Source organism: Phyllostomus discolor, chromosome X (genome assembly GCF_004126475.2).
Source record: "Phyllostomus discolor isolate MPI-MPIP mPhyDis1 chromosome X, mPhyDis1.pri.v3, whole genome shotgun sequence".
NCBI lineage: Eukaryota > Metazoa > Chordata > Mammalia > Chiroptera > Phyllostomidae > Phyllostomus > Phyllostomus discolor.
In genome coordinates this window covers 84970121-85041660 of record NC_050198.1, presented here as the reverse complement: position 1 = coordinate 85041660, position 71540 = coordinate 84970121, and the positions used below count along the sequence as shown (strand labels likewise).

Below are 71540 nucleotides of genomic sequence, written 5' to 3'. Positions count from 1 at the left end.
TCAGATCTGCTATGGGCTTCGCCTGGGAGGTGCTTTAGAAAAGGCCTTCCAGAAAAATTGCATCGAAAGCACTTTCGGAATTGCAGTGGAATTATATACCCCTTGTGCCAGGTGCATTCACTGGCATTTTTGTCACATTTGCCCTGACGTGAAACAAACAAACAAACAAACCATAACACGTTTTATTTTTATTTTTTATATATTTTTAATACATTTTATTGATTATGCTATTACAGTTGTCCCATTTTTTCCTCCCCTTTATGGCCCTCTGCCCTGTACCCAACCCCACCATCATCCCCCCACCTAAGTTCATGTCCATGGGTCGCACATACAAGTTCTTTGGCTTCTCCACTTCCCACACTATTCTTAACCTCCCCCCATCTATTTTGTACCTGCCACTTATGCTTCTTATTCCCTGCACCTTTTCTGCCATTCTCCTCCCTCCCTCCCCCTGCTGATAACCTTCCATGTGATCCCCATTTCTGTGATTCTCTTCCTGTTCTCGCTGTTCGCTTAGTTCGTTTCTGGTTTGGTTTGTTTTGTTTCTTTTAGGTCTGGTTGTTGATAGTTGTGCTTGTTGTCATTTTACTGTGCATACTTTTTAACTTCGTCTTTTTCTTTGGTGAGCCCCTTTAACATGTCATATAATAAGGGCCAATTAGGCAACATATGGAGGTGCAGGCCGCAGGGGCTGGGGTCCTGAGGCTGTGCCAAACACCCAGATGCCAGGAAAAGCCTGGTGCATCGTGGCGAGCCAGAAGTAAGGGCCTCTTTGAGGGGTAGGGCCTATGGGAACAGGGCTAAGACAGTAGCACCGCCTTCTACTCACAGAAACATCAGCCTGTGGGCTGGTGAAACCTGTGCCTAAGCATGGTCCCATGGCCTTGGCAGGACTCTGGGCTGTAGCGACCTAGCCCCAATGTTCCTCGAGGGTCTGTTCAGACACCCTGCTAAGAGGGGCTCGATCTCTGCTCTCCCTCCAGATGATAGCTGTAGTGTCCCTCGGAGTGACTGTGCTCCCCTCAGGGCTCTCTCTCTCCGCTGCCTTGGTCCTGCTTGCCCATTCTGATCCCCTTCCTGGGAGGAGCTGGGGGTAGCCTGCTGGGAGTGCTGGAGATGTGGGCTGATATAGCCTTGGGTCCAGCGGGAGCAGGCATTTATGTAGGGGTAGCACCGATGTGCCCAGAAGCCCAGGACACCCCATGTCCCAGGAGAACACTCCAGGGTCAGAGCCAAGCCCAAGGGCAGCATGGCCAAACATGCTGGGGAGCGCGGGGGGGGGGGGGGGGGAGGGAGCACTCTCTCCCTCTTTTTCTAGGGAGCATTGTCCCTGCTACTTCCCACTTAGGCAGGCACTGGGGAAGTGGCAGACCAGTCCTAGATGACCCAATCATTCACTCAAGATCCCTGCTCTCTATCTGATCCAGGCCAGTGGGGAAAGAACTGAGGCCTAGGATTGTCCCTTTGGAACGAACGGGATGGGAATGGAGCTACCTTTGTCAGCTTCTAATATCTCAGTGGTGGGGCCAGGGTTGTGGGGCCAGGAGAGAAGTTCATCTGTGGAAGAAGCCCACTGGTGAAACAAAACTGTACATCAGAAAATACTTGTAAGCAGAAAGTCAGGACACAAAGCCAAAAGTCACCACCAGGAGAGTTTTGTGTCTATTGCAACCAGCTGGATGAAAGGTATGTGTCTGGCAGTGGTGCTGAGAAAAATCCAGATGCAGAATGAGCTGTTGCCCTGGTCTCCAATTCTATATCAGATCACAGAGGAATGATAATTCTCTGCTTTCTATACACCCTAGTATTAATGTCTGTTGCAGCAGTACCTTCAAAGGACAGGAGCATGGCTGGAACCTTCTATTTCATGCTGCTGATCTTATGTCTGAACTGGAGAGGATTGCTGTGCACTCTGCTCTCAGCTTGGTACTGCCTGGTACTCTTCTGTAGAGTCGATCACAGAACCCTCCCTTCCACTCTATTCTTTTAAAAATATATATATTTGTTTACTTTTAGAGAGAGGGGAAGGGAGGGAGAAAGAGAGGGACAGAAACATCAATGGGCCGTTGCCTGTCGCCCGACCCCCAACCAGTCCCTGGCCTGTGACCCAGGCGTGTGTCCTGATTGGGAATCGAACCAGCGACCCTTTGGTTCACAGGCTGGCCCTCAATCCACTGAGCCACACCAGCCAGGGCTCCACTCTGTTCTCGAATATTCACTTGGCTGTTCTGCTGTCAGCATGGTTTTTGAGTCACATGTTATTTTTGAATGCTCCGACCGTGTCTTCTTGTCATTGCTTTTGCTTTCAGTCCCTCTCATGTCCAGGGGGTCTCCTTATCTCTGCTTTTACAGGGCACATGTGGGTTCTGCCGGGGCCTCTGAGGTGCTCATCACACCAGAGTGAGAAAGTCCGCTCTCTCCTGTGTATGGTATTGCGGTGAAATGGGGCCGGGAGGCTGGGAAGTCATTGTGTGTCCCTGCATCAGTTACCCTTCCCCCTCACACTGAGCAGAGGCCTGCTGGTGCCACTGGCCCAGCGTGGGCTCAGGTAGCTCTGGGAATCACCCCCTGTCCCCCGAGCTTAATGTATGTTCCTCTAAAAGGCTGGCACCAGCTCTCCCAGCTTATGCTTTCTCTGTTCTTCTGGGCTTCCCAAAGGAGCTAAGTTAGACACTGTTTTCTGCCTTTCAGTCCTCTGGTTGCTAGGATGGCCTCAGCTTTCCTTTTGCTCGTGCCTAAAGCTAAATAGATGGGTCAACGGGTGCTGTGGGCACAATGCTTTTCTTTCCACTCCACCGCACCCACCTACACTTTGGGGAGTGCTCCCCAGCCAAGGACACTTGCCTCTGCACAGACACGAGGCACATACACTGTTGAGACTGGCCTGCCTTTTCCAATGAGGGACGGTGTGGGAAAGCTGGGGACAGGCAGTGCCTCCTCCTACTGCAGTGATGGCCTGGTAAAATGACCTCAGGTGCATGTCTGTTAACCAGTGTTTGTGATGTTGGACTGGACACGGGCTGCTTTCCAAGAGGATATTACTGAGTATGAGCAGACACTGAGGGGCTGTATCCCACCCTCCCCTGCATACATCACAAAGGAAGTGTGTCATTTCTTGGGAATTCCTCCATATAGGATCATGTCATCTGTGAATAAAAACAGCTTTAGTTCTTTCTTTCCAATCAGGGTGGTTTTATTCTGGTGGAACATGGGGTTTCTTCCACTGACTAGAACCCCCGGTGCCGTTTTGAGCAGAATAGGCAAAAGTGGGTGTCTTGCATTCTTCCCAATATTAAGGCAAACATTCATTCTTTCACCATTGACTGTTATGCACTCCGCAAATTTATGTAGACACTGTCAGGTTGAGGAAATTCCCTTCCGTCCCCAATCTGTTGAAAATTTTTGTCACGGATGGGTGTTGGGTTTTGTCAGGTCCTTTTTTGGGCAACTATTGTGGTGCTCATCTCCCCCTGCCCACCTCGTACTTTTAATGTGGTGCATAAGAATTGATTTTCAGGTGTTAGACCAATTTTCATTCCTGCAATAAATCCCACTTGGTCATAGTATGTCTCTCTATGGTGTTTGTATGAGGCCTTGCCTGGTCTCCCTACTTTGCATCCAGAAGATGTTGTCCACGAGGCAGAAAAAAAAAAAAAAAAAACCAGAATCCTACCATTGGTGGTATGGAGCCGCCAGTCTCTTCTAGGACTGGAGCCCTGCTCAGAAAGCCACATCTTCCATCCCAGGCTCCTATCCTCCCAGGGACCTCACAGAGGAGCCCCTCTATCCCCTGAAGCACACACAGGGCCCAGACTCCAGCCCACTTCCCTATGGCCACCATATTTGCGCCCTCACCAGTGATGGCAGGAGCCAAGGCAGCCCCCTCCCCTGCCCATTAGTGGCTGTAGGACCTCCCTGACCTGTGGCTTCTCTTTGGTCTGACCTTGTAGGGGACAGTCCCTGCACCAGGTGCACTAAGGGGCAGGAGTGGGGAACCTGCAGCCTAGGTGGGTGAGGTCCCGGGATCAAAGCCAGTAACTGGGGGAGGGAGGGTGGGCGGAGGGGAGAGGGGGCAGGAGAGGGGGCACCTGGAACCTCTGTCACTGGAAGGCTGAGGGTATCAGCAAGGCAGAGGCTGAGACAGAGGCCTCATGCTTTGTCTTATGTGGTGAGTGCCAGGCCGGGATCAAGCTTCTGACTAGGGCTGTGGCTTTCTTCTGGAAGAGGGTGGCCTCTGAGGAGGGACATCACCTGAGGTCACTACCACCCCGCCACGTACCCTCTCTCAGTCCCTTTATCCTCCATGCATTGACCCTGGTCAGAGGGGCTCCCCGACCCCTGGTCTGGCTGGCTGGTGGCAGGGATGGGGGAGCGGTGAGGGGAAAGGGGGTGTGGAGCAGCTCAAATTCATGTGTGTGTGTGTGTGGGAGGGGGGGTGTCCCCAAGTGCTGGAGCCCCAGTGTCCTCCACGCTAGGCCTGCATCCACCTAAGCCACAGACTCTCTTGTCCATCCCTAGAGGCGGAGGTGGGGGCCGAGAAGGCCGTGGGGCACGTCCTTCCTCTACGTTTGCTCAGAAGTTCCTGCAGCAGATTCCTTTCTGTATTTCCAGTAGAGTGGGCCCCTGATTAGAGCGTGTGTTTGCTTTAGTTTCACAAATGCACGGGTATTTGAAGCCAAGTGGACAGTCATCTATCCAGCAGCCCTTGAAGAGCCAGAGCTGCAGTTATTCTTTGATTCTGTTGGGATGGTCACATGGATTTTTGTCTTTGTATTAGTTTTCTATTGCTGTTTTCACAAATCAGCACAAACCTACAAGTTCGACTTATCATCTTCCAGTTCTGTAGGCCAGAAGTTTGGTATGGGTCTTGCCAGGCCAGAATCCTGGTATTGGCAGGCTATGTTCCTTCCCGGAGATTCCGAGGGATAATCCCTTTCCTGTTTAGTTGGGTTATTGGCAGAATTCAGTACTTTGTGGTTGCAGGACCCAAGTCCCATTTTCTTGCTGTCTGTGAACTGAGGGCCGTTCCCAGCTTCTGGAGGCCACTACACTTTTTGGCTCCTGGCCCCTTTCTGCATCTTCAAAGTCCACAGTGGTGGCTTGAGTCTTTCTCACATGGCATTTGTCTAACCCACTCTTCCGCCTCCCTCTTCCACTTTTAACAATAATTTATGTGGTTAGATAATCCGGGCTAATCTATATATTCTAAGGTCAACTGATTAGAAGCCACATAGTGTCATCTGCAACTTTAATTCCCTATAGCAATGTATTCTCAAATTCTGGGGATTAGGACACAGGCAACTTTGAGAAACTATTTGTCTACCACACTCTCCTTTTCGGTTACTATGTATGGCATGTTCATGATTGATTTTTTTTTTATCCTAACTTGAGGACATTTTTTCATTATTTTTAGAGAACCAGGAAGAGAGAGAGAGAGAGAGACAGAGACAGAGAGAGAGAGAGAGAGAGAGGGAGAGAGAGAGAGAGAGAGAAAAGACAGAAAAATCAATCCACTGTCTTTTCATACATGCCCTGCCCTGCCCAGGGACCAAACCTGCAACCTGGGCATGTGCCCTGACTTGGTATTGAAATTGCGACCCTTTGCACAGGATGACGTTCCACCCAACTGACTGGCTAGGGCATGTGGCTGGTTTTTAAAAAAGGTTTTATTATTTTTGTTTTTAGAGAGAGGGGAAGGGAGGTAGAAAGAGAGGGGGAGAAATATCAATGTGTGGTTGCCTGTCTGATGCCCCCAACTGGGGACCTGGCCCACAACCCAGGCATATACCCTGACTAGGAGCCGAACTGGTGACTCTTTGGTTTGTAGGCCAGCACTCAGTTCACTGAGCCACACCAGCCAGGGTGCGTGGGTGATTTTTAATTGATGAAGCAACTTTGCTTTGCTGGAGTAGGCTTCTAGGCTATTAATTGCAGTGAGATTCCCTTTTAGTACCCTGCTAGATTAGGCAAATGGACAAACATTTTGTGGCATACTTTTGCAGTAGAAGTCAATGGGATATTTGAAGCTAAGTGGAAAGTCATATATCCATCACTCCTTGGAGGGTGGGGGCAGTGTATAACTTGCTCACTTTTGGATCCTAAAAACCTGCCCCAGATATGGCACTGAGTGTGTGACTCAGGGGACCATTTGAAAGCATTGCCCTGTTGGTGGGAATCAGGTAACAGGTGGGGGGATCACATGCCTGCCACGAATAGTGTTAACTCTAAGATGTGTTGAGTACTGGTCTGTGCCAAGCACTGGGCTCAGGGCCCTAAGGGCATTCTTGACTTTTAATCCTCCAAAGACTTCCACAGTATTTTGTCAAGTCCATTTTCCATCCCGGTCAGGGGGACACAACCAGGGAGGAGAAGGCAGAGGGCTAGCTTCACTCAGACCTTGAGCCCAGGAGCCACTTCCTGACCTCTGTGCTCCCGCCCCTGAGGCGCTTCTTCCCACAGTGTGCTCAGGATGGCCCTTTAGAGGACAATCCTCTTTTGTCAGCATTCTCCTCCCAGCATGGACCTGGCCTTCCAGGTGCCAGCATCTCCCTTCAGCTTCTCTGCCAGGGAGCAGCTTTTCAGCCCCTGCAGAGGTGGCTGAACCTTAGCAAAGCTGACTGTGGAGCACTGCTGCTTAGCCCTTTTTTTCTCCCCCTTCCTTCCTAGTAGGGCAGAACACTGAGGGTAGGATGTAGGACCCTAAAAGGTGTGAGGGCGGCCTGGTGGAAGCCAAGGACTGTGAGAGGAGTGGATTAGAGTCTAATGGAAAGGCTGCCCAGCAGGGTCAGAGTATGCTGGTACACAGGAGGGCTGTGCCAATAAGCAAATGTACCGAGGATGCTGGGGGTCAGGTTCTCCTGCCAGAAGGCGCTGTAGACATGGAAAGGTGAAAGGTGACAGAGTTCTGGCATGATTCCTGTGCTCTGGGACTGGCGCTGAGGGTACTGGTGTAATCTCATGGTTTTCGATAGGCATACACAGAAGATCTGGGCTTCTAAACACTGTGCTCTCCTGTGAGAAAGACAAGGAATCCTTGGATAAATGAATGAATGAGTAGCCTTTTCAGTTTCCAACAAAACAAACCGAAGAACCGTGCATTAAGCATGCCAACGAGGGGTTGTCTATACTGATAAACTATTTCTAGTAGAAGATACAGAGTCAAACCTTTATGCCTCAGACAACATCAGTGAACAGGGAGGGCAAGGAGAGAGTGAGTAAACAGGCAGACCAGTCCAGATGGGTGGGTGGGGGGGGGCAGGTTTAATAATCCAGGGAACTTACATGCAAGGCTTGTCTTGGGTGGCTGCAAGAATCGGAAAGTTCGTGTAGAGGCCTTGACTGGGTTCAATCACTAGACCGTCCAGATGGTCTCAGCACCTTACTCTCCCAAGGCTCTGTCCTTGAAAAGGCTCTGGCTATGGGAATGGCGGGGGGAACATACATTCCAAGGACAGGGGTGGGAGTAAGAAGCCTCTGATTTTACGGGTCCAGCTCAAGGGTTAACTGGTGGCCACATCCTCTCACTGACTTCCTTCAACAGGCGGCAGGGGATTGTAGTGAGATGATGGCAGCAAACCAACCAGCGCACTGCCTGGAGCTCCACAGGGTCCCACTGCGTGCCAGTTCCCTTCATTTGGTGTTCTGTCCTTAGAGTGATAAGGTCTGAGGGCAAATGTTGTCCAGACCTCGTCACCTTGAATGCTCACAACCCCCGCCCCCGCCCCGAAGGCTCCTTACTGGAAGTACATGAGTGCACGTGGCTGGCCTGGCCACACAGTAGTTGGTGGAGGAGCTGGGCTCAGGGGGCAGGTCTTAACCAGAATGGGGCGTGCCTGCCTGCCTTCCTCCCTAGGCCAGAAGGGTGGCCCTCCCTCATCAGAGGGCCTCGGAGCTCTGGTCTGATTCTCTCCCGTCTTAGTTGTGCCAGGCTACATGATTCCTGCAGTGGGCGTGAGGCCATCAGGGGCTGAACAGGGCCATCGGGACAAAGGGGAGGGGAGGTCAGGGCACTGGCAGGGACTTGGGCCCATCCCTCCCGTGGTGGCAGATGTTGGGTCTCTTTTGCCCGGGTGCTTTGATCCCCGGGGAGCTCTTGGGGACAAGTGGGGAGTACGCCCAGGGCCCATACCCAGGCTTTGCTCCTCAGTGAGAGCACAATCCTGCATCCTCAGGACAGCTCCCTCCTGGCGCCTGTGGTCCTGTTTTGCTCTACCCTGGCCACTGAAGTCTTCCCCAGTCCTCCCTCACTCACCCTCTGCCCGCCTGCCACCCTCACCCCTACAGCAGCCTCAGAACCACCGGTCTGGCTTCTCTGGGGAGGCACCGGGACTGGAGCTCCAGTGGCACAGTTAGGGGCTAAGGTGGGGAAACGGTAAGCTTCTGTCCCTGCAGTTGGTCTTCTCCAAAACTCTGCACCACCTGGCCAGCAGAGAGGTGATGGGGACCTTACCACTTGCTGCTGCAGAGGGGCTTCTGGTGAGAGGAAATGATGTGTGGACAGACTATTTCTCCTCACTCCCCTGAGCCTACCCTTGGGATTCAAATGAATTAAGCACTTTCCAATACCTGGCTCTAAAATGAATGAAGACAAGACCTAGGTATTGGGTTATTCAAACAAAGGTTGTGAGTGGGACAATTGCCACCTCTGGGGCCAGGCCCCTGCTGCTGCCTTCCCCCCCCCCCGCCCCGGGGCCAAGGGGAGGCAGGGGTCCAGGTCCAGTGGCATCTCCAAGCCCCTCCTGAAGGGGCCTGGCCCACTTACAGCCCTCTGAGGGTGCTCCCCTCCCAGAGATCCTGGGCTGAAGTAATGATCTCACCTGTGGCCCCTCTGCCCTCCAAGGCTATTGCACCACAGCAGAAACAGGAGGCTCCTCATTTTACTTACCTCATAGAACATGAGGGCTTTCATTTTTTTTTAACTTACAGAGACAATGAGATTTGACACCAGAAAGAAGAACATTCTCTGACCAGTACAGAGTTAACACACGCGGAAAATTGAAAGCCATGTCATTCAGGTTGGTGTCCCTGATTTTGTAGAAGTTCTGCAGCCTGGAAAACAGACTGCAAATAAATAAAGTGCACTGAAAACCCACCGAGCAGCCAGGGCCTGGTGCAGTTGGGGAGGGGTGGGAAAGCAGAAGCAGCTCACTACTCAAGGCCAAAATGGCAAGAAAAGCAGTGGCAGGAGCACAGGGAAGGACCAGTCCCTGGCCCCTCCCCTAGCCATTGTCTGAGGGCAGAGACAGCCAAAGGAAGAGCCACAGAGCCTCCAGATGGGGTGGAGCTTCTCAGCAGGCCAGCAGGGCTGTGAGGCCAGGGGCCCTGGAGGCTCTGACACACATTTCTCCCTGTGGGACACAAGCACACGTTCAGGGAGCAGCCTCCCTCATTCTCAAGCCTTCTCAGGCCTTCCTGCTCCCCAGCTGGCCCAGGAAGAGGATGCAGCTGGGGATCCACTCACCCAGAGGGTCTCACCCAGGTGAGACCTGGGCTTGAAAGGAGCCCATCTGTGTATCATCCCCAGGAAGGCCCCTGGCCCTCCTCCCAGCTTTCACAGCCCCTGTTGCTCTGCTTTCTCTGAGACTGTCCTGGGAGATCTATGCATGGAGCCAGCAGGCTGGCAGGCTCCCACAAGTGGTCCTGGGTGGACAGGGTTGGAATGGAGGAGGGGTCACCAGGAATGGGGACTCGCAGGAGACTTGGCACAAGGAAGGAAGCCGTCAGGCCCTGTCCATGAGAAACTGCTGGGGGCATGTGGGAGCCTTGGTCCAGCCTCAGTCCCCAGTCCCTGGGGTGAGCCAGGAGGAGTAATTCCCCCAGGACCACCCAGACTCCAGCTGGGCAGCTGAGTGGGGCAGATGCGGTGACATTGGGCCACTCGGGGCCTGGGGCTGACCACACTGCTGTGGGGTTTTAGTCCCACGATCTCTGAGTACTTGGGCCCAGAGCAACCAGTCACAGCAGATGTGGGACTGGGGGTGGGTGGTGAGGGCTGTGGTCTCTCCTGGCTCCCCTCTGGGCTGCTCCTGCCCATGCTGGAACACCTGTCAGTAGCACGCCTGGGCCTCCAGGGTCACTCCAAGCCCATCCAGAGGTGTCTCCCGTGTGATCCTGGGTGTCAGGAAGCCAAGCCTGGGGACAGAGAGATGCAGTCATGTGTGGTTGCCAGTCCCCTCCCACCCCCAGTGTGTCTTTTTACCTTCCTGGTCACATCATGTCCCCAGGGGCCACCCCCTCCTCTCCCAGCCAAGCCCAGAGGGTTGTGCCCAACTGCTGAGGAGCCCTTGGCCAAGCCTGGGATGGGCGGTGGGGGTTGAGGGGTGGGGGGTGGGAAGACCTGGCTCTGTGGGTGAAGACCTCAGGTACCCAGGGGATCCTGGGACTCATCTCTCTTTTGCCTGTCTCACCTTAGACTATCCTGCTGGTCTTCCCAGTCACTTCCAACACCTCCCCAAGGAAAGCTGGCTGCCCACATTTTCCTAACCCTGAACCTCTCTCTCCCTAGATCCCCTGGGAGCCCTGTGATTCCCCTGCCCCATCCCACCATGCCAAGTCTTCCAGGAGACTGGGGAGTGGGTGGGGCAGTGTAGGCCTAAGGAAGATTTAGCTTAACCACTTCTTATCTGTGTGACAAGGGCAAATATGCACCCCCAGAACCCCAGGTTCTGCTGTCATTAGGTAGAGAGAGTAGAACTCCCTCATGGTGTTGGTAGGAGATCTCAGTGCCCAGGTGACATGGTCCTTCTCCATGCCACAACCACACCACTGGGTTACCCCACCTCTTGGGGCCTCTGCCTGGAGGGCCCTTCATCTCCTCCTCAGCCAACCCCTTCACCCTGCTGCTACCAGGAAGTTCTAGGGCCAAGGTTGGCTGGTGGGCAGAGGTTTGACTCTTGATGAGGCCAGAGAAGGGGCGAGTCACCAGCTACAGACACCAGTTCCTGAAAGAAAGAATTGGAAACCTGAGAGTTGCCTCCCTACCCAAAGAGGTCCCCAGTTGTCCTGGTGTTGCCTCCTCTCCAAGCCCTTTCTCTATCCCCCCCCCCCACTTGAGAACTGCCCTCTGCTCAAGGAAAGCCCCATTTCCCACATCCTTGGGGTTCGCAGGGCACGCCTGGAGGTCCTCTGTGCCACAGGGTGGCATTCTGTGGCACAGAGAGGGCTGTAGGTGGCAGAAGAGCAAAACTGTGGAGGACGGGGGCTGGGGAGAAAGGCACCTTTCCAGGCTTCCACAACTGCATCCTCAGAGAGGAAGGAGGAGAACAAAAGTGGCAGCAGTAGCCTCTTGGGAGGCAGACAGCATCCCCTGGCCCTGAAGACACAGTGCAGGGAGCTGCAGAGAGCCTGGGGCCTGAGGGCTGAGAAGGGGACAACCCTGGGGGTTCAGGCTGCCTACCCAGGAGGGTGGAGAAGTGTGGCAGCATCTTTTCTCCTCTAGGGCCTCCCCGTGGGCCACCCCAGCCCAATTCTCCTCCATTTCCTCTGGCTCTGGTGACACCTGCTGTGCCTCTGGGGAAAGGGGACCTGGAACCTGGCCGCCGGTGTGAGGAGGGAACACTGGGGTCTCCGTGGGAGATGGGCTGAACTGCTGACAGGTGCGATGTCTAAGCTACATCTGCCCCTGACCCCCAGTTTGGAATCATGACAAGGGACTCTGAAGATCTCGAGGCTGCCCTGCTTGCCTCTGCTGGTTCCGCAGCTCTCTGGTCTCGCTTCCTGGGGCCCGTTCCATATTTTGTCCCAACCCTCAAGGGGCCTTGAAGTCTAAATGTTATAGCAACCGCCTCCCTCCAGCCCGCAGGTCCAACCTCTCTGGCCGCCTACCTTTAGGGTCAGGCCAGTCAAAGCATGCCCCTGCTGCCGCAGCGTTTCTTCTTTCTGGTTTCCCCCTTTTGCCAACGTGAAGCAACAGGTTGGCTGTACTCAGATAATGTCCTCAAACCCGAAGTCACGGCCTGTTTTCTGAGTTTTTGTGCAATCCAGCACTGGACACGACGGGTGCGCGCAGGTTACGCCTGGGTCCGGCTTTAGGTGGCTCAGTGGCCAGCGTCCTTTCGCAGAGCCCAAGTGTCCAGAGGTCTGGGCCGCCCCGCCTCCTTTCCGTACCGCCTCGGGGAGATCTGGGCGGCTGCGCTGTCCTCCCTGCGGGCGGGTGGACGCAGGGGCAGGAGGGCTGGCCCAGGACCCTCCTGTGGGTCGCTGTGGCCACAGGCGCTCACTCGATCCGCACTTGCAGGCGGACGTTGAGCATCACCGAGGCCACGATGTAGAAATAGGGGAAGTTCATGCGCAGCCGCCAGGCCAGATCAAAGAAGGTGAGAAGCGTGCGTGTGAGCCCCTTGCAGAAGACGCAGTAAGAGCCACGGGTCGCTGCAGAGCGTGACAGTCGCACTGCCAGGCCCGACAGTGTCGCCACCGCTGCCACTGCTGACAGAGCTGCGGATGCCGCCATGGGCCTGGCAGATGCAGACCTTGCCACCCGCTGGAGCACCAGTGGCCGGCAGGCGGGAGGCAGGCCTGGGTTCCGTGTATCCCAGCCCTGGGTCTGCTCCCTGACTGGTTTCCTGTGGCCTCAGCTGCTGCAGCCACTGCCCCTCCTCGTAACGCAAGAACAGCTCCGCCCTCTCACCACCATAGCTCCGCCCTTATCCTATCCAAGCGTCTTCCTGGAAGCCACATAGGTGCTGCAGCAGTTACAGCCTCGCCCAGGGCTCCAGCTACTCAAGCAAGCTCCGCTTTTGACGCCACTGGCCGGCATGCCACAGGGCCTGTGAAAATTGGAAGGCACTGCTTCCCTGGAGGGGTGTGGAGGGCTGGAGGGCTGGAGCGCTGGAGTGCTGGAGCCCTGGAGCTCTGGACTGCCATGCTGATTCCGTACAGAAGGCCCATCCAAAGGGCCCTCCTTTTCACACCACCTTCCACTGTCCTTTACAGAGTTTTCATAGCTTTAGGAACAACATAATACTACAAACTGCAACTCATGTACACCAAGGAGTTTACTCCAAGTTACTTGCTGATTTCTCCTACAAATTGTTGCCGTAGCCTGAGCCCTGTGAGCAGATCACAAAACCAGGAAGAAATCTAGCTAGGAGTGGATCTCAGCTCTACTGAGCAGTACCCTTTCTCTTTACAGCCAGCTGTATAATATTATCAGGTGTAAGAATGAATACTTTTAAGAAACAGGCAAGTGGAGAAGTGAAATACTATAATTTGGTCTGAGTCATATTGAGGCCCCCAATCCTCTCCATAGATGGTCTTGAATTGCCCAGGATATTAGTCTTTTCCTCATTCAATACTCCAAGTGTTTATTGCACAAGGATTATCTGCCAGGCATTGTTCTGGGTGCTGGAAGTAAAACAGAAAAACAGCAACAAAATCCTTTCCCTCCAAGAGTTAAAATTTAAGTGGGGAGAGACATACTATACATTTGTAAATAAGACTTTTTAGCTAATAACCAGGGACATAAAGAAAATACAGCAGAAGTGTGTGATAGAGTGTTTCATAGTAGAAGAAGAGAAGTTTTTCATAGAATTTGGTCAGGGAAAGCAACTCTAAGGAGGTTACATTTGAGGTGAAATCTGAGAAACTATGGGAAGGAAATAGCCATTAAAAAGCTAGAGGAAGAGCCCTGGCTGGTGTAGCTTGGTGGATTGAGTGCGGGCCTGCGAATCAAAGGGTCACTGGTTGGATTCCCAGTCAGGGCACATGCCTGGGGTGGGCAAGAGGCAACCACAATTGATGTTTCTCTCTCTCTCTCCCTCCCTCCCCCTCTCTCTCTCTTAAAAAAAAAAAAAAGCTAGAGGAAGAGGCCTCCAGGTGGAGGAAACAGCAACTTCAGAGGCATTGAGGTTAATTTTGCCTAGAAACTGTTGATGAGGTCTTTGCCTACGCGCTTTTTAGAAGATATATTTTTTTCCTGCCAAGACAGATACAGGTCAATAAGATAAATGGATATACATGATGAAATTGCATGTTATAGTTGGAAGAGAGGGACTAGATAGATATACACACAGCAAATCTACAGATGAAGAAAGTAAGAAACAGTATGAAATCTACAGAAAAGCACCATTTTGGTAAAATGAAAGTACAGGCATGGGGCATTGGAAGTCAGGTGTTTTTACTGTAGGAAAAAGAAGTTACAAATAAGTATGAAGGAAAGTGCTCCCACACAGATTGGCTCCTTGACATGGGGCCACACCTGCCCGGACTCACTATGGCAGCCCAGTAAAGCTGGAAGGATATGAGAGTGATGGCAAGTGTAGCCGATTGTGGGAGGAGTCGGAAATGGGGCTGCAGAGGAAGATTGGTGCGGGGATTTAAAACTGAGCTGTGGCAGCCATTGCTGGGAGAACCACGCAGCTTTGGCTGAGTGGGGACCCCCACAGCTTTAGAAGGGGGAACCACCACCTGGCTTTAGCAGAGATCCTGGCAACAAAGCTGATGGTGCCGGGAACTGAGGGAGGCCTACCAGCCGAGACGGATTACTGGGAAGAACCGGAGGCTGCCTGAGCCACGGACTTCTATTTCTTTTCCTGAGATACGGTACCCCAGACTGGGCAAAGGGGGAAGGAAGGACTGTGTGTGTGTGTGGGGGTGTTTTAAGGGACTTTAGGATTTTGATGAAGACATTAGGTCACTACTTGAAGTCTGTACAGCATTAAATAAACATTTCCTTTCCTTTTCATGAATCTCTGGCATTGATAAACGTCTTTCCTCTGGCAGTGGACATAATGAACTTGAGGGGTTCCTTTTGGGTAATAGTATATTGTCCCAGGCTCCCCTTTGTTGTTCTGTAACATAGGTTCTTTTGAATGGAATCCTTTCTTAATCACTACTATCATTTATTGAGTGCTTACATTATTACATCATTACATCATTATGCCAGCCAGATACTCTTCCAAATACTTTCCATGTATTCATTAATTTAATTAATATTTCTTGAGTGTTGACTAACATACTCTTCTGAGCACTTGGAATAAATCAGTGAACAGAAAGACATAAACTTTGGTCCATGTAGAACTAACATTCTCATACTTTCAGGGAAGGGTAGATGATAAAACAATAAATAAGTAAAACATGGTATGCTGGAAAGTAATAAGTGTTATGGAAAAATATAGCAGGGAAGGTAGTTCCAGAGTGTTGGGGAGGGGTGGCAAGTTGTACTTTAGAATAGGGTAGTAGTTAGAGTAAGCTTCATTAGTGTTACAGAACACAACAAGGGGGGGGGGCCTGGGACGATATACTATTATTGAAAGAAGGCCCCGGGTCCGTTATGTCCGCTGCCCTAGGAAAGACATCTCTCAATGCCAGAGATTTGTGAAAAGGAAAGGAAATGTTTATTTAATGCTATACTAACTTAAAGTAGTGACCTAATGTCTTTATCAAAAATCCTAAAGTCCCTAAAAACACCCACAAACACACAGTCCTTCCTTCCTTCCCCCTTTGCCCAGTCCAGAGTACCGTATCTCAGGTAAGGAAATAGAAGTCCATGGCTCAGGCAGTCCTCTGGTTCTTCTCAGTTAGTAATCCCTCTCGACTGGGAGACCTCCCTGAGTTCCCGGCACCCTCAGCTGAGTCGCCAGGATCTCTGCTAAAACCAAGTGGTGGTTCCCCCTTCTAAAGCTGTGAGGGTCCCCACTCTGGCACAGGCACGTGGTCCTCTCTCTCAGGGCTGCAGGAAGGGAGAGTCCCCACTCTGCCAAAACTGCATGGTTCTCTCCTCCAGGGCTGCCGCATGGTTCTCCCTCTCTCAGGGCTGTGGGAGTCTCCACTCTGTGCTTCTCCCCCAATGGCTGCCGTGTCTGGGTTTAAATCCCCCGCGCCAATCTTCTTCTGCAGCCCCATTTCCGACTTCTCCTACACTTGGGCACACTTGCCCTCAATCTGCTGTCTTCTCCAGCTTTTCTGGTCGCCATCGTGGGTCTGGGCAGGTGTCACCCCATGCCATGGAGACAATCTTCTCCCAGCTCCCACGCAGGTGCTGTAACTCAGGGGACCTGCCTCCCAGATCCCATCTTGGGGGGGAGGTCCCTTTCCATCCCCCTGGCCTTGAGCATGGCCATAGCTTTTTAGCATATCTAAGTGACCAGCCAAAGGCTATAGGTATGCTAAATGACCATGCCATGGATTAGCTGCAAAGCTGCCCTGCATGTTCTTGCTCTGTGTGCCCCTTCCCCCAACTCACACCTGTGGGGGAAGGGGTGAAGACACCTTAAAATCTCCTGGACACCTTGAGATCTGGACCCCATTTCAAATGCCTATTTGGGGTCCCCCCTCTTGGCTGCACCCTATAACATTAGGAGGAGGTTAGAGAGCTAGTGAGGTAGATATTTAGAATAAGAACTAGCCAGGGTGAGACTTTGAAAGCATCCCATTTAAAATCAAGATCAAGGCAAAGGAAGGCCCTCAGACTGAAAGTTCTAACTAGGCTTTGTAATGCAATAAAAATCAATATAAGGTTGGGAAAGGAAGATAGAAAACTGTTGTTCTTTACAGATAATATGATTTTCTACTTAGAAAGTACAAAGAATCCAGTATTAATCATTGGAATTAATATGAGAGTTTAGCAAGCATGCTAGATGTAAAATCAATGTAAAAATCATTTTTATGTCTACCAAACAGTATAATAGAAAAGTGGATGGTTTGAAAGAAACAGTTCTTAGAGGAGTAAACCAAATTGCCAATAGATGTGGAAAAAAATACTCAGCATCAGTAACTGGACAAATGTAGATTAAACACACAATAGCATGTCAATTCACATATCTCATACTGGCAAAAATTTTAATTGGTTATATCAAGAATAAGAGAGGGTGGGTGGTTCAACTCTTATCAACTGATGGAAGGCATATGATGCAGCCAGTACTTTGAAAAACAAATTGGAAATAGCTGCTAGTGTTAAAGATGCACACACATTTTGACTCAGGATTCCACTCCTGGGTGTATACCATAAGGAAAATCTTGCCCATGTACATTGGCAGACAAGTACTAGAAATAACTCATATGTATATCAATAACAGACCAGCCTGCCTGGCACATAATAAGCACCCAATAATTCTAGGAATAGGAGCTGCATAGATACAGAAATTACAAATGGTTTATAAAATGTCAGATTATTCAGCCTTCTACTCAAGGTGTGATTGAGCACTTTCCTTCATACTTATTTATAACTTCTTTTTCCTACAGTAAAAAACCTGACTTGCAATGTCCCAATGCTCCAAGCTCCCATGCAGGTGCTGTAACTCGGGGGACCTTCCCCCCAGTTATGTCTTGGTGGGGAAGTTACTTCCATTCCCCTGACTCAGAGCATGGCCACAGCTATTAACATATCTATGTAACCAGTTAAAGGTTATAGATATGTTAAATGACCATGCCAGAGTTTAGCTGCAAAGCTGTTGCTATATAAAACAGCTCTCAATGGCCCTGCTCCATGTGTCCCTTCTCCCAACCCACACCTGTAGGGGAAGGAGTGAGGACATCTTAATATTTCCTGAACACCTTGAGTTCTGGACCCCATTCTAAATCCCTATTTGGGGCCCTCCTCTTGGCTGCACCCTGTTATACCTATGCACCCCAATGTTCATAGCAGCACAGTTTACAGTAGCCAAGTGCTGGAAGCAACCTAGATGCCCATCAGTAAATGAGTGTATCAAAAAACTATGGTACACTTACACAATGGAATATTACACAGCAAAAAGACAAAAAGGAGCTCCTACCCTTTGTGACAGCATGGATGGAACTGGAGAGCATTATGGTAAGTGAAATAAGCCAGGAGGTAAAAGACAAATACCATATGATCTCACCTATAAGTGGTACCTAATCAACAAAACAAAAAAGCAAGCAAAATATAACCAGAGACATTGAAACAAAGAACAAACTGACAGTAACCAGAGGGGAGGAGGGAGGGAGAAAACAGGGGAAAGAAGGGAAAGGGTAGTCAAGGAACATGTATAAAGGACCCATGGACAAAGCCAAAGGGGGGAAGGATGGAGGGTGGGATGTGGGGGTGGGTATGGTGGGAGAAAGTGGTGGCAGGGAAAATGGAGAAAACTGTATTCGAACAACAATTAAAAAAAGAAATCTATTAAAATGATCCTTCCCTCCTCCTTTTACCTATTGATATGTTGAAAGATATTAATAAATTTTAGATACTGAAAAAATAAAGAAAGGATTTCATGATAAATTAATTACTACTGGGCTCCATGGAAGGTACTGGCGATGTCTAATATGTTACATGCCTACAAGAACACACACACACACACATACTTCACCCAGGCAACAGCTATGATTTATCGGTTTTGTTTTCATTTGGTTCTATTCTCATGTCCATATCCCCTTGCAGGCAAGGTTCCAGTCTTCTCTGAGAGGCCCTGCTGTAAGATGTAGAAGCCAGAAGGATGCATTCCTTCACTGGCACTGATGGTGGCAGGCCACTGCATGCTTGAAGGGTGGGGGTTTCTGCAGCTTTCTTGGATTTCATATTTCCCTGTCAGTTTCCAGTTCTGGGGTATCAAGAAAGCCCTGGCTTTGGCACATCTTCCCACACTGTTCTGATGCCTTGTTGGTACCTATAGCATTTGACCTTAAACAGATTAGTCAGTATTAGTATCTACTTTCAACATTAGATCCTTCCCTTTAAAAAAAAGATTTGATTTATTTATTTTTTAGAGAGGGGGAAGGGAGGGAGAAGGAAAGGGAGAGAAACATCAATTGGTTGCCTCTCCCCAACCAGAGACCTGGCCTGCAACCCAGGTATGTGCCCTGACCAGGAAAACTGGCAACCTTTTGGTTTGTGGTACGACTTGTTTTTTCTTTAACTGACTATTCTTAACTAATCCAGGTAGTAAGGCAGAAAAAGTTCTCCCTCTAATAAAGGGGATATGCCCAAGGGAATTGGCAGTTACCATCCACCATGAAGGGTCCATCAGTCAGTTTGTCAGTCAGTCAGTCAATAAAAATTGGTGAGGACTTACACCTAGACACTGTGCTAAGAAATATGGATGCTGGTCCTGGCTGGTGGGCTCAGTGGATTGATTGCCTGCCTGTGAACCAAAGGGTCACTGGTCCAATTTCCAGTCAGGGTATATGTCTGGGTTGTGGGCCAGGTCCCCAGTGGGGGGCACACAAGAGGCAACCATAAATTGTTGTTCCTCTCCCTCTTTCTCTCCTTTCCCCTCTCTCTAAAAATAAGTAAATAAAATCTTTAAAAATTTTTTAAAAATAAATATAGAGGCTCAGTGTCTAGAGGAGTTATTATACAAATGAGGAATGTATAAACAATTCAAGGCAATGTATGTTTATAGGAGACTTTCAGAGTGCTGGTGTCTCTGAGCACCTAAAGGATGCCTGGGCACCCTGGTAGCTGATCTAGTATAAAGGGTCCAAGAAAAGGTTGCCAACCCAGCAACCCACTGAGGTTTTGGTCTTATTATGAAAGCAATTAGAGTATTAATAAGTGAGAACCAATCCAGAAATTGCAGAGTAAGGACAAAGAAAGATCTAAAGTCAATAACTGAAACTTCTGCCTTAAGAACTAGAAAAAGAAGAGTAACCTAAACCCAAAGCAAGCAGAATGAAAGAAATGATGAAGATTAGAGCAGAAATAAGTGAAATAGAGAAAAGGAAACAATTGAGAAGATCAATAAAACCAAAAGTTGGTTCTTTGAAATGATCAAGAGTATTGATAAGCCTTTAAAGTAGACTGACCAAGAAAGAAGAGAGAAGATTCAAATTATTAAAATCAGAAATGAAAGTGCAGATATCTCTATCTTATCTCTATCTTTAGAAAGGAGCATAAGAGAATGCTATGAATATGCCCAAAATTAGATGACATACATGAAATCATAATTATTTGAAGAATAAATAGACATTGGATTGCCTATTTTAAATAGTTGGTTACTATGGTATGTGAATTATATCTCAGTAAAGCTCCTATAAAAATTAAAAACAAAACCCAACCTTTTGCTTGAAAAGAAATAGGAAATCTAAATAGACCTATAACAAGTAAACAGACTAAATTAGTACATAAAGCACTTCATAGAAACACAAACACTCACACATATACAGAAATTAGCTGAGGTCTAGATTGATTCACTGTTTTTTAAGTGATTTCTACCAGTCACTTAAAAAACAGTGAATACAAGTCCTTCTCGAACTCTTGCAAAAAACAAAAGGAGGGAATACTTCCCAACTCATTCTATGAGAATGAGTTACAAAAACTATACAAAAACTAGACAGAAACAAGAAAAAAACTAAATAACCTCAGGCCAATGTCATTTATAAATATAGAAACAAAAATCTTCAAACCAATGCTTCAACATATAAAAGATTGTACATAATGACCATACTGGGTGGCTAGGACTACTATAACAAGGTGTCACAGACTGGGTAACTTAAACAACAGAAATTTATTGTCTCACAACTTTGAAGACTAGATGATCAAGCCCAAAGTTTCACCAGGGTTGATTTTTTCTGAGACCTCTCTCCTTGGCTTGTAGATGCTTATTTTACCCTGTCTCTTCACATGGTTTTTCCATTATGTATATCTGTGTCAAAATTTCCTCTTATAAGGACAGTGGTGATGTTGGATCAAGGTCCATCCTAATTTTAACTGAATTACCTCTTTACAGATCCTATCTCCAAACACCGTTACATTCTGGGGCACTTTGGGTTAGGACTTCAGTATATGAATTTTAGGACACAATTCAGCCCATAACAATGACCAAGTGGGATTTATCCCAGGAACACAAGATTGGTTAAAAATTAAAATCAATCAATGTTGTATACCATATTAATAAGACAAAGGCCAAAATCACATGATCATTTCAATAGAAAAAACATTTTATATATGTGAGCATCCTTTCATGATAGTCACTCAAAACACAGAGAGTAGAAGGTAAATTCCTCAATCAGTGGAGCAATCACTAGATGCCCTGGATATTAAACTGCCCAGTGTCCAGGGCTAGTAGAGATAGTGTGCCCTCACTCAGGAGTCTGGGGCTATTTCTGGGGCTTGTCAGAACCATGTGGTGACAGGTCCAGGCTGCAGCAGCTTTAATGATATGGGCAAAAAATAGCAGATGTGATTGCATCTGAGCTGAAGAGGGAGGGCTTTTAAGGGATTTGGCAGCTGATGGGGCATAAAGGGACCCCAGAGAGCAGGCTGATAAGGTTTCTGAGTGATGTATCTGAGAGGGCCAAGGGACAGTGGGTGGTGAGGGTAGTCCAGAAGAGGGTACTGGAAATGAGGGACTCTGGTAACCAACAGCCAGGAGAACTGAAACTTTGGGATCTACTGGAGTTGGGAAGATATCCAGGACACAGAAGGGTTAGCAAGGTGGGAAAAGTGAGGTTGCAAGACTTAGACTTTAGAAGAGGCCTTCACAGATTGTTAAATGCTTCTACTCTAATTTCACCATGGGGTCTAGAGCATGTGACTGGCCAGGGCTTCCTGGAAAGAGGGCTTAAGCTGTGCCAGAGTTTGGGTATGTGAGAGCAATGCAGGATATTGGGGGTAGGGGCTCTAGGAACAGACGGAAATCCCTGGCCTTAGGCAGTGCTTGGAATGCAGAATGGATATTGGTAAGAGAAAGGGGCAGGGAGGCTGATTCAGGTCTTTTTCTTAGATACCAAGACCATAGGAAGCTCTTGACTGGCCAATGTCATGTTGAAAGAATAATACCCACTGAATTATGTATTGCGGAGCTTTGGGAAGTGGATGCTGTGCCTCTAAAAGTTTTCACAGTATTTGAGGGTAAGTTGGAGACACTTTGGTCTTGTTCCAGATATTCTCATGTAAATGGCCTCTACTGTGACCTAGACATGGGGATTCTTAAAGCTACACAAATGTTTTAGTGACAGATTTTTGGTGAGTGATGCATTGAAGACAACTCAAATCTTCACTCAATATTTTTTTTAAGTATATTTTATTGATTATGCTATTACAGTTGTCCTATATTTTACCTCTCCTTTATTCCCCTCTGCCCTGCATCTCCCCTCTCCTACCCCCTTAGTTCATGTCCATGGGTTGCACATATAAGCTCTTAGGCTTCTCCATTTCCTACACTATTCTCAATGTCCCCTTATTTTGTACCTAGCATTTATGCCTCTTATTCCCTGTAACTTTTCCCCCATTCTCTGCACTCCCCCTCCCTGCTGATAACCCTCCACATGATCTCCATTTCCGTGATTCTATTCCTGTTGTAGTTGTTTGCTTAGTTTTTGCATTTGTTTATTGGATTTAGTTGTTGATAGTTGTGAGTTCATTGTCATTTTAATGTTCATAGTTTTGATCATCTTTTTCTCAGATAAGTCCCTTTCACATTTCATATAATAAGGGCTTGGTGATGATGAACTCCTTTAACTTGACCTCATCTGGGAAGCACTTTATCTGCCCTTCCATTCTAAATGATAGCTTTGCTGGATAGAGTGATCTTTGCTGGATGGAGTAATCTTGCCTTTCATGGCTTTGAATAGTTCTTTCCAGTCCCTTCTTGCCTGCAAGATTTCTTTTGAGAAATCAGCTGATTGTCTTATGGAAACTCCTTTGTAGATAACTGTCTCCTTTTCTCTTGCTGCTTTGAAGATTCTCTCCTTATCTTTAATCTTGGCTAATGTAATTATGATGTGCCTTGTGCTTTCTTGGGTCCAACTTCTTTGGGACTCTCTGAGCTTCCTGGACTTCCTAGAAGTCTATTTCCTTTGCCAGATTGAGGAAGTTCTCCTTCATTATTTGTTCAGAAAAGTTTTCAGTTTCTTGCTCTTCCTCTTCTCTTTCTGGCACCCCTGTGATTTGGATGTTGGAATGTTTAAAGTTTTCCCAGAGATTCCTAAGCCTCTCCTCATTTTTTTTTGAGTTCTTGTTTCTTCATTCTGTTCTGATTGAATATTTCTTTCTTCCTTCTGCTCCAAACTGTTGATTTGAGTCCCAGTTCCCTTCTCTTCACTGTTAGTTCCCCATATATTTTCCTTTATTTCACTTTGCATAGCCTTTACTCTTTGCTCTATTTTACAGTTGGTGACCATACTCAACAATTTCTGTGAGCATCCTGATTACCGGTGTTTTGAACTGTGCACCTGATAGGTTGGCTATCTCTTCATTGCTTAGTTGTTATTCTGTAGTTTTGATCTGTTCTTTCATTTGGGCCATATTTCTTTGTCTCAGCACACCTGTTCCATTGTAAGGGGCAGAACCTTAGGTATTCACCAGGGCAGGGCAAGCCACATCACTGCATTGTACTGCTGTATGTGGAAGAGGGGTCAGAGAGGGAATATTGCTGCTTGTTCAGTTCTTTGCTGGCTTTCCGTTAGGTCCCCTGATACCTACAAACAATTTGGGCCTTTCTGGTGCTGATACCCAGGTGGGTGGATTTGTATACGTTGTAGGACCCTGTGGGTCTCTCCAACAAATTCTCCTGTGAAGCTGGGAGTTTCTCCCACCACTGAATCTCTCATAGGTCTTTACGGCCAGAGGTTTTGAGGCTCTCTTTTCCCATGCTGGAACCCTGAGTTGCATGGTCTGTTGGTCTGTTGGTCTGTCTCGCTCCCCAGTTCTTCCTCCTGGTTTATCTTCACACAAATGTGGGACCACCAGCCATTGCTTCACCTGCCCATTCCTCCAGCCTCTGACTTACCACAGGTCCTCCCCACCCTGGCTCCCAGTCTCCACCCCTCCTACCCATCTGGTTGAATATTTCTTCCTTAACTCCTTGGTTGTCAGACTTCCATACAGTTCAATTTTCTGCCAATTCTGGTTGTTTTTTGTTTTTAAATTTGTTGTTGTCCTTCTTTTGGTTGTGCAAGGAGGCAAAGTGTATCTACCAATGCCTCCATGTTGACCAGAAGTTCATTCAATATTCTTAATGTGACCATGGCTGCATGGTCCCCAAAACAAAATAGTAGTGATGCAATCCAAACTCCCTGCATGTCACTTCATGACCTGACCCACCTCACCGAGCCATCCTCATCTCCAAATCACTTAAGGTGTCTCTCGGGACCACAATGAATGCTTTGTTATAAGTCCCAGCTGGCCCCAGCTTCAAAGCAGAGCAAGGCACAGCCTATGTTTTGAAGTTCAAGTAGATATGACAGTTTGGTTTTTCTACAGTATTATGTGAATGAAAAAGGGGCTCTGTAATAAATTTAACAAGTTCAAAGACTGAAAGTAACCCCAGGGGGCAGCTTGAGCACAAATTCTTAATTAGGCATATCATGGTAGGTAGTAATGCCTCAGACCTATAACTTCCCTAACAAAAGCTTATCTTTACTTTAAGCAAGCCCTGTCCATTGTTCTTGTACATCTAGGTTAACATGCCTTTGAAATGCCAGAGTAATCTTTTTTTCAAACCTGTGGAAGACCAACAACCTTCAAGGGAACACATAACTCATCAACTGTCCTATATTCTAATCATAGAGATTGCCTGGTCTTGCTTTCTCCTATCTTTATGTAATCTTCCTTATGTTACTCCCTTCATTCCAAATATATAAAGAGAACTGCAAAGCTGTCATTCACTGGATCATTTGAGATCTTGTTCCCTGGCATGTTGTCAGTTTGGCTCAAAGAAACTCCTGTAAAATTCTCTACATGTTTGGACATTCTTACATCAGCAATGATATCATTTAATATTGAACAAAAAGCAGTTGCTTAGAGCTGACCACTGAACTCTCTGTGGAGTGGGTATAGGGCTGAGGATGTCAGGCTGTTGTGGGGGGAATAGATGGAGGGCATCTAGAGGCAAAAGTAAAGAACCGAGGCAATTAGGTGTTGGGACTCCACACCTGGGAGCCAGAACTAGGGACACTGCCTCCGTCTTCCAGGTAAAATGCTGTGCCACCTTCCAAGACAGGCACCAGGCCCTCCCAGCAGAAGCCTACAGATAAAACCCTCTACAGTAAGAAATGCAAAAGGAAATCATCCTTGGAATGATTTCCAGTAGGTTGCTACTTTTCCAGTCTTCATCTGTGGTGGGAGATGCCTCCAAGTCCCACCCACCAGCCTGCTGCATCTCAGTGGCCTCCACTGAGAGCCCTATGCCCTTGCACTGGCTGGATGGTGGGCACAAGGGACATTAAAGGTCTCTAGTTGGCAGCCATAGCCAAGGCTTGTGTGAAGTTCTCTGATTAGAGGTTGGGCGGGCGATGCAGAGGAACAGGCAGAGTCTCTGAGCAGGGGCTAGATGTAGACAGAAGCAAGGCTCCACTCGCTCAGTGTCACTTTGATACTAGTGGCTTTATCAGCAGCAGGAACTGAGAGGTGGCTAATGGAGAGAACTGCCCAATCAAGAACAGATCTGTGTTTGTACTAGTGCCTTGTACATGGCACTGCCCTTATGCAGCTCCTGATGGCAGGTTTCTGGTTCTAGGCAGAGATGTGGCAGGAGGAAGTCATTGCATTAGCATGTGTGAGGTTAGCAAGTGACTAACAAAGAGAAAAGCTCTCCTACCCACTTCTGTTCCTTGACTGAAGGTGGGACAGAGGACATAGCTGCACATGTACCTTAAAGGTCAACATGGCAGCAGGGGGAGGTGCTCAGCTGGAGTAAGACCTGCCAGTCTAGCCTTGGAAAAGGATGGGATTGGCGGGGGCAGCTAGACCCTTCTGGAATGCACAGAAGTCTGACCTGCGAGGTTTTTAAACAGAGGGAAGGGAGAAATAATTAAGTCTTCTTCTGGGACCCATCAGTATGGATGTGCAGACCAGTGCTTTGCAGGACTGGCTAGCCCTGGAAGGCACTTGGCCAAGTGCTAGGCACTGGGCCCTGTGGCCAGCATGAAGGAGCCACTGCACAGCCCACTGCACCAGTTGACAGCAACCCCAGACTCCCAGCATGGGGAGCGTCAATGGTAGCATGGCTCACTGGCCCCATACACAGACTCCAGAAAGGAGCCTGAGGCCTGACAGTAGCAGGGAAAGAAGCTGAGCTGCTTGGATGATTGTGCAGTGGTGCCCTGTAATTCCTGAAGGATGGTATTTTGAATGGGCGAAGGAACTCTGGATGCAGTCTTGGACTGGTTTGGCAGGGGGTGGCTGGGTTTTCCTCTGGGTGCTCTGGAGGGGATAAGCTTTGAGGTAGGAGCCTGCCATCTTTCCAGATTGTGTAGCTTTTGAATAAAAGACCCCTCTCCTCTTACCCCAAACCTCTGCCTCCAGAATTTGCCTGTTGGTGACAATGAGCAGCCAAATCCCACTTTCTCTTAGGTAACAACTTAGGGCCCAGACTGCCCTGAAGATGGGATCATGCTTCAGTTTATTTCCAGGGTTCTTGTATTCTAGAGAAGGATGGATTCATTGTAGGCAGAGATGGGGCAGTATTTGAGGTTCTTGGAAGGTACTCAATTCATCCTCTCCTTCCCCAGGGGCCTACATCTAGAGGTGGGCCCCACTTCTTGTTCTGGGCCACAAGGCCTCAGAAGGGTGCATGCCCAGGGTGGTGTCACCTTGTGGGGAGGGGTGTTTCTGGGGCTGAGAGCTGCCAGATTCTCCTATCCAAAATGGTGATGGTATAAACAGAGAAGGCTCCTGGGGAGATGTGCCCCACTCTTGCATTTCTCTAGATGCCATTGGTATTATATTACCAGAAAGGGGAACTGGCCCTGAGCGGGTCTGCCTAGGTCCAGCTAGTAGTGTGTGGGTTCTTAACTTCATGTAGAAAACCGTTCACAACATGAGTCCAGGTGACTATGAGGGTGCATTTATCAAAGCTGGGGATAGTGAAACAAGGAAGGGCTTAGCATAGAGGAAGCAATAATAGGACAGCCTAGGCTGGGCTGCCTTAGCTCACTGGGAAGTCAGAGAAAATGGGGCCTTGGGGACAGTTTCAGAGTATTAGCTTGGGAAAAGCTACTGCTGTCCACTGCTCCCCTGATTGCAAGCCTTGGGGTCCCTTAGAGTTTAAGAGATCAATGCCTGTAGAGGAAGAAGTGAGGGAACAGGAGAGGCAATGGTGTGGGCTGCTGCTACCCTCAGGGAGGGAGATTACTTAACCTAGATCTTTGTCTTGAGTTTTTCTCTCTCTTCTGAAGGCAGGGAATGTTAAAGGGAGGGTTTCAATAGAATATTCATCAGTTCCCCAGGGGTTCCCTTTTAGGGTCATGGTCTCCACTGATTGGTCAGTGCCAGATCCTTAATCATAATAGCCAGTCCTGGCAACACCCACCATGTTTTGCTGCTTTTCTGAGCCTGGAGCTGAAATACAACTGAGCTTTAGATGTTATCTCTAAGGAGGTGACCTTCTGTATTTGGCTGTAATTGCTTAGCCACTTTGTTCAGCTCTCTGTCTCAGTTTCTCTATTCCACTTGTCCTGGCTTACTGGCCAGTGTCAACATCATAATACAAGTTGTTAACCACGGCTTTGTAATCTGTAAATAATGATCACTCTTCTACATTTTTCCTTAGGATGCTCACAAAAGTGTAGTCCTTAAAGTCATAATACACAGAACATCTTGATCTATAGAGGACAAAGTGACCCAAAAGGTATGTTGGCCAACATATTGGTGAAACAGATCAGGGCTAGACAAGTGCTGGTGAACAAAGAATGTGTGTACATATTAAAAATCTGCTGTAAAAATTTAAAAATTCCTAATTGCTGTCAGGAAGAAAACAAGTAAAAAACATTACAGATACAATCACATTGATATTTGATTTTGCCAGTCTTCCACTAGTACGCGATGTTAGAAAGCAGTGGCAGGGATAGGGTACTTAGGTATTTTCAATATAAATTACTTAGTAATAAAGAAATTTGACATATTACATTCTTCCATTTGCTACAAGAACAAACTGACAATGAGGAATATTTAAAAGACATCCCCAACACTAAAAACAGGGGTGGCAGCAACATTTCCCACTGCTGCACACCCTCTGGCTTTCCCCTAGAATAACATTGCTACACACACACACACACACACACACACACACACACATTCAAGTTGAAAAATCTGTCAGGAACATTTGCCAAGGGCAGGAAGTAGCATTTCCTAGAAGGTGAAAAATAGAGCATCTTACTTACCTAACTGTAAGCTCAGCCCCCTCAGAAAATGTTAACTGAGCTTAAATTAGCTAAGAAGAGACTCATACAGTCTGCCTGTTGTTTGTTAAATGTCTGCAATATGCAAAATTCCTTAGCCAGCAGCCATTGTTTCTGCTAAATGTCTTAAAGCTGAATGGTCCCATGTGTGACTTTTCTCTTAGGGCTAAAATGGGTGCAAGTCATCAAAGTCTGGAATATCAGGAGTAACTCTGGTTGCCTTTGATGTATAGTAGGGAATGCCCAGGTGGTAAAATTTGGAAGTAGGGGCAGGAAACTACCCATTTGCCACCTCCATCACCACCACCTTGCTCATCTTCAGAAGGGAGCCTATGATAAAGGTGTCAAGGGGAAAAAGCATTAAAGCAACTTTAATGGCTATAGGTGGGATCTTTGGAGGGCTTTCCTTCAATTGAAGATCAGTGTAGCTGTGGTCTTTGCTGAAGAGCCTTGAGCATTTTATTCCACTTTACTACCAGGGATTCCAGTAGACAGGTTGGATACTGGTGGCATCCTACAGGCTGCCACTGCTGCAGTTAGAGCATGGGCCAGATATTTCACCCAGAACTAACCTGAACATAAAAAACCCTTGATACTCTGTCATACCTCACTTAAATCCTCCTCGCCCGTGGTCTCCCTCCTCCCACCCCCAACTCACTGAACCAGCATGACAACAGAAAATCTTATACATATTATTTGATATTTCAACAAATATTTCATGAGTGCTTATGCCAGACACTGTTTACATGGCATACGTTCCCTTCCTAACACCTCTGTGGTTCTCCTATAAAGAAAAGGTGATCGTGCCCATACTGCAGTCAGAAACCTGAGTTTAATAGATTGAGTCCCTTGATGAGAGCAAGAATTCAAACCCAGATTAATCAAGTTCCTGAGCCATTATCTTTTTGTAAAAGGTTTTTATTTACTTATGTTTAGAGAAAGGGGAAGAGATGGAGAAAGAGAGGGAGAGAAACATCAATCGGTGGTTGCCTCTCATACAACCTCACTGGGGACCTGACCCTCAAACCCAGGCATGTGCTCTGACTGGGAATCGAACATGTGACCCTTTGGTTCACAGGCCAACACTCAATCCACTGAGCCACACCATCCAGGGCAGAGAACAGAAGGGAGGGACAAAGAGAGGAAGAGAAATGTGAATTGGTTGCCTCTTGCATGTCCCCAGTCAGAGACCTGGCCTACAACCCAGGCCTGTGCCCTGACTAGGAATTGAACCAGCCACATTTTGGTCACAGGCCGGCACTCAGTCCACTGAGCCACACCAGCCAGGGACTGAGCCATATTTGTATCACCTTTAGACCATATTCTCTCTATGGAAGAGTAATGCTATTTCACTAGTCATGAACTGTGGATGTCGTTTTTTGTGCTGATATATGACTCTCAAAATGGGCCATGCTGACCACTCTTACAGGTCAGTTACAAAGTTCTGATGCCTGGATGGGCAAAAGCCCCATGAGTGACTGGCTAGGAATCCAGGTTTCCATGAGTTCTGGTTGGGTGAATTTAACTAGTGTTCAGTAGGCAAAGGTATTTTAGATTTTACTGAGGACATATATTTTTTGTTTTTGTTTTTGTTTTCCCCAATAGCTTCAATACTGAGTTCACTGAATTTTGGTAATACAATAACACCCAGCCCAGTATATTTCCTGAAAAAGGATGAACCCCTAAGGGTATCGATGCACAAATAGCAGATGTGTGAAATTCTCAGGTGGAATGAGAAAGACATGTACCGGGCTCTCACCAGGGCACACAGACACTGTAAAGACCCGGAAGGTAGCTGGCTCACAGTCAATCGCTGGTGTCTGAGACAAACAAGTATACAGAATAATGATGGGACTATGTAACAAAAGTTACATACAGAAAACTGCGGGCTGCTGGACCTGCAGACTTTCTATTAACAGGCCAGGCAAGTCTTCTGAGAAGGGTCTAAAGCACCTATAAGTTGCTGTTGGATGATCAGGAAGAAAGGGGAAGTTTTCAGTTAAAGCAGGATATGTTGGCAATTGCATCAAAAAGAGTAAAATACCTAGGAATAAACTTAACCAAGGAGGCAAAAGACCTGTATTCTAAAAACTCTAAGACACCGAAGAAAGATACCAAAGAAGACATTAGCACTCTATTTTTTAGACCATAAGACGCATGTAGATTTTAGAGGAGGAAAATAGGGGAAAAATTTAAAGCAAAAATGTGGTAAAATATTTAATAACATAAATAACATAATATTTCACCAATGTAAATGTAAACAGAACTCAGCAGCAGCATTAACAACCATTATTCCTCCCAAATTGGGGGAGGGGCAGAGAGAAAAAAAGGAAAATGTGCATCTTATACTCTGAAAAATTCAGTAAATGGAAGGCTATATTGGAAGGATTAATATTGTTCAAATGACCATACTACCCAAACTAATTTACAGATTCAAGGAAATTCCTGTCAAAATACCAGTGTCATTCTTCTCAGACATAAACCAAATGATCCTAAAATTCATGTGGAGCCCAGAAAAAGACCCTGGCCAGCTACAGCAATCTTGACAAAGATGAATAAGATAGGAGGTATCACACTCTCTGATCTCAAACTATAGTACAAAACTACAAAAATCCAAATATGTGGTATTGGCACAAAACAGACCCAGAGATCAATGGAACAGAATAGACAACCCAGAAAAAACCCCTAAATTATTTGGTCAACTAATCTATGACAAAGGAAGTAAAAACATAAACTGGATTAATGACAGTCTCTTCAATGACTGGTGCTTGGAAAAATGGACAGCTACATGCAAAAAAAAAAAAAAAGAAAGAAAAAAGATAATGGACTAACCTCTTAGACCATATGCAAAAATGAACTCAAATTGGGTTAAAGACTAAAAGGTAAGTCCTGAAAACATAATTCTCCTAGAAGAAAATGTAGGAAGTAAACTCTTTGACATCAGTCTGAATAATAACTTTTTTGAAAAGAAGATTTTATTTATTTATTTTTAGCTGGAGAGGAAGGGATGGAGAAATAGAGGGATCAAACCTGAAACCCAGGCATGTGCCCTGACCCAGAATCAAATCAGCAACCCTTGGCTTTTCAGGACAACGTTAAATTCACAGAGCCACACCAGTCAGGTCACTCTGAATAATATCTCATTTGATAAGCCCCCCCAGTAAGAAAAACAGAAGCAAATATAAATAAATGGGACATCATCAAACTCAGAGGCTTCTGCCCTGTGAAGAGAACCTTCAACAAGACAAAAAAAAACTTACTCAATGGGAGGATATATTTGCTAACGAAACATCTGATGAAGGGTTGATATTCAAAATATATAAGAAACTCTTACAATTCAATAACAAAAGAAAAAAGAACAATCCAATCGAACACTAGGCAGAGGGCAAAAATACACCTATCTCCAAAGAAGATACACAGATGGCCAATAGACATATGTAAAGATGCTCAACATAGCCAATCATCACAAAAATGCAAATCAAAACCACAATGAGATACCACCTCACACCAATCAGAATAGCTATCATCAAAAAGTCAAGAAATAACCTGTTGGGGAGGGTGTGAAGAAAAGGGAGCACTTGTACACTGTTGGTGGAACTGCACCCTGATCCAGCCTATACAGAAAACAGTACAGAGATTCCTCAAGAATCTATGTTCATTGCGGCATTATTTACAATAGTCACGGTACGGAAGCAGTGCAGGTTTCCACCAATAGATAAATGGATAAAGAAGACACGCATACACACACCCTGGAGTATTATGCATCAATAGAAAAGGATGAAATCTTGCCGTTTGCAACAACACAGATGGACCTAGAGTGTGTTATGTTAAGTGAAATAATTCAGGCAGAGAAAGACCAGTACCTTATGTGGAATCTAAAAAAAACAAAACCAAAAACAAACTCACAGAAACACAGACCAAAAGGATGGTTAACAGGAAGGGCAGGGGTGGGGGAATAGGTACAAGGAAAAAGGGAGTACAGCCAATACTACTGTGACAAGTTTACACAGTGACAGATGATTACTAGAGTTAGTGGGGTGATCACATTGCAAGGTATAAATATGTTGAATGTCTATACTGTGCACCTAAAACTAATATAACCGATATAAGATTGTATACCAACTATACTTACATACAAATACATTTAAAAATTAAAGAGCAGTATATGTTGAAATACCAGAGATACTTTTTGAGACAAGGTCAATCAAGATGGAGGGGACTGTGTTCACTCATTTAGAGACAAAATTAACATACCATGAATATTACTCTCTAAAATGTAAAATTTGAGGGCTTTTTAGTATGTTCATGAAGTATATTCATCTGCAAACAGCATCACTACAAATTCCAGGAACTTTTCAACATCCCTGCCCCCCAAAATAGGGATACCCATCAGCAATCATCATCATTATCCCCAGTACCAGCAGCCTTAGCAACCACCCATTTCAGTTTTGGTTCTCTGGGTTTGCCTAGTCCGTGTTTTTCCTACACATGGAGTCATACAACGCATACTGCTTTGTGACTGGCTTCCTTCAGGTAGCAAAATGTCTTCACAAGCCATCCATGGTGTAGAAGGCACCACTACTTCATGCTTTTATATGGCTAAATACCCCTCCATTGCACAGATAGACCACTTTGATTATTCAATAATCAATGGATGGACATACATGTTTTTTCCTCTAAAAAGAGGTTTTTATGAATACGTGTATGATTGCTTGTGTGGACACATAGTCTGAGTTGTCTTGTAACTGTACTAGGGAGTGAAATTGCTGGTTCACATGGTAACTATTTAATTTCTGAGATATTTTAATAATATAATAATTTTATTTAGTGCATTATTTGTGTTGAGTTTGAGGTCTCCCATGTTTCATAAGGCAAGAACTTCGAATGAGTCAAAACGGAAATGTTATAACAAGGGACCAGTGAAATCCCAGGAACACTTGTTAAAAGTGCCCTCATTGGTTCCCTCGCCAGGGTCAGCACCTCAAGGTTTCAGGTGTGGCACAGAAATCAGAGTTTTTAGCAAGCTCCCAAATGAAATTCTCCCGCCACAGAAGGTGCAGATGCAGTGGGGACAGGTCTAGGGCTGCTGTCCCTTTGATAGGGGACTCAAGAACTGGAAAATTTTAGTTTAAGGTAAACAAACAGTTAAGTCTAGTAGGTAATGTATATGTTAAAGTTATTGTTTCAGGAACTGCAGATAAGAACCACCACTCAGGGGCAAACTGCTGATCTCCTGAGACACGCTAGAGATTACTGCCTGGGAAACAAGTGGAGGCATCCAGGCCATTGTGTTCCAGGCGGAGACAGAAGACTACCTGCCCCTGGGCCAGGATGCCCAGGAGGAGTATGCTGCAGTTTCTTTCACCCAGTTGTCCCTGAATTTCAAAGCCCCTCATCACACTTTGATTATGGCCTATTATAAAAGGCTGGCATGGAAAGAAAATGTTAAGACGGTTTTATTAGCGTGCAAACCCGCCATCTCCTCAGATTGCTGGCCATCTGAGTAAAGCGCCCACAAAGGTTGAATCTCTGACTCTGCTGATTGGATTTGGTACGTGAGTCAGCCTGAGCACCCCTGTCTTTTCGGTTTCACCTTCAGGCCAGGCGAAAATGGAAGGGGAGAGGAGGGAACCAGGTCCCCTGATCTTAAACCCAGCGGGGAAGTGAAGGGGCGGTGGGCGCAGGGATACAGTCCTTTCAAGCTCCCTGAAAATGGAAGGCGCGGTGGGAACCACGCCCCCAAAACTAAAGCAGAGCGGGGAAGTGAAGGGGCGGCTGGCACAGGGCTACATCCTTTCAAGCTCCCCGAAAATGGAAGGCACGGCGGGAACCACACCCCCGACCCTAAACGGGAGCCCGGGAAATGAAGGGGCGGTGGGCACCGGGATGCCAGCCCTTCATGGTCGGGTGATATGGAAAGAGCAGCGGGCACCCTGCCCTCCTCCTTAAACGGGAACTGTAAATTATGAGCGGGGGACCAGACCCGGTGCTTTGGAGGGGGACGAAAATGGACTGAGCGGCAGGCTTCCCACTCAGGAGCCACAGTAGCCGTTCACGTCCAACTCTGATCCACGTGGTTCCAGAGCGACTAGGAGGGAAGGCTACGCATCCCGCAATTCCTTCCACTGGTCGCGCCGGCAGGAACAAAGGGTAATGGGCCCCTTTCCCGCTTGGGTCCCCTCCCCCGCTCCTTGCGACCCCACAGGGATTTAGAGGGGGATACCAGGGGCTGGCAGCGGCCCTCCGGGAAGCGGCTCTCTGGGAAGCGGGACCTCTTCACCAGAAGGGGGCGCACTGGAGCCTCGCGCTCCCTCCTGGCGTCCGATTTTAAATCGTCTTTTAGACATTTAGGGACTTGTCTCTAGGGACACCTTTTCCTTCATGCCTGTTGCTTCTTTCAGAACACCACTTTATCCACGGGCCTATGAGGGGCGTGTTCATTCGGGAGGGTCTGGGGAGAAGCCATTACCCCTGAGGAGAAGTGAAGTTCTCATCCCGAAAAGCCAGTGGAGGGAACCCCGGAGGATCAGTTCCGTGGGAGACCTGAGGTAAGGTTTGGGTCAGTCAGGGGAGCGCCGCCCAACTGTGAGGCTGGAGCACATGGAAGGGGGGACCCCGGCCTAAATCGGCAGGGTTCCTGGATGCCCCTCAATAACCCTTACGTGCCTAGACGGGGGAGTAGACGCTTTCTAGGAACGAGTTCTTGTAGCAGAGCTGTCTCTGTGCCAGACACACTGCCGTTCGCTTTCCATGCAATTGGATATGCCAGGGGCAACTTTATGAAGAGGATGTTACAGAGCGAGGCAGTGGGTGCCATTTAGGAAACTAGCCTGGGGTGAAGTGGGAACAGAGTGTGGTTTCTTGATGACTGGGCAGGAAAAGAGTCGTGAGTATTGTTTTTTCTTGGTCCCGTCCAGGAAAGAAGACTTAGGTAGGTGAGCTGTGTGGGCAAATGCAGAGAGAGAGGACCCATAGCACACGGGCAGGTACCAGCCTTCACACCTGTGGAGATATGAATGTGACTGCCTACATGACCTCAGAGACTGAACTAAGGACATTTGGATGTTTTTAGACATGAGCATAGCAGGATTCTGTGGTTCCTAACCTCACCACCATTTCCCTCTGGCTTTTGCTATGGGTGGTGGGACCTGTTATTCTGTCCTAAGTCTCAAGCCTCAGTGCCCTCATCTGTAGTTAGGGCATAATACTAGTACCCCCTCCTAACATTGATTGGGTGAGGGCCAAATGAACTAATATATGTAGGAGGCCTGTAACAGCACCTAGCTTAATGCAGGTGGATTCCTGATGGCCTGCCCTGTGCAGTGTGTTTTTGTCATGAGAAAGCCACTTGGACTGCCATTGCAGGATGAGAATCACAGTGATGTTGGCTGAGCTACACATACCTGGAGTGGAGAAGAATGGGGGTTTGTTGAGTTGTTGCCTTTGCAGGGCATGGTCTTGCTAAGATGCCAGTGATTGAAGGTGACTGAGGGTTACTCAGAGCTAGATGAACTTCCAGGGTTACTCACTAGTATAGTATTTCTTCCCTACTTATACTCAGACTCACAAGAAAATTGTTAGTTTGGGAGTGGAGATACAAGCCTACACATCTATGGAGAGTCCTCCTTAATGGCAGGTATTTTTGGCCTTGCTCAGTGAAATTCTAGAGAGAGCTATATGCTCTCCTCTATGCACTCATGGTTGTCAAGCACTTGTAGTTAGGAGCTGAATTTTTATTTTAATACATTTCAATGTAAATGTCCACATGCTTCTAGTTCCTAACATTGGACATCACAGTTCTACAGGGTGGGTAGATGGGTTTGGACATTTTATAAATTTTTTGGAAGTCGGATGCAGAATTGAAAGTGTATGTCTGTTTTTCTAGGAAGTGAGTCCATTGCTGTCATCAGATTTTTTTTTTATGTTGAAGATATTTTTTATTATTCAATAGTTATAGTTCACATACAATATTATATTTGTTTCAGGTGTACAATGTAATAATCATACACTTACATAACTTACAAAATGATCACCCTCAGTAAGTCTTATACCCACCTGACACCATACATATTTATTAAAAATATGGAATGCTTCATGAATTTTCAGGTCATCCTTGCCCAGGGGCCATGCTAATCTTCTCTGAATCATTCCAATTTGGTGTATGTGCTGCTGAAGCGAGCACTCATCAGATTCTTTTATGTTGTTGTTACTTTATTTTCTAAGATGTCTCACAACAAGTCAAACTTTTTCTAAATATAAGTATGTTTATTTTAGGCAATGTGAGTGATTTTTAAACAATATGTCTAAAGTTTACATCCAAACAAATCCTTTCTTTTGCCAACAACATTTTTATTTACATTACTTGGATTTACATGTTGAACATACCTTCATTTTCTTTCTTTCTTTTTCACAGTTTACACTCAATAATATTTTGCATTACTTTCAGGTGTATAGCATAGCAGTTAAACAATAATAGTCTTTACCAAGTGTTCCCCCTATATTCTCAGTGCCCACCTAGCACCATACATAGTTATTACAATATTATTGAATGTCCTTCTTTTGTTTATATTCTCACCTAAGGACATGTTTATTGATTTTGGAGCTAGGAAGAGAGAGAGAGAGAGACACACACACACACACACACACACACACACACACGCACATCGATTGGTTGACTCCTGTACATGCTACGATCAAGGGTCGAACCCACAACCTAGGCATGTGCCCCCACCAGAAATCAAATCAGCAGTCCTCTGGTTTGATTGATGATGCTTCAACCAATTCATCCACTCAGCCAGGGCATTGACAGTATTTTTTATGCTGTACTTTACATCCCCGTGATTATTTTCTAGTTACTAATCTGTACTTCTCAATCCTTTCACCTTTTTCACCCAGCCCCACAACACCCCTCCCATCTGGCAAACATCAGTCTGTTCTCGGCATCTATGAGTGTGTTTGTACTTTCTGTGTTTGTTTATATTATTCTTGAGATTCCACATATAAATGAAGTCATATGGTATTTGTCTCTCTCTGACTTATTTCACTTGGCATAGTACCCTTTAGGTCCCACAGTGCTGTTATAAATGGTAAGCTAAGTTCTTTTTTTATGGCCAGGTAATATTCTGTTGCATATATGTAGCACCAGTTTTTTTCCACTCTTCTATTGATGGGCACTCGGGTTGCTTCCATATATGGGCAATTGTAAATAATGCTGCAATGAACAAAGGGTGCATATAGTCTTTCACATTAGTGTTTTGGGATTCTTCTGATATATACCCAAAAGTGGAATTGCTGGGTCATAAGGCAGTGCCATATTTAATTTTTAGAAACCTCCATATTGTTTTCTACAGTGTCTGCACCCATCTGTGTTTGCACCAAGGGTGCACTTTTCTCCACATATTTGCCAACATTTCTTGTTTGTTGATTTATTGATGATAGCCATTCAGACATGTATGAGGTGATATCTTATTGAGATTTCAGCTTGTGTTTCTCTGATGATTAGTGATATTAAGCAGCTTTACATATGTCTATTGACCATCTTTATATCATCTTTGCAGAAGTGTCTATTCAGGACTTCCACACATTTTTTAATTGGATGATTTGGAGTTTTTTGGTGTTGAGCAGGATGAGTTTTTTTAATAGATTTTGGATACTAACCCCTTATTGAAGGTATCATTGGAGAATATCTTTCCCTATTCAGTAGATTGTCTTTTGCTTTATTATTATTTTTTATATCCTCCCCTGAGGACATTTTTTTCATTGAGAGAGAGAGAGAGAAATATCAATTGTTTGCCTTCTCATATGTGCCCCCATAGGGGATCGAATATGCAACCTGGGTATGTGCCCTGACTAGGAATCAAACCTGTGACATTCTGGTCTATGGGACAACATACCAGCCAATTAGCCACAACAGCTGAGGCTGTCTTTTCATTTTGTTGATGGTTTTCTTGGCTATGTAAAAACTTTTTAGTTTGGTAGTCCTATTTGTTTACTTTTTCTTTGGTTTCCCTTGTCTGAGGAAATATGTCAGAAAAAATATTGCTAAGAGACATGCCAGGCATTTTACTGCCGATGTTTTCTTTTAGGGATTTTATGGTGTCGAGTCTTACATTTAAGTTTTTAATCCATTTGGAGTTCATTTTTGTATATGGTGTAAGGAAGTGGTCTAGCTTCATCTTTTTTGCATGTATCTATAGGTATAATTTTCCAAACACAACTATTGAATAGACTGCATTTGCCTCATTGTATGTTCTTGCCTCCTTTGTCAAATATTAACTGACCATATAGGTGTGAGTTTCTTTTGGGGCTCTCCATTCTACTCCAGTAATCTGTCTATTTTTATGCCAGTCCTGTGCTTATTTAATCAGTATAGCTGGGAATTATAGTTTGACATGAGTTAATGTGGTATCTCTACTTTGTTCTTCTTTCCCTAGATTGCTGTGGTTATTTGGGGTCTCTTGTGGTTTCATATAAAGTTTTGGATTATTTGTTGTAGTTCTGTGAAATGCATGATTGGTATTTCAATAGGAATCACATTGAATCTATAGATGCTTTGGGATGTATGGACAAGGTAACAATATCAGTTTCCCTTCTCCATGAGCACGGGTATATTTCCAACTATTTATATCCTTTTCAATTTCTTTCTTCAGTGTCTTATAATTTTCTGAATACAGGCCTTTTGCCTCCTTGGTGAAATTTATTTCTATATATTTTATGTCATTTGCTTCAATTTTAAAGATATTTTTGTTTGTTTTTTAGAGAAGGGGAGGGAAGGAGAAGGAAAGGGAGAGGAACATTCATGTGTGAGAGAAACATGGATCGGCTGCCTTTTGCACACCCCTAACTGGGGACCAAGCCCACAACCCAGGCACACCCACTGCAGGGCCTCAAACCGGTGATGCCCAACCATCTGAGCCACATGGGTCAGGGCTGTTCAATGCGATTTTAAATGGGATTGTTTCCTTAGTTTCACTTTCTGATAATTCATTATTGGTGTACAAAATGCAACCGATTTCTGGACATTTAGTTTGTATCGGGCTGCTTTATTGAATTCATTTATCAGTTCTGGTAATCTCGGGGTTGAAATTTTTAAGGTTCTCTATATACAGTAGCATGTCATCTGCAAATAATGACAGATTTACTTCTTAATTTCCAATTTGGATGCCTTTTCATTTCTTCTTGTCTGGTTGCTGTGGCTAAGACTTCCTGTACTATGTTGAATAAGAGTGGGGAAAATGGACATCCCTGTCTTGTTCCTGATCTTAAGAGAAATGTTTTAGTTTTCTCCCACTGAGTATGATGTTAGCTGTGGGTTTGTCACATATAGTCATTATTATGTTAAGATATGTTCCCTGTATTCCCACTTTGCTGAGACGTTTTATTGTTACTGGGTGCTGGATTTTTGTACTTATCTCTATCTATTCATATGATCATATGATTTTATACTTCGCTTTTATGTGGTGTATCACACTAATGGATTTAAAGATATTGTACCAGCCTTGCACTCCAGGAATAAATCCTAACTGATCATGGTATACAAGCTGTTTTATATGTTGCTGGATTCAGTTTGCTAATATTTTTGAGAGTTTTTGGATCTATGTTCATCAAGGATATTGGCCCACATTTTCTTTCTGTGTAGTCCCTTCATCTGGTTTTGGAATTAGGATAGTGCTGGCCTCATAAAATGAGCTTGGAAGGCTTTCTTCCTCCTGAAATTTTTTTGGAATAGTTTGAGAAGGAATTCTTCTTTGAATGCTTGGTAAAATACACCTGTGGATCTATCCAGTCAGGGACTTTTGTTTGTTGCAAGGTTTCTGATTAGTGATTCAATTACATCAGCTGCAATCAGTCTCTTCAGATTTTGTTTCTTCTTGATTGGGTTTTGGAAGATATGTATGTTTCCAGGAAAATTATCTATTTCTTCCAGATTGTCCAATTTGTTGGCATTTGGTTGCGTATAATATTTTCTTATAATTCTTTGTGTTTCTGTGGTTTCAGTTTTTACTCATCCTCTTTCATTTCTGATTTTATGTATTTGGGTCCTCTCTTTGTTTCTTAATGAGTCTGGTTTGTTAATCTTGTTTATCTTTTCATAGACCCAGCTCTTGGTTTCACTGGTCTTCTGTATGTTTTTTTAGACTTTATTTCATTATTTCCACTTTGATTTTTATTATTTTCTTTCTTCTACTCTCTTTGGGCTTTGGTGGTTGTTCTTTTTCTAGTTCCTTTAGGTGTAAGATTAGATTGTTTGAGATTTTTCTTATTTCTTGAGGTAGGCCTATAAAACTACAAATTTCTGTTTTAGGCCTGCTCTCAGTGTGTCTTACAGGTTTAGGGTTGTTGTGTTCCCATTTGTCTCAATCTTTTGATTTCTTCTTGATCACATTGTTAAACCATTCATTGTTTACTGACATGTAAACATTGAGCCTCCATGTGTTTGAGTGTTTTCAGTTTTTTTTCCTTTAATTGATTTCTAGTTTCATAGCATTGTGATCAGAGAAAATGCTTCACATTATTTTCACCTTCTTTAATTTATTAAGACTTGTTGTGTTCCCTAACACGTCTTATCATAGGATATGTTCCATGTGCGCTTGAGAAGGATGTATATTCTCCTGCTTTGGGGTAAAATGCTCGATAGTATCAGTTAAATCCATCTAGTCTAGTGTGTCCTTTATGGCCACTGTTTCCTTGTTGATTTTCTGTCTGGAAGATGTATCCATTGGGATCAATAGGCTGTAAAAATCCTCTACTATGACAGTATTAGTGTTGATCTCTCCCTTTATATCCGTCAAGATTGCTTTATATATTTAGGTGCTTCAATGATGAGTGTGTAAATGTTTACAAGAGTTGTGTTCTGTTGTTGGATTGATCCTTTTGGTATCATGCAATGTCCTTCTTTGTTTCTTATTACAGCCTTTCTTTTAAACTCTATATTCTCAGATATAAGTATTGCTTCCCCATTGTTTTTTATTTGCATGAAATATTTTTCCATCCCTTTACTTTCAGTCTGTGTGTGTCTTTCTTTCTGAGGTAGGTCTCCTGTAGACAGGATGCATTGGCTCTTCTTTTCTTATTGATTCAGCTACCCTATGTCTTTTGATTGGAGCATTTAAGCCATTTACATTTGAACTGATTATTGATACATATGCATTTATTGCTATTTTCTTTATAACTATGATCCTCTTTCACTTTCTTCTTCTTAAAGAAGTTCTATTTAATTTGAACAATGATTAAAATAAAATTTAAAAAAAGAAATTCTATTTAACATTTTCATCCGTTTCTAAAAACTATCCAAAAGATTATATAGTCTGCTACTTTGGGGCTTTGCTGAAAAGCAAGCAATTAAGGGAAATAAGGATGCCCTCTGGTAGCCACTGCTGCTTCTCCTTTCTCATTCTCCTTCTTCTCAGCTGTAGGTCCCTCCTGCGAACAAATACACAAAGAAAGAAGTTTGAATCTGAGACTTCAGGCGCCAGGTAAATTGGACACTGCTGGAAGAGGGCAATGGCTACTGCCTTCAGTAGTGCAATCCAGGGCTCCTTGAGTCTAGGCTCCATGTTTGAAGAGTATGATGATGACTCTGAAGCCTTCCGTCAGCGCTTCAGGCAGTTCCAGTACAAAGAAGCAGCAGGGCCTCGTGAAGTTTTCAACAAACTCCGGGAGTTTTGCCATGAATGGCTGAAGCCAAAGATGCGTTCTAAGGAACAAATGGTGGAGCTTCTAGTGTTGGAGCAATTCCTGACAATCCTGCCCCGTGAGCTAGAAACCTGGGTGACAGAACAATGCCCAGAGACTACGGAAAGTGTTGTGTCACTATTAGAAGAATTAGAGACCGAACTGGAGACACCAGAGCCACAGGTGAGAAAGAGTTTGGGATCTTGGTAATTAAACCAAAAGGGTATCAGAGGCAGGTGGGATTGGATGGGACATTTGTCTCTGTGTCATTCTTCAACTCCAGGATTTCTCCACAGTCCTTTTCATGCCGCTCTTCTGCTGGAAAAAAACATATAGATCAGTGGTTTTCAACCTCATCATGCCCAATCCTCCTCCTGTAGCAAATATTCTCTAACTGCCCAGTAAATGTACTTAAGTGAAATTCATAGTTAACATAGCCTACCTACAATCATTCCTCAAAAACACCAATATTATGCCCTAGTGTCTGCACACCAGATCTGGCCACAACCTGTTTTGTATACCCTGTGAGCTAATAATGGTTTTGAAGTGATAAGGCATTGTTAAATAGAAAATAGGAGGAAGGAAAATAAGTCACAGTCTGAATGTGGCAAAAAAAGCATAAAATATTTACTATCTGGCTCTTTACAAAGAAAGTTGTCCAACTTTGAGTCAAGTAGAGTCTAGAAGGAATTTGAAGGAAAAGAAACATAGTTCACTATAAAGTAGAAAGCATTTCAGCATGCACATGTCTGGATTTGAGTGCACCTCAAGACCTCATGAAATTGTCAGGGGCTTGCCTGTCTGCAGACCCACTGTGAAGATGACAGTCTGTGTTTCAGACTGATACAGCTCAAACACTAATAGCAGTGTTGTTGTTTGTCCTGTAATTTTCCAAAGTGGCAAACAACTCTTGGTGAATCTGAACAATTAGTAGTATAGTTTTTTTTAATTAAAAATTCAATTACAGTTTACACTCAGTATTATTCTGTATTAGTTTCAGGTGTACAGCATAGTTGTTAGGCAGTCATATATTGTACTTTACAAAATATTCCCCCTGATATTCCCAGTACTCACTTGGCACCATATTACAATCTTAATGACTACATTTCCTATGCTGTCCTTTACATCACCATGACTTAGATTCCCAAAGTATTGCTTCCCTAGAGAAGTCAAGTCAAGCTAAAATTTGCAAAAATATGTTGTGATTATATGATGAACCAAGGTGAACCAGGTTCTTTTACCTATGTGAATACTTGAAGGGGCCACTCCAAATTTGGTAGGGACCCAGAGCAATTCTGCACTGTTCATTATCTGTACTCCCATCTCTGCCCACTAAATTCTGATAGCCAGCACCTGCCATTATACCCAAAACACCTCCTGGGGGTGGTGGCCCTGTTCTCTGTTCAGAAGCACTGAGTAAAGCTTGTTTGAGGCTGCCATAGGTGAGCACAGGGCAGCATCTCTGGAGAAGGGAGAAAGTAGTTCTAGTTGGGCATTAAGGGCACTGGAGTCTTGTGTGTTGATGGGACTCTGCAGTTAGCCTGCATGAGCAGGACTCTTCCAAAGTTTGCTGCCTCTAGAATGGAATGTGTTTATGATTTCCCTTCTTTTGTGTGTCTCCTTGTTTGGCTTACTACATGAGATGTTGTCTTCATGTAGTGTAATCCTGCATTGCCGGCATGGTAGGCACCAGCCAAGCATGGCACTTGAGCACTAGAAATGTGGCTAGACCAAATTGGTATATGCTGTAAGTATAAAATGCACACCACATTCAGAAGATGTAGGCTGAACAATAAAGCAGGTGAAATATCGTATAAATAATTGTTTATACTGGTTACATTATGAAATTATGGTATTTTCGATATATTGGGTTAAATACTGCATGTTATAGAGATTGACTTTAACTATTTTACTTTTCACATGGCCACTGGAAAACTTGAAATGACCTGGGTGGCTTGCATTATATTCCTACTGGGCACTGCTAGTCTGGACTTTAGAATGATGGGTTCTGGCTTTTTTCTCAGATCGATAGGCAGGAGATGCTCTTGGAAGACCCAGCAGCAGTTGGAATGGCACACGTGGTACCAGACATCTACCTGGAGACACTCCCACCCCAAGCAATGGGACCTGTCCCTGAGACCCCAGTAGCAGAGGCGCAGATCCCACAGGCAGGGCTGCAGGAGCTGAGCAATGGTGCCACTTGGGAAGGCCAGGCCTTTTGGGACCCTGGTAAGGCAAGGGTTTTATTTCCTTTCCTTGATTTCTATTTTGACAGCTCAGGAGCTCTGTAGGGTTGGGGTTGGTTAGAAACACTGAATACCAGATGAATATGGATCTCTTTGATAAAGAGTAGGAGAAGGAAATGTCTCTTGAGGAATGGCTGGCCACAAAGCACACCAGAGAGATCAGGGTTCCAAATCCCTTAAGCTGATGAACCTGCTCAGGAAGGAAGCTTTGACCAAAATGTTATACAGGAACTTGAGGAGAGTTTGGGTGTTATGAATCAAGATTAATTTCCCCAGCATATGTTTCATCAATGGAACCTGTGGTGTTGTCGTGGGTCCCAAGGGCCTCAGTGGCTCTTATGGCACAAGAGCCACATTCACACATGCTACTTTATCAATTACCATACTCACTTAAGATCCTTTAGAGGATTTAATTGCCTGTCACAGTAAAGGAAATATGTATCTTATCCATAAAGACTCAGACTGGTGTCTTTCCCAGCATACTAAGCAGATTCTCTGTAGCAGGGTCACCTGGAGTGCATTTTTAATGAGCTACCCAAGTGAGTGCTGTACATACTACCATTCTAGAACCACTGCTCAAGATGATGCAGGAGTTGATGACACAGGGAGAAATTCCAGTGGGAGAAAGCCCAGGGGAAGAAAGTCTCGTAGGAGTTCATAAAAATCTTGAGGGTGATCAAGGACTCTCCAGGATTGTTTAGAGGGAGAAAGCACAAGGTTCTCTGGGCATACCCTGAGAGATATCACATTAGAAAAGACCATTATACTGCATATGAATTAAAAAAAATCTGTTAAATATTCAGGTACCTTTCCTGGTTCCTTGGTTTCCTGTACCTTAAGTGCATAAGAATGAGTATCCTAGTCACTAGGACCCATTTTCTCTTGAAGCCAATAGAAATTCTACCTCTGGTATTTACTTACCTATGGTTTGCCCCCCTCTCTTGTGGTCTCCATTCCAGCTGCCATCTCTCCTCGCCAGGTGTCTGATAGACGGTGGGGGATTGTACATGAGAGACTCCACCCTCTCCTTGAAAAGGATGGCTTGGTCTATTCTAGGCCTAGAAATAGGACCACATGTTATCTGTGCAACACCCCCACCCATGGAATTCATCTCATAACATCACAGTAATGTTATCTGGTCACGAATTTTTCTCCCTTTCTGCATTTGTTCAATTTGTCTGGGTACCAAATTTTGTAGCTTGCTCTAGCAAGTTTTGGGCATGTAGAAGACATGTATTCTGTCTCATTTTTTAACAGAGGTGACCAGGAGGAAAACCCCAAAAGGACATATGTATCCATTAAGGTCAAAGCTAAACTATGTAAAATCTTGTCATTTATATTCTAGTCTCTACCTTACCTATATCCCTGATCTGCTAACAAGTTTTTTAAAATCTGTAATTTGTGTGTATGCCTGCAACAAGTGGCAGAACCTAGCCAGTTGTGTTCAGTTATAAATCTTTCAGCATATGAATTCCGATTACATGTGTGAATTTGCTCCTCCTACCAACAGTGTCAGGTACAAAGATCACATATGATGCTGAGCAGCACTATTGCTCTTGATTTGAATACTTTAGTCTCTGAAGCACAGGAGTCCAGTATATTTAACAAGGGAGAGATGGAATGATGGAACAAGTAAAATATATCAATTAGGGGAAAAGGAAACTACCCCTTTCTCATCACTGTTTAAAGTAATATAACATCCTTTGTCCTACTGACTGGGAGGTCTTTATGTCTACCTCATGGTCACCAAAGTCTCTTCCTCCTTAACACTTGTGGAGGGTCAAAGGATCTGCAGGCTGATCTGGGAACAAGATATGACCAGGAGGGGGCAATAGCACATACAAGCTTTGTTGGGCAACTCTTTGTCAGGTGTGCTTGTGAGGGAAGTCAGGGATCAGAGGGGAGGGGCACAAGGGAACTCTCCAGGGAGTAAGGGCTCAGAGAGGGGGCTTACCTGTCTAGGTGATATCACAGCCCAGTAGTACACTGGCAGTGTATCAGTCAGAGAATTCCAAAGGGCAGCAGCAGCTTGGAATCATATAGCCACAAGGCTCCATCTTTTCCATGGCTAGCAGTTGTGGGGTGATATTTTCTGAGCTATGCAAAGGAGGGTGGCTGTAAATGGATAAAAATATGCTTCTGGGGCTAATTTTCAAAAAATTTGATGTGAGAGAATTTCAGGTTGGTGCTTGCAGGCTTTTGAGTAAGAAGTCCCAGGTGGGAGTGAAGAACTGAACAACCTATGGCCCAGTACAAAGAGGGCTCCTTCACTCCCTTAGGCTCATTTCCAGATCAACCTCTGGGTGGCTACTGTGGCGTTTGAGGGCAAAGAGAAGAGCACTGCCAATAGAAGTAGGCATAGATGCATGACTTCTGAGTGACATTCAATGTTGACCAAACTACTCTGGGGCCAAGCTATAAAAGATGCACCAAGAGCATCCTTGCAGGGGCATGTGTCAGCAGGACAAATTTCTAGGTTAGGAATGATTGGTTAGTGGGCATATACATTTAAACCTTTAATAGATATGGTTGAATGTCCTCCAAAACTACTGTACCAATTTGCCCTCCCATTCCAGCATATGAATGCCTGTGTCTGCTCACTTTCACGCACTGGCTTGCCTTGTGATGAGTGCCATGGCTGTTTTCCCCACGTTGGCAGACAGAAGGAGGGCTGCTATCTGTGAATATCTTTTTAATCAGTGTCCAGTTCATTCAGCATTTGTGACAGTTTTTCACTGACTGCATGAGCAGAAGGTGGGAACTGTGGTCAGAAGGGTGTCAGATGGGTCAAAGGGGGATGGATAGTGGTCTTAGCTGACATGGGCTGTGAGCATTGGTTGTGGAATGTAAATTAGTGATAGGGGCAGGAGGAGGGCTCCGAGCATGCAGAAAGTGGAGGCTGAGTGCACCCGAGCCACAAGGATCTGAAGTGACACAGGAGGGAGGTGAGTAGGGCTGGTGCTGGTAGACAGCTAAGAAGTGCATGAGGTGAATATCCAGCAAGGAGCTCAAGTTTGGTCCAGCCTCTTTGAAAGCTGGCACGAGGGAGTACTATGGTGGGGTGAGTAAGTAAGGTGACAGTTCTCAGTCTTCTTTGGGTGGTGCTGCACAGAAAGGGGAAGCTGGACTGATGGTAAGTCCATGAGACGTAGCCGCCTGGTGATGATACTCCTGGCCTTGTTCTCACAGGTGCTAGATTCTGTCTCTGGGGCTGCCTCAGTCCTTAACTAGTCACGCCTTTAGCTCCCTTTTACCCAAGGGGCAGATGTTTGGGATGGTTTAATGGTAACCTGTGATGAAGTCTAGAGCCTGAAGAATATCAAGTCTACGTTCTATGTATGGGACGGGAACCCCCATAGGAACACATCCTTTAATTCTGAACTTACTTTCACATCTCTGCTATGGGGAGGCTCAGCGCTTCCAAGTTTCTGCCACCCTAAGGCTGTGCCACTGTCCACCCACCACCTTTGCCATAGCTCACGCTTTCACTTGATGGCGCCTTTCCTTTGATCCATGACATCCAGGTTTATTTGACCTGGGGCTCATTCTGACCTTACTTTTGAAATGTAGGCATAACATAAACAAAATGAACAGTTGTATTTAAAATCTCTCTATTTGAAAGATCTGGTCTTTTAAAAATGAAAGTAGGAATACGGTGTTTTAGTCGACTTCCTGTGCTTTGATATAAGGTCCTGGAAGGTGAATTTTCCTTCAGATCAACATTACCCACACTGACTTGCTAATGTCATTTTACTAATTCCAATATTTAAACATTGCCCTTTATTTCCATCTGAAATGAGCCATTTCCAATCCACACTCTTCTACAGACCAGTAAACTTGGCCAGAAGTGATATAGGGGTGTGCAAAGAGGGTGGAGACACAGTAGCTCTCACTGAGGAGAGGGGTGGTAGGATACAGGGGGACTTGTGGTTTTTCTTAGATTGACAGTGAGAAGCATTGCTTGATGATGATTTTGGTTAGTTTCAAGAGAATCTACTTCTAGACTTCAACTGAAACAAACACATACAGGTTATTATTATTTTTTGCCTGTTGCTTACCCACTTCCGTTGTCATCATAATTTGAATATTTCTTACTAAAAGTACTCCAGTAACCGTGTTCCTAGCCCCCACTTTGGCCTCTCTCTTTTTTCACTTGGAAGTCAGTTAGACAGTGTTTCTCAATTTTAATATGACGTCACTATAAGAAGACTGATTCCATGTTCTGGCCCTCACCTACACAATCCCATTCTCAAAACAACAGTGGAACACGTTCAGTGTATTGACTTCACAAGGGAATTGATTCACCTCCCTTCCATAGACTGGAGGAGAACAGCTTTGAGTCGAACACAATGGGATCTCCCCCATCCCCAGTTTGGGTTTTGTTCTTATGTTGAAAAATGAAAAAAAAAAAAAAAAACACAACAAAAATGACTTGTCAGAGGCTCCTGGTGAAGCAATGCTGGCAAGGTAGTAGGCAGATACTGAGAAGTCGCACGTCCTAGAAAGAGACCTATGCTCTGCATAAACCTGTGTTGACTCAAAACTACCCTTCTTCCCATCTCTCCTATGGCCAGCATATTCAGTGCTAAAGCCTGACCCCATAGAGCCCTGGATGAAGGAACTACAGGACTGCATGGAAGAGGAACAATTTCAATGGCTTGACTTCAAGATAGGTAGGTGAGGGTTCATGTGATGCTTGGAAAAAATCTAAAGAAATTTCCATACTTACTCCCAGAGTAAAGAGGTTTGGGATGGCACTTGGTGTATTTATCTTCCCACTAGGTGTTGAGCCATAACTCTTCTCAGTCCCTACCTATTCATTCCCCTTGGAACATGGTGAGGTCTGCAATTTCTATTCATGCCATCCATTTTGATATTGGGAGAGAAAATGTGTCAAAACAAAAAAAAACCTGTAGAGTATGTGTCCATTTTCTTTTTCTTTAGATGGAAACGCACTTCTTGGTCCAAGTATACCAGGAGACTCGGAACACGCAAGGAATCAACTGGGATATCCCACAGAGCATATACAAAGAGAGTACACATTGCTTATGTGTGGTCAGAACCTTTTTCCAGAAGAAAGAGCTGAGGTATCCAACCAGGAAGAACCTCTCAGCCCCAGAGCCCATGAGCAAAACCATGCCCCAAAGAGCCCACACCAGTGTCTTCACTGTGGGAAAGAATTTGTTTCCAATAAGGTACTTAATGGGCACCTGAAAATTCATGCAGGAGATCTTCCTCATGAATGCCTTGAATGTGGGAGAAGATTCCTTCGTAAGTCCAACCTACAAAGGCATCTTCGACTTCACAGAAGAGAGACACCCTATAAATGCAATGGGTGTGAGAAGCAATTCAGTCAGTTATCACATCTCATAGAACACCAGAAAATCTCTTCTGGTCAAGAAGTATACATTTGCCCTGAGTGCGGGGAGTGTTTTTGCAATAGAAAATGTTTTGCAAACCACCTGAAAATCCACACAAATGGAAAACCTTTTAAATGTCACAGTTGTGGAAAAACATTTAATCGACAAAGAGACCTTAGCGTGCACTATGTGGCGCACACTGAAGAGAGACCATTTATGTGTGAATATTGTGGGAAAAGCTATAGACATAAATCAAGCCTTGCTTTTCATTTAAGAAGCCATTCGGGGGAGAAGCCATAGAAGTGCATTCATTGTTTTGCAAGCTTCATAACTAGGGGCAAGGAGCTTAGCACTCCCACTGGGTAGAAACAGGGTGCAGGGCTGGATTTGGCCCTTGGGCCTTGTGTTTGACACCTGTGTTCTAGAGTATTCACTGACACTTGACACTGTCCCAGACATGATTATTTCTTTTTTTAATAATTATATTATTCTTGTTCAATTACAGTTGCCTGCATTTCCTCCTCACTCCCTGCACCCCCTCCAAACCCACCTCCCTCCCTTGCTTCCACCATCCCCCTTGGTTTTGTCCATGTGTCCTTTATAGCAGTTCCTAAAAACCCTTCCCCTCATTATCCCCTACCACCCCCCCTCTGGTTACTGTCAAATTTTTCTTAATTTCTATGTCTCTGGTTTTATTTTGCTTTCTTTTTTCTTTTGTTAATTACGTTCCAGTTAAAGGTGAGATTATATGGTATTTGTCTTTCACCATCTGGCTTATTTCACTTAGCATAATGCTCTCCAGTTCCATCCATGCTGTTGTAAAGGATAGGAGCTCATTCTTTCTCTCGGCTGCATAGTATTCCATTGTGTAAATGGACCATAGTTGTTTTTTTTTTTTAAGATTTTATTTATTTTTAGAGAGGAAGGGAGGGAGAAAGAGAGAGAGAGAGAGAGAGAGAGAGAGAGAAACATCAATGTGCGGTTGCTGGGGGTCATGGCCTGCACCCCAGGCATGCACCCTGACTGGGAATCGAACCTGCGACACTTTGGTTCATAGCCCATGCTCAATCCACTGAGCTACGCCAGCCAGCAGACCATAGTTTTTTGATCCACTCATTTGCTGATGGGCACTTGGGTTGCTTCCAGCACTGGGCTATTGTGAATTGTGCTGCTATGAACATTGGGGTGCATAGGTTCTTTTGGATTGGTGTTTCAGGGTTCTTGGGATATAATCCCAGCAGTGGAACTGCTGGGTCAAAAGTCAGTTCCACTTTCAGTTTTCTGAGGAAATTCCATACTGTTTTCCACAGTGGCTGTACCAGTCTGTATTTCCACCAACAGTGCACTAGGGTCCCCTTTTCTCCACAACCTCTCTAGCATTTGTTTTTCGATTTGTTTATGATGGCCATTCTGACCAGTGTGAAGTGGTAGCTCATTGTGGTTTTAATTTGCACCTTTCTAGTGGCCAGTGATGCTGAGCATCTTTTCATATGTCTTTGGGCCCGCTATATCCAGACATGATTATTTCTGCATAGGCGAGTCTTGTTTAATCCTTATGATGAAAATGTCTTTGTCCCAGGTCAACCACAGCACAGGTGTTAGTAAGGGATATGCAATGTTGACATTCCTTTCAGGTCTAGGGTCAGTAATCCAATAGATGGCGATGTACCCATTTGGCCTGTATGTATGCAATATTTTAGTCCTGTGGAATGCATATGCTGTTTCTGTTCGATTGCCACAGACTAGTAGTTGCAGCAACATGCAGACGATTCCCTGACGGTGCCAACAAGCACTTCCCTTGACTCCCTCTTACACCACAGGCAGAATCTCCTGTGCACCCACTGTTACATTTATACATGACTTGAGCCTTGAATGCAGTCCATTTGTGTCATGTGGAGCACTTCCCAAAGAGAAGGACAAAGGGAAACATCCAACTCTTAACATGCTGTGAGGGGCAGGGAACAGTACCCATCGCACCAGTACCAGGAAGAGGGAGTGGACTAGATAAATGTGGAAACCCTACCTGGAGTGAACTTGCAGGAAATATTGTATTTTCTTTTTGTTCCTTGAAATGATGAAAGCACTGAAGGCCACAAACTTTAAGTCTAACTTTGGTCACCTCCCCAAAATCTTATGCAATGTTCTTACTTGTTATTTTGCAATTGTCTGTTATTGCAGCTTATATTTTTTTCCGTTCTGCCCCAAGAGTTGGACATTGTCGATAATTTCTGTCAAGTTTTGTTTATATTGCAAAGTTATTAATAAATGTGGTTCATTCTAGTTTTGCTTTGAAATTTATTTACATGTTCTTGAAGACTTATGACATGACCATAGAGACTAACGGTTCCATTTGTAGGGTACACCCTAGGAGAGGAGTGGTTGTGTCATCAGCTTATAGCCATTTACCTTCTCTAAAAACTGCCAAAACATACGACACACACCTTTTCCCACTCCTTGGCCTGTGGTTTCACTCACTAATTGGTGTCCCCTGATGAAGAGAATTTCCCAGGTGTAACATAGTTCAACTTATCGTTTCCTCCCCCTTTACTATTAGTGCTGTTTGAATCCTGGTGAAGAAATGTTTTGTCTACCCCTAGATCATGAACATATTTTCTACATGTTCATTTTAAAGTTGTATTTTTTTTACCTTCCACACTCGTATCACATTTTACCTGGAGTTGATTTCTTTTACAAATGGTATGAGATAAGATTCAAGGAAACACTTGATATTTGGTCCTCAGCCTTTAGGTCTTAGCAATAATTGAGGTGGTAAGAGAATGTATTTACCAGCCTTTACATGGAATCAAACAAGTGAGTTATGAACAACATCCCAGGCGAAGGAATGTCTCATAAAAAGGTCTGAGGAGAGAAACACAGAGTGGCTGGAGGTAAAACTAGAGTGCTAGGCAAAGACCAGGTAATGAATAGAGGGTGTCGTAATCCACCTGATGAAGTGGGAACCTCATCTCTCAATCAGTGGGAGACCATCCCGCTAGTTGAGAAGAACAGGTGAAATGTGCATTTTATAAAGCCCACTCTGGCCCCTGGATGGTGATTAGAGAAGACAAGATCGGGACAGGAAGACCAGTGACGAGGCTGCTGCAGATGAGAAAGTGGGTTGAGGTAAGGACAGTGGTGTGCAGATGAAACAGAAGGGAAGAGTTATTTGAAGGGGGGCGGGGATTAGGAGGCAGTATCCACAGGCTCTAATGACTGACTGGATATGAGGAGTGTGATAGCCAGATCTGTGTCCTGAGGACCTGGAGTTGGGAGACTGGGGGAGCAGACCATGAAAAGGGAATGAGAGCCCTCTTGGCCAATAGGTCCATGGTTACCCACTGAAACTCATAGAAGTTTCAGTCCTGTCACCCTATTCACTCTGCTCAAGACTGTCTCCTGCCCACAGTGATTCACTCTTAATAATCTTTGGGGTATGTTATGTTCCAGATAATATAGGTACTGGGGATGGCAGAGTCGAGTACTTACCATCCCCAGTATCGAGATGGTAAGTACAGTCACAAACAAGTATGTGCAAGTTAACATGGGAGGAAGGTGGTCAAAAGGTACAAACTTCCAGTTGTAAGATTAGTAAGTTCTAGGGAGGCAATGTGCAACATGATGACTATAGTTACCACTGGTGTATGATATCAATAGGTAGGAAAGTTGTTAAGAGAGTGCATTCTCAGAGTCCTCATCACAAGGAAACAACTCTTTCTTTCCCTTATCTTCTTTCTTTTTGTTGTATCTGTATGAGATGATAGATGTTAGCTGAACCTATTGTGGTCATCATTTCACAATATATATAAATCACCTTGACCTTAGACAGTGATATGTGTCAATTATTTCTCGATGAAACTGGGAAATAGAAAGAGAGATTTTTAAAAAAGATTTAAATTTAGAGAAAGATTAATTTTAAAAGAATTAAAAATTAATCATTACCTTATGACACAGGAATCCCCCCTCTGGCTTGTTATCCACAAGAATGGAAATGAGCATCTGCAGGAGATATTAGCACCTCAGTGTTCATGGCAGCACTATTCTCAAGTGGCAAGCTGTGGAAACTATCTAAATGTCAACAGATGAGTGGATAAAGAAAATAGGGTGCGTACATTCAATGGAATATTATTCAGCCTTAAGAAAGATGAGGAAATTCTGTGATATACAACAACATGGATGAACATTGAAGACAATGCTGAGTGGAATAGGTCAGTCACAGAAGGACAAATACTGCATCTTTCCATTTACACAAGGAATCTAAAATGGTCTAACTTTAGAATCAGAGTCAGGTGGTGGTTACTAAGGGAGGGAGAAATGCGGTGTTGCTACTCAGTGGGACTCAAGATTCACTTATGCAAGACGAGGAAGTTCTAGGCTCCATACTGTTATGTACACATCGGGCCTATAGTTAACAGCACTGATCTGTACACTTGAAGTTTTTTAGAGCGTAGAGCCCACGTTCACTGTTCTGACTATAATAACATAATTAAAAAAAATAGAAAGGAAAACCACCAAGACTCACATTTAATGGAATAAAAGGAATGATAGGAAAGCCACAAATATTCTGTAAAATAAAATGCCAAACTGCATCTAAGGAGGGTGGTCAATAAATATTTCTGAAGTGAAGCAATGAACACATTTTTAGAAGGAGAGAACAAAGACAGAGGTTGTTTACTGGCACCTGAGGATCTACTAGGGGTGGTAGAATGGTGGGATCACCAACGTCCAAATGTTTGCTGGATAGACCCAGACACACTGTTTTACATATACTCTGAGGAAACCAGGATGGGTTCCTGGGTTCATGAAATGGGTGCAAGAAGCAACAGTTTCTTCTTTCTCAGAAGGCCCTCTACAGTGACTATGTATTGACATTCAAAGGGAAATAACTTACAGTAGAGAATGAAATACTTGCGGTGTTTGATCTGTGTGTTCTTTTTCATGCTATGTAAATCACAGAGTGAAATGGCCCTCCACTGCTTGGCAAGACAACGAGAGTTCCTTGACCTCCATTTCTAGGCTCCTTACTGTTAACAGCATCTATTATTATTTATTGAGTGCTTACACTATGTCACAATTGTTAATAAGTATTTGACATACTTCATCTCATCTCACCCTCCCAATCAGCATATGAGACAAGAACTGTTGTTTTTTAAATACACTTCAGAAATGAGGAGACTGAGGCTCAGGGAAGTTTAAAAAATTACCCAAGGTCACACAAGTAACTGTGCCTCAAACTACAAAGCTTGACTCTAAGCCCTGAAACCCTTTGTTCCTTTCTGAAAACAGATTTTTCCCAGCCTGTAACAGATTACTAGAGGTCCTTAAGTCCTAAATCAATCCACTGGGGCAAGATGTGTAGCTGTAGCATTCAGACTTTTCCAATAATAGCAAAGTAATACATAGCACACTCAGCAGGACGTGGGGTACTATCCGTAATGAAACCATCAATATTAATGCAGACAATGCGTGGATGTTCTCCCATTAATTATGGGATAATTAAACTTTACAAATATCCTCACATCCTTCCTGATCAAATTTGGCTCCCCAATTTTTGCAACAAACTTAAGAAGAGCAATGTGCTTTTCAATACCTTTTTCTGCTTCACCTCTATATATGAAGGAATGTAGACATTTTTGAGATTACCCTCCAAAGAAAAACAGGGATCATCTCTACAGCCCCAAGCCATTGTCCCGGACAAGTCACTGGTAGATTTTACCTGGGAAAAAAAAGCTTACAATGACTTAAAAAAAATTCATTCTGGGCCCTGGCTGGCATAGCTCAGTGGATTGAGCGCAGGCTGCGAACCAAAGTGTCGCAGGTTCGATTCCCAGTCGGGGTACATGCCTGGGTTGCAGGCCATGACCCCCAGCAACTGCACATTGATGTTTCTCTCTCTCTATCTCCCTCCCTTCCCTCTCTAAAAATAAATAAATAAAATCTTTTAAAAAATTCATTCTTAATGTGTAATTTTCAAAAAAGTTCATTCTTCATGGGTAATCATATCTTCAAATAACCTTAAGGCAACCAAGAAATCTTGCTGTTAGTGTGAACACAAGCTACAGTATAATGTCTCATGTCTGATCACTAAGGACAAAGCAGTTGGCATATGATAGGTGTGGATATGATATGTTTGCAGGTTTGTTGTTAAAACAAATGAACATTCAAAGAAATGAAAAACAAAAACTTAATAAGAGCTCTGGAAACAAATGAAAAGCCACCCCAGGCATCCAACCCCACCTTCCAAAGAGAGACAGGCCTAAAAGGATTTGTAGCATTCATAATCTTCATGGAATATGCAATTCTTAGTTTTTTAAAGGATACACTTTAACCCCAGTTCTTGTAGCTCAGTGAATTAAGTGCAGGCCTGCGAACCAAAGGATTGCTTGGTTCGATTCCCAGTCAGGGCACATGCCTGAGTTGCAGGCCAGGTCCCTGCGGGGGGTGGGGGGTGAGAGGCAACCACACACTGATGTTCCACTCCCTCTCTTTCTCCTTCCCTTCCTCTGTCTCTAAAAACAAAATAAATAAAATCTTTTAAAAATACACTTTATTTTTCAGAGCAGGTTTAGGTTCATAGCAAAATAAAGCAGAAGGCACAGATTTTCCATACGCCCTGTCCCCCACCCCACCCCCACACAGCCTCCTGTGTTATCAACATCTCCTACCCAAGTGGTACATTTGTTACAACTGAAGAACCTACGTTGACACACCATCATCACTCAGATTCCCTAGTTATATTATGGGTGGTTCACTCTGGGTGTTGTTGTAAATCCCACGAGTTTGGACAAAAGTATAATGACATGTATCCACCAATCTACTCTTTATAGTATCATAAAGAGTAGATTCACAGCCCTAACAGTCCCGTGTGCTCTACCACTATTCTTATTTTAAACTGTGCAGGAGCACAACAAATTTAAGAAACTCCCCCAATTCCCTATATAAAGCCAAAAGAAAAGTGATTCCAAAACCTGACAAAATAAGCATAAAGAGGGACAAGTGTAGACCAATTCCACTTACGAAGATGCAAAAGATAATATCTGAATGAAAAATAAGCAAATAAATCAGACAGTACATTAGAAGAATTATATATCACTTCCTCAAAGTAACGATAGCTCAATATTAAGAAACCAATTCATATTTTCTCCACATTCATGATTCAAAGGAAAAAATGACATAAGAATCTTGAAGGTGTTGAAGAAACATTTGAATCATCTATCACGCCTTATTTTAAAAATCACTCCTTTACCAATCAGGTTATTTCAAAAGAAATGTCAGTGTCCTGCATTCCCAATAAAACAAGAACCAAATAAGGGTTATAATGAGTCTTTTTGTACTGTAAGATGTTAGTTTTTAAACATTTCAACATTTGTGAAATAAAAATGATAACCATGCATACTTGAGATTTCCATTATTAAATCAATGATGTGCATTCAAGTTGATGGTAGTCTTAGAATTGAGGAAATCTTGTTTTGAAAGGGTCAATCAGTGTGAGATAGGCAGAAATAATGTATTTTGTAGATTCTAAAATCTGCTTTTAGGATTCGGAAGTCATAATATTTCTTATTATAGCTGTCGAAATTGACCAAAAAGAAGTTGTGGTACATATATGCAATGGAATGTTACCCGGCCGTAGAAAGAAATGAAGCCTTACCAATTGTGACAACATGGAAGGACCTAGAGGATATTATGAGGCTATTGTGCTAAGTGAAAGAAGTGAGGCAGAGAAAGACAAAGACCATATAATTTCACTTATATGCAGACTATATAGAACAAAATAAATGAACAAACAAAACTGAACAGACTCATGGATTCAGGGATCAGACTGATGGTTGCCAGAGGGGAGAGGGGTCAGGGGGGTGGACGACAAAGGTGAGTGGACTAACAAGTACAAATTGGCAGTCACAAGATAGTCACGGGAATGTAAAGTGCAGCATAGGGAATATAGTCAATAATTTTGGAATAACTACGTACAGTGCCAGGAGGGTACTTGTAACAGAGTATATGATGGTCTAACAACTATGCTGCACATCTGAAAATAGTAGAAAATAATATTGACTGTAAACTGTAATTGAAAAATAAAATTTGAAACAGGATGCGGTACACATGCATATCCAAAGGAATAGTACACTGCTGTTTTGTCAGCCAAGTTTCTTCTCACCATCTCTATGTAGTCTCTTTTTGAGGCTCTCAGCTGGAACTCATTCATGGCACAAAAAAGCCATCGAGAACCGACCCAAGGGCACCATCTCAGGGCCTTTCCTAAATGCCAAGCTGTTATTTCTGGCCTCATGTTGCCTCGTGCTGTTCGCGTGGGGCACTGCTAGGATGTCTCCATCCCACAGCTCCAGGTAGAATGTGGGGCCAGGTGCCATTCTGCTTTGGGGTCCCCAACCTCTCTTAGATCTCTGTCTATGTTTCCTATCCTGATATTCTCCCCTTACTTTCCAAGTCTCCCAACACCCCTTTTTTCTCCCCAGTGACACTGCATACAGCTATACAGGTGTACGTACCCGGGGAGAAACTCCTGGGAGAGCCTGGTGGTTGAGGTGGGATGTGATGGGAACCACAGAGCTACCAGGAATGGAGTCAGGCACATCAGGGCAGGCTAGGGGCTTGGATGGAGGAGTGAAACAGGGCAAGGATGGCAGGCAAGCAGGTCCAAACCCCTGCAAAGCATGTCCAGGAAGAAGATGGAGCTCTGTCAGGGGAAAAGGGACAGAAATCCACTGGGAATCAGTAAAGCAGGGAGAGAGGCAGCATCCACAGCACTAGGCTTTCCAGTGAGAAAGGAAGCAAAATCTCTCCATGTTTAAAGTATTTCAAGTTTCAAAGTTGGAGGGTGAATTAAAAATAAAAGTTGGGGGCTAAGATAAACACAACACGTTGTACTTGAATTGGTAAATTCTCAGATGAACATCTGAGAACATAAATTCTAGCCCTGGCTGGCGTAGCTCAGTGGATTGAGCACGGGCTGGGAACCAAAGTGTCCCAGGTTTGATTCCCAGCCAGGGTACATTCCTGGGTTGCAGGCCATAACCCCCAGCAACCCGCACATTGATGTTTCTCTCTCTCTCTCTCCCTCTCCCTCTCTCTCTCTCTCTCTCCCCCCTCCCTCCCTTCCCTCAAAATAAATAAATAAAATCTTTACTAAATAAATAAATAAATAAATAAATAAATTCTAGATGAACATTTGTGGAAACTGCTTTTACATGCATAATGTTTGAACAAATAAATTAATGGATGGTGGATGGTGGGAGCAAGGTTTCTCCTCACTGTTGTCGAGGGAAGTTATAATTAAGCATGAAGGGGCAGCTAGAATGATTCACATGGCAATGGATTAGGGTTGGAGACACCAGTATGAACTCATGTTTATCTTAATATAGACACAGATGTATAGATGTAGAAATATTTATAGATATGTGTGTGTACATGTTACATTAGTTTCCTATCACTGCTGTAACAAATTACCAAAAACTGAGTGGCTTTAAACAAAAAAGTTTTTTTCTTAGTGTTATGAATGTCAAAAGTCTAAAGTCAAGTTGTTAGTAGAGCTGCATTCCTGCTGGAGGCTCCAGGTGAGAATCTGTTTGTTTCCTGGTCTTTTTAGCTTCAGAGGCCATCTGCATTCCTTGGTTCATGACTCCTTGCATCTCTCCGATTTCTTTCTTCCATACTAGTATCTGCTACTACTCACTCTGCTCCTCCCGTCCGTCTTTTATAAGGACTTGCAGTGAGTTCAGGGATTTTTTTTTTTTTGGCGCGGTGGTGGTTGTTATCAACGAAGAGACAGGACCATGAGAGGCAGTAGTAGCACCCTAGCTTTCTTTGGGCAGTGCTTGGACAGACCAGTATGAGAAGGGAAGTCCCTCCCAACAAGAGGCCTTCCAGAGACAGAGGCATGGGGCTACCCCCCAGATGCAGAATAGGGCAAAGGAATTCCCAGGGAAGAAAGGGAAGTCAGAGGGGGGCTTGCATTTATTCTACATGACGTCATTCAGCAGCTCAGTGATGAGTGTCTGGTCAGCTAGCTCCGAAGGGCAGCAGCAGTTTAGGGTCTTTTGTAGCCCCAGGATTTGACATTTGTGGTTAGCAGGTGCTGGGTAAATTTTTGTGGAGTATGTAAAGTAGGTAGGCTCCAAATGGCTTTAAAAATATGAGGGGGTGGACTATATTTAAAGTGGTATGGTGTATGAGAATTTGAGTTTGGCAGCAGTGGGCTTTGGGCTAATGGTCCTAGTCTGCTCTGAAGAAGTAAACAACACAGGGGCTCATGGGCAGGGCCTCTTCTCCCAAGTCTCCCTGGGAATTGACCTTTCGGGTTTCCCTCCACTGGCTTTTCCAGATGAAAACTTCACTTCCCTTTGGGGCTGAAGGCTTCTCCCCAAACCCTCCTGAATGAACATGCCCTCACAGGGCCCACAGAATAAGAGGAGTGCTGAGAGAGGCAAGGGGCACCACAAAAACAGGGCACTAGTGTAACAGCAAAGGGGACAAGTATCAAACCATCTAAAGCCGGTGGAGATGCCCCACTTCTTGGAGGGAAGCCGAGAGCCCCACTTCCTGTGCCACACCCTCACAACACTCAAGGAATCACCACGTTTGTGCCCAGAGCTCCCTGGGTGCAGTGCCCCGCATTCAGGCACACGGCCATGCAATGGACCTTATCTCTGAGACCCACCAAGGCCAAGGCACCTCAGCCATTTGTGTTGGACCAGAGTTTGGATCCTTGGTCTGGACTTGGTGCTACTGGCCACCAGCTGGTGGATGCCGCTCATCCTCGCAAAGGGCCAGAGTGCCTTCGCAGGTGGATGCAGCTGGTTTTCAGACCCACCAGGTGCCCCAGGAGCCCGATGACAGCTCTCAGAGGAGACGAGCTTCTGATTGGGCTTCCAGGAGGTCAGTGGAGAAACCCTTGGGTCACTGCTGAAGCTTTGCCATGGGTGGGTGGCTTTGGCCTGACAGGCACTCCATGAAGCAGATCCTGGAGCTGCTGGTGTTGGAGCAATTCCTTACCACCCTGTCCCAGGAAGTCCACAGCAGTGTGCAGAGCTGCCCAGAAGCTGTGACTCTGAGAGTACAGGCAGAGAGAGCTTGTGAGACTGAGGGAATAGGGGAGTGTGAGAGAGAGAGAGAGGTTTCACCTGTGGTTGGTTGGCCCCAAAGACTGTGACATCACAGAGTCTTACTTCCCCATTTGGATTGTCTTGATTGGCCTGAGTAGACCTTTCCTGGCCAAGTTGACCCCTTGTAGTGTAGCCTGGAACTTCCATCCCCCAGATTTCCCGCCAAGAGCACAGAGTGAATAGTGAAGGGTGCCTGTTTCCACAGGGAGGCAGTGTGGCTACTGCAACAGTTAGTGCTGGCTGTGGACTTAGATCAAAGGGGTTCGAATCCTGGCTCTGCTGGCTGCCCACTAGCTGTGTGACTTTTGGCAAGTTACTCTTCCTCCTTGGGCCTCAATTTCCCGCCCTGGTAAAATGGCTTCTAGGGTTGTTTTGAGGATTAATGGGACAGCAGCATGTATGTTGTGATGACACTGCTGGCACCTAGTTAGTGCTTAAAACCGTTAGCTGGTTTGGCATGGTGGTAGGTGCCCGTGGTCGCAGCGACTCAGGAGGAGAGGTGCACCTGGCCCCGGATTACATTAGCTACTGGAACTCAGCTCCAAAAGAGTCCCCCAAGCTGAAAAGGAGACAGGTGAGGAACAGTTATTTGGCCAGGTAGAAGGGAAGAAGGGTTTTGGAATGGCCTCCTTGACACCAGCAGGATGGGGCATAGCTGCTAACAAGAAAACGTTTCCAAAGTCCAGGTTCTTAATATGGAGTGAAAGACCTCGGAAATGGTGGTTTGGGTTTTTCTGGAGGAGGGAAGAATCTCTTAATACAGTCCCTCTTTTAAATTAAAATTTTAATTTTGACATTGCTGAAGTTCACAATGCAGTTGAAAGAAATAGAGAGGTCTCCTTTACCCCTTCACCTCATTTCCCCAATGGTAACATCTTGCAAAACTATAGTACAGTATACAATCAGGATATTGACATTAATATGGTCTGGATACAGAACAGTTCATCACCACAAGCCTCCCTCCTGTTGCTCTTTTATAGACATCCTGTCTTTCCCATCCACTCTTCTCCTACCTGTTCCCACATCCCTCACTGCTGGCAACCACTGATCTGCCCTCCCTTTGTATAATGTTCTCATTTCAAGAATATTTTTATCTTCATATGAAGATACATTTATTGATTTTTGAGAGAGAGAGAGAGAGAGAGAGAGAAAGAGAGAGAGAGAGAGAGAGAGAACCATCGATGTGAGAAACGTCTATTGGTTGCTTCCCATATGTGACCAAACCTGGAACCAAGCCCGCAGTGTAGGTCTAAATCCGCAATGTAGGCATGTGCCCTGACCGGGGATTGAATCTGAGACCTTTTGGTGGACAGGAAGGTACTCCAACAAACTTAGCCACACAGCCAGGACCCAAGAATGTTTTATAAATGGGAATGGCATCCTACCTCTGCCTCTGGTGCTGTCTTCCCCTGAATTCTCTCCCATGCCTTCCTCCTCTGAACATATCAATACCTTTCCATTTAAAGTTAAGCCCTCAGAGGATCCTAATAGACCTCAAGTTTAACTTGTTCCCTGGACTATAGCTGAATTAGGAGCCATTGTTAAAGAATTTCCCAAGGTAACTGAGTATCCTCACAAGTGTGCTGGAAAATGCGATATTTTTATTCAGACTTTTCAGCCTGGGTCTTCTGATTTATAGCAACTAACTCATATGCCAGTTGGTGAAGGCCAGGCTCACCATTGGATGACAATTGCTTGATGGGAACATCCCAGAAGGGATTTCGAAAAACAAACCTCGAATTTGGGGAAGAAGCTAGAACACTAGCTTTGAGTAATTACAGTAGCTATCCCAAAGTCTGTTGATTGGAGCAAAAGTCAGACATGCTCAAAAAAGTCTCACAAATCTGTTCATGACCATTATAATCAACATCATGTAATTTTTCAAGAAAATTCTGGTCTCCCTTCAGACACTGATTCCACTTGGGTGACCTTTAACTCTGCGTGTTAATAGGCTGAACTGAGATCTTGCTGTTTTAGTTAAAAGGACCAGGCTGGAATGGGAAACCATGTCCACCCTAGATTTGGTTAATTTGGCCCATCAGCTTGCTTGTACTCTACATGAGCTGCCTAGAAGATTGCCAAGATTTTCAATTTCCAGCCCTGGCAAATGAAGGCCCTGGCTTATATGAAACCAAAAGACTCCAAGCTTCTGCTCTTATCTCAGAGCCAGGACATTGGAAAAGGGATTGTTGTAAGTTTAAGCACTTCAGGTGCTCTCAGCCTTCTAACCAGCCTTCCCAAGGTCCTCCTATTCCCCAGTGATGGGGCTCCAAGGAAGTACAGGGGCTTGACCCAATCCCCCTTCTTAATCTGCTTGGAAAAACTGTTCTTCAAGTTGGTAATGAATCTCTCTGTGTCCTTACTGACACTGACTCAGTTTTCTACCCAACTTAATTGAAGCGGTCCCTGCCTCAGAGTAGTAAAATAGTTCAAGAAGTGGGAATTTCAAGTATCTCAACAGGTTCTTGCCTCTGCACCTATTCCTGTTTGCTTAGGGCCCTTGAAGAGATAAACAGACTTTTCTCCTTAGTTCTTCTGCCCATATTACTTTATTAAGCTGAGACTTCCTAGAGAGGTATTGTACCATTAAATCTTTCTCTTCACCATCCCTTCTATTTTTGCTGGGTGTGGAGAGATGTTTGCTAGATGCCAGTAGACCAGTCCTGCATTTCCCGCCTTCCTTTGAGGGGTGGGCGGCTGGGTGCCTGCAGCTACTTCCATTCATGAGCCTGTCTTGGGATGGGCACCAGCGCTTACTGCTACTTACATTCCTACGTATGTGGACAAACAGTGGCCCCGTGCACATGCCTGTGCCTGTGCCTCTTCTTAGGCCCTCAGCCACCTCGGTGCTGGAGGGAGCCCTTCAGAGCCAGAGCACCCAAAGAAGCCCGCTCCCTATACCCACAGTAGTAGTACCCACTTCAGGTCACCTGGGACACACTTCCTGCCCGACCTTGACCTGCTGAGTTCTCCTGGCAGGTCCTGCTGCTGGCTGTCCTAGAGGTTCAGACCATCTAGGCTTCACCCTGACCTCCTCTCAGGCAGAGATGCATTTTCTTCCTTAGGGTTCTGGGGGAGTGGTGACAGGGACCTCCTCTAAGTGAAGTGGTACAGGTGGGGATGGGAATTCACAGGAGGGGATGTGGCCAGGGTCAAGATTCTGTACTCTCGGTGGTGGGAGAATTTCAGGCCTCAGCTTGCTAAAATCTCTGATTTCTGTGCCACACCTGAAACCCTGAGGTGCTGACCCTGGCGAGGGAACCAATGAGGACACTTTTAATAAGTGTTCCTGGGATCTCACTGGTCCCTTGTTATAACATTTCCGTTTTGACTCATTCGAAGTTCTTGCCTTATGAAACATGGGAGACCTCAAACTCAACACAAATAATGCACTAAATAAAATTATTATATTATTAAAATATCTCAGAAATTAAATAGTTACCATGTGAACCAGCAATTTCACTCCCTAGTACAGTTACAAGACAACTCAAACTATGTGTCCACACAAGCAATCATACACGTATTCATAAAAACCTCTTTTTAGAGGAAAAAACATGTATGTCCATCCATTGATTATTGAATAATCAAAGTGGTCTATCTGTGCAATGGAGGGGTATTTAGCCATATAAAAGCATGAAGTAGTGGTGCCTTCTACACCATGGATGGCTTGTGAAGACATTTTGCTACCTGAAGGAAGCCAGTCACAAAGCAGTATGCGTTGTATGACTCCATGTGTAGGAAAAACACGGACTAGGCAAACCCAGAGAACCAAAACTGAAATGGGTGGTTGCTAAGGCTGCTGGTACTGGGGATAATGATGATGATTGCTGATGGGTATCTCTATTTTGGGGGGCAGGGATGTTGAAAAGTTCCTGGAATTTGTAGTGATGCTGTTTGCAGATGAATATACTTCATGAACATACTAAAAAGCCCTCAAATTTTACATTTTAGAGAGTAATATTCATGGTATGTTAATTTTGTCTCTAAATGAGTGAACACAGTCCCCTCCATCTTGATTGACCTTGTCTCAAAAAGTATCTCTGGTATTTCAACATATACTGCTCTTTAATTTTTAAATGTATTTGTATGTAAGTATAGTTGGTATACAATCTTATATCGGTTATATTAGTTTTAGGTGCACAGTATAGACATTCAACATATTTATACCTTGCAATGTGATCACCCCACTAACTCTAGTAATCATCTGTCACTGTGTAAACTTGTCACAGTAGTATTGGCTGTACTCCCTTTCTCCTTGTACCTATTCCCCCACCCCTGCCCTTTCTGTTAACCATCCTTTTGGTCTGTGTTTCTGTGAGTTTGTTTTTGGTTTTGTTTTTTTTAGATTCCACATAAGGTACTGGTCTTTCTCTGCCTGAATTATTTCACTTAACATAACACACTCTAGGTCCATCTGTGTTGTTGCAAACGGCAAGATTTCATCCTTTTCTATTGATGCATAATACTCCAGGGTGTGTGTATGCGTGTCTTCTTTATCCATTTATCTATTGGTGGAAACCTGCACTGCTTCCGTACCGTGACTATTGTAAATAATGCCGCAATGAACATAGATTCTTGAGGAATCTCTGTACTGTTTTCTGTATAGGCTGGATCAGGGTGCAGTTCCACCAACAGTGTACAAGTGCTCCCTTTTCTTCACACCCTCCCCAACAGGTTATTTCTTGACTTTTTGATGATAGCTATTCTGATTGGTGTGAGGTGGTATCTCATTGTGGTTTTGATTTGCATTTTTGTGATGATTGGCTATGTTGAGCATCTTTACATATGTCTATTGGCCATCTGTGTATCTTCTTTGGAGATAGGTGTATTTTTGCCCTCTGCCTAGTGTTCGATTGGATTGTTCTTTTTTCTTTTGTTATTGAATTGTAAGAGTTTCTTATATATTTTGAATATCAACCCTTCATCAGATGTATCGTTAGCAAATATATCCTCCCATTGAGTAAGTTTTTTTTGTCTTGTTGAAGGTTCTCTTCACAGGGCAGAAGCCTCTGAGTTTGATGATGTCCCATTTATTTATATTTGCTTCTGTTTTTCTTACTGGGGGGGCTTATCAAATGAGATATTATTCAGAGTGACCTGACTGGTGTGGCTCTGTGAATTTAACGTTGTCCTGAAAAGCCAAGGGTTGCTGATTTGATTCTGGGTCAGGGCACATGCCTGGGTTTCAGGTTTGATCCCTCTATTTCTCCATCCCTTCCTCTCCAGCTAAAAATAAATAAATAAAATCTTCTTTTCAAAAAGTTATTATTCAGACTGATGTCAAAGAGTTTACTTCCTACATTTTCTTCTAGGAGAATTATGTTTTCAGGACTTACCTTTTAGTCTTTAACCCAATTTGAGTTCATTTTTGCATATGGTCTAAGAGGTTAGTCCATTATCTTTTTTCTTTCTTTCTTTTTTTTTTGCATGTAGCTGTCCATTTTTCCAAGCACCAGTCATTGAAGAGACTGTCATTAATCCAGTTTATGTTTTTACTTCCTTTGTCATAGATTAGTTGACCAAATAATTTAGGGTTTTTTTCTGGGTTGTCTATTCTGTTCCATTGATCTCTGGGTCTGTTTTGTGCCAATACCACATATTTGGATTTTTGTAGTTTTGTACTATAGTTTGAGATCAGAGAGTGTGATACCTCCTATCTTATTCATCTTTGTCAAGATTGCTGTAGCTGGCCAGGGTCTTTTTCTGGGCTCCACATGAATTTTAGGATCATTTGGTTTATGTCTGAGAAGAATGACACTGGTATTTTGACAGGAATTTCCTTGAATCTGTAAATTAGTTTGGGTAGTATGGTCATTTGAACAATATTAATCCTTCCAATATAGCCTTCCATTTACTGAATTTTTCAGAGTATAAGATGCACATTTTCCTTTTTTTCTCTCTGCCCCTCCCCCAATTTGGGAGGAATAATGGTTGTTAATGCTGCTGCTGAGTTCTGTTTACATTTACATTGGTGAAATATTATGTTATTTATGTTATTAAATATTTTACCACATTTTTGCTTTAAATTTTTCCCCTATTTTCCTCCTCTAAAATCTACATGCGTCTTATGGTCTAAAAAATAGAGTGCTTATGTCTTCTTTGGTTTCTTTCTTCGGTGTCTTAGAGTTTTTAGAATACAGGTCTTTTGCCTCCTTGGTTAAGTTTATTCCTAGGTATTTTACTCTTTTTGATGCAATTGCCAACATATCCTGCTTTAACTGAAAACTTCCCCTTTCTTCCTGATCATCCAACAGCAACTTATAGGTGCTTTAGACCCTTCTCAGAAGACTTGCCTGGCCTGTTAATAGAAAGTCTGCAGGTCCAGCAGCCCGCAGTTTTCTGTATGTAACTTTTGTTACATAGTCCCATCATTATTCTGTATACTTGTTTGTCTCAGACACCAGCGATTGACTGTGAGCCAGCTACCTTCCGGGTCTTTACAGTGTCTGTGTGCCCTGGTGAGAGCCCGGTACATGTCTTTCTCATTCCACCTGAGAATTTCACACATCTGCTATTTGTGCATCGATACTCTTAGGGGTTCATCCTTTTTCAGGAAATATACTGGGCTGGGTGTTATTGTATTACCAAAATTCAGTGAACTCAGTATTGGAGCTATTGGGGAAAACAAAAACAAAAACAAAAAATATATGTCCTCAGTAAAATCTAAAATACCTTTGCCTACTGAACACTAGTTAAATTCACCCAACCAGAACTCATGGAAACCTGGATTCCTAGCCAGTCACTCATGGGGCTTTTGCCCATCCAGGCATCAGAACTTTGTAACTGACCTGAAAGAGTGGTCAGCATGGCCCATTTTGAGAGTCATATATCAGCACAAAAAATGACATCCACAGTTCATGACTAGTGAAATAGCATTACTCTTCCATAGAGAGAATATGGTCTAAAGGTGATACAAATATGGCTCAGTCCCTGGCTGGTGTGGCTCAGTGGATTGAGTGCCGGCCTGTGACCAAAATGTGGCTGGTTCAATTCCTAGTCAGGGCACAGGCCTGGGTTGTAGGCCAGGTGCCTGATTGGGAACATGCAAGAGGCAACCAATTGATGTTTATATCCTTCTGTTTGTCCCTTTCTTCTGCTTTTTGCCCTGACTGGTGTGGCTCAGATGATCGAGTGCTGGCCTGTGAACCAAAGGGTTGCTGGTTCAATTTCCAGTCAGGTCACATGCCTGAGTTGCAGGCTAGGTCCCCAGTGGGGTCACATGAAAGGTGACCCCACATTGATGTTTCTCTCCCTCTCTTTCTCTAAATATAAATAAATAAATAATCTTTAAAAAAAGAAAATGGCTTAGAAATTTGATTAATCTGGGCTTGAATTCTTGCTCTGGTCAAGTAGCTCAATCTACTAAACTCAAGTTTCTAACTGCAATATGGGAGTGATCACCTTTTCTTTGTAGGAGAACTACAGAGGCATTAAGAAGGGAATGTATGCCATGTAAACAGTGCCTGGCATAAGCACTCATGAAAGAGTGTTTGAAATGTCAAGCAACAGCCCTGGCTGGCGTAGCTCAGTGGATGGAGCTCGGGCTGGGAACCAAAGTGTCCCAGGTTCAATTCCCAGCCAGGGTACATGCCTGGGTTGCAGGCCATAACCCCCAGCAACCGCACATTGATGTTTCTCTCTCTCTCTATCTCTCTCCCTTCCCTCTCTAAAAATAAAAATAAAATAAAATCTTTTAAAAAAAAGAAATGTCAAACAACATACATAAGATTTTCTGGTTCCATGCTGGTTGGGTCATTTGGGGAAGGAATTGAGTCCAAGGGGGGAAGGGTAGGTGAGGCGTGCCAGGCCACTCAGGGCTCTTCAGCAGCAGGCCATGAAGTAGCTTTCGGTGAAAGTTCTGAAATGCATCCTGACTGCAGCTGTGGCATCAAGTTAGGATACAGTCTGAATTCAACCTGGCTACTGGAATTCTGGTAGTTAAAGCAAAATGCTCAAGGCTCTTCAGCACAGAGCATGGCTACACCAAACCTGAGTTTAAGAAAAGCCCTCTCAACAACATGAAACTAAAAATATTTTTGTCAGCAAAGAAAACCATCAACACAATAAAAACACAACCTACTGAATGGGCATAGATATTCACCAATGATACATAAACGATAAGGTGTTAATATGTAAAATCTATTTGAAGAAAAAATACATATAAAATTCAACACCAAAAAAACAAAAATTCCAATTTAAAAATGGGCAGAGGACGTGAATAGACACTTCTCTAAAGGGGACATACAGATGGCTATCATCATTTCAACTATCAATATATGGAAACCTGGTTCAGTGGGGATAGCCACTGACTTTTTAAATCATTTGAATTTTATTGATTGTGCTATCATTATTTTCAAATATATAAAACAGAAAGTAAATGTCAATGATGCTAACAGTATTATAATGATAATTTCACAATATATATGTGTGTATCAAATCATCACGTTACACACCTTAAACATACACAATTGTATATGTGCATTATTTGTCAGTTAAGCTGGGGAAAAAAGAATGAGAGAAGAAGGGATGGAAGGGGGAGAGGGAAAGGCGAAAAGGAAAGAGTGAGAGAGAGGGGAAGGGAAAGAGATAAAAAAAATGAATCCCCTATAGGAGGTCAAAATCTTACACCTCTATTTCACAAAAATTTAGCCATAACAGAGAGGCTTATGGTAAGTATTGAACCTGGAGAAACCACACCACAGGAAAACAAGTGTCTCCACTGTCTTGAGCAACAGAAAGAAAAGAAACTCTGTTGTTGTTTCTGCTTCTAGTTCCAACTTCACCTCTTGTGAATTAAACCCAGCTGCTGTCCCCACCCCAAGCTTGAATATGCATTTCTGACCTTAGCAATTTATTTTTGGTCATAAAATCGAACAGTCTGTATGTGGTTTCCCCTCCATTTTCCCTCTGTGATTTGGATTCTCTATTTGTCCATAGAGATCATTATCTCACTTTTAGGTGGGGATATATGTGTTACTTTTTTACAAAATATAACTCCTCTATCATTGCTGTGGACTTTGGGGAGAAAGAGGATTTTTCCCCATGAAAGATTATCATGCTGATATGCACTGACTTTTTCTTTCCTCGTGTAACATATCTGAAATTAGGATTTGTATTGTGATTGATGACATTTTAGAGAAAATGTAGTATAGAATTGCGGTTTGTTAATATCTGATTTACACTACTTTTTAAAAATTTTACTTATTTATTTTTTAGAGAGGAGAAGAGAGGGAGAAAGAGAGGGAGAGAAACATCAATGTGTGATTGCCTCTTGCACCCTGTACTGGGGACCTGGCCTGAAACCCAGTCATGTGCCCTGACTGGGAATCAACTGGTGACCCTTTGGATCACAGGCTGACGCTCAATCCACTGAGCCATACTAGCCAGGGTGAAGTCATTTGATTTTTATTGATTGTATTTTCATTACGTTCAAATACACAAATCAGAGAATAAATGTAAAATAAAAGAAAAATATTGATCTCTGCCCTCAGTTCCTGGCACAGAGCCCCTAAAGCTTCTATCATGTCCTAAATGATAAGAATACTAGGAGCATCTCTTGTTCTAATATTTGGTCCTTGACTCCAGTTGTGTTTTCTTTTAATTAGAAACATTTTTATTTATTTCTATTTTTTAACATTTTTTACATTTTAATTGTTGTTCAAGTACAGTCTTCTGTCTTTTACTCCCATCCCAGCCCACCTCCCTAGTTCTCCCCACCTCCCTCCCATTTCCACACCCCCTAGTTTTTGTCCATGTGTCCTTTATACTTGTTCCTGTAAACCCTTTCCCTCTTCCCCTGAAATTCCCTCCCCTCTCCCCTCTGGTCACTGTCAACCTGTTCTCTATTTCAGTGTCTTTGGTTATATTTTGCTTGTTTGTTTTATTGATTAGGTTCCTGTTAAAGGTGAGATTTTATGGTATTTGTCTTTCACAGACTGGCTTATTTCACTCAGCATAATGCTTTCCAGTTCCATCCATGCTGTTGCAAAGGGTAGGAGCTCATTCTTTCTGCTGCACACAATTCCATTGTGTAAATGTACCATAGTTTTTTGATCCATTCATTTACTGATGGGCACTTAGGTTGCTTCCAGCACTTGGCTATTGTAAATTGTGCTGCTGTGAACATTGGGGTGCATAGGTTCTTTTGGATTGGTGTTTCAGAGTTCTTAGGATATAATCCTAGCAGTGGAATTGCTGGGTCAAAAGGCAGATCCATTTTTAGTTTTCTGAGAAAATTCCATACTGTTTCCATAGTGGTTGTACCAGTCTGCAATCTCACCAACAGTGCACCAGGGTCCCCTTTTCTCCACAACCTCTCCAACACTTGTTGTTTGTTGCTTTGTTTATGATGGCCATTCTGACCAGTGTAAAGTGGTATCTCATTGTGGTTTTAATTTGCATTTCTCTGATAGCTAGCGATATTGAGCATCTTTTCATGTGTCTCTGGATCCCCTGTATGTCCGCCTTGGAGAAGTGTCTGTTCAAGTCCTTTGCCCATTTTTTAATTGGGTTGCTTGTCTTCTTAGAGTAGAGTCGAGTAAGCTCTTTATATATTTTTGGAGATTAAACCCTTGCCTGAGGTATCATTGGAAAATATGTTTTCCCATACAGTTGGTTCTCTTTTTATTTTAATGCTGTTTTCTTTAGCCATGCAGAAGCTTTTTATTTTGATGAGATCCCATTTGTTTATTCTTTCCTTTATGTCCCTTGCTCTAGGGGACATATCAGTAAAAATGTTGCTGCGTGAAATATCTGAGATTTTCCTGCCTATGTTCTCCTCTAGGACCTTAATGGTGTCACAGCTTATATTTAAATCTTTTATCCACTTTGAATTTATTCTGGTGTATGGTGTAAGGTGGTGCTTGAGTTTTATTTATTTATTTTTTTGCATGTACCTGTCCAGTTCTCCCAACACCATTTGTTGAAGAGGCTATTTTTACTCCATTTTATGTTGCTGCCTCCTTTGTCAAATATTAACTGACCATAGAGACTTGGGCTTATTTCTGGGCTCTCTGTTCTGTTCCATTGGTCCATGTGCCTGTTTATATGCCAGTACCAGGCTGTTTTGATTACAGTGGCCTTGTAATACAGTTTAGTATCAGGTATTGTGATCCCTCCTACTT

General features: G+C 44.3%; 2 protein-coding genes and 1 non-coding gene across 3 annotated transcripts; 1 reads left to right on the top strand and 2 right to left on the bottom strand.

The window, feature by feature from the left end:
• Positions 1 to 8886: 8886 nt before the first annotated feature.
• On the bottom strand, positions 8887 to 12592 carry LOC114505227 (small integral membrane protein 10-like protein 2A). Its single transcript, XM_036016518.1, has 3 exons — positions 11824 to 12592; positions 10779 to 10940; positions 8887 to 10131 (listed from the first exon to the last, which is right to left on the bottom strand). Exon 1 carries the CDS (start codon positions 12449 to 12451, stop codon positions 12215 to 12217), a length of 237 nt encoding a protein of 78 aa, XP_035872411.1. The 5' UTR covers positions 12452 to 12592; the 3' UTR covers positions 8887 to 10131; positions 10779 to 10940; positions 11824 to 12214.
• A 23501-nt stretch (positions 12593 to 36093) lies between these two features.
• On the bottom strand, positions 36094 to 36199 carry LOC114505803. Its single transcript, XR_003685273.1, has one exon. It is a non-coding gene; the product is annotated as a U6 spliceosomal RNA (small nuclear RNA).
• Positions 36200 to 41431: 5232 nt separating this feature from the next.
• On the top strand, positions 41432 to 49597 carry LOC114505487 (zinc finger protein 449-like). The gene is made up of 3 exons (XM_028523375.2): positions 41432 to 41874; positions 43716 to 43920; positions 48882 to 49597. The coding sequence occupies exons 1-3, from the start codon at positions 41521 to 41523 to the stop codon at positions 49595 to 49597; spliced, it is 1275 nt and encodes a 424-aa protein (XP_028379176.1). The 5' UTR covers positions 41432 to 41520.
• The last annotated feature ends 21943 nt before the right edge of the window (positions 49598 to 71540 follow it).

Excerpts from the sequence above, each read along its gene's own strand:
- LOC114505227 (XM_036016518.1), bottom strand. The coding sequence starts at position 12,451 with ATGGCGGCATCCGCAGCTCTGTCAGCAGTGGCAGCGGTGGCGACACTG.
- LOC114505487 (XM_028523375.2), top strand. The coding sequence starts at position 41,521 with ATGGCTACTGCCTTCAGTAGTGCAATCCAGGGCTCCTTGAGTCTAGGC. Across the intron at positions 41,875-43,715 it reads TGGAGACACCAGAGCCACAG|ATCGATAGGCAGGAGATGCT; the intron begins GTGAGAAAGAGT and ends CTTTTTTCTCAG. Across the intron at positions 43,921-48,881 it reads CCAGGCCTTTTGGGACCCTG|ATGGAAACGCACTTCTTGGT; the intron begins GTAAGGCAAGGG and ends CTTTTTCTTTAG.